We start from the raw sequence: 72089 nt of genomic DNA, 5'->3' as shown, positions 1-72089 counted from the left end.
GCTGGAGTGGTCAATGAATTAGCCAATGTGTTGTCCTTACTTAACAGTGACAGCCCATCACATCACTGAGCTACAGACACGCATTTCCGCCACTATAAATCTGTAAAAGTCTTTATAAGAGTCACCAGCGCGCGTCTGGCACTGAAGGAGGCAGTGTCATGGTGTGTTCGTAACCAAGTGGGGAGTGGGATTTACCACATGACTGGGAAAAATCCACTTGAACGGCCCTCCAATTGGTAATTACTAGTAGGGAACAAGTCTATCATCCTGAGCACCCACTTCTCCCACATGGCGACCTCTGATGTCACCTACGAAGGAATGGCCTCTATAACAGCATTTTCACGGTCAAATTAAACATTTCACGGGTCAAATGGTTTTTTGAACACTATAATGTGTTTACAAACTTCATGGCTCACACAGCTTGTTGGCATTTCTCAACCAGTTAAAAAATGAATGCATCCAACTGCTTTTTACAACTTCACAACTGGTAAATTCCAACCTGCGACATGACAGTAGATAGGATATCCTGAACATGTGAAAGTTTGTTTGGTGTGGAAGATGGTGCCGACAGACATGGAAGCTCTGCTTCTAGCTCCTAAGCAACTAAGCAACTCTTTTTTTGTGTGTGTGTTATTTCTTACATTATTAGCCCAGAATATTTTTTGTGTTATTACATACAGCCGGAAATAACTTTTGGATATCAGAGCGACGTTAACTCACCAGCTTTACGACCAAAAATACGACTTTCCCGAATTGGATCCTTTGTTCGCCCCCATGGCAATTGAACGTATCCCCGTCCATACAACCAGCTGGTTTCTCAGTCCATCGCGCAGACAGGAATAAAGAACTCTCCGGCAAGAAGAAAGGTGGTGGTGTATGTTTCATGATTAACTACTCATGGTGTGATCGTGATAACATACAGGAACTCTAGTCCTTTTGTTCATCTGACCTAGAATATTTCACAATCAAATGTCGACCGTGCCAAGAGTATTCTCTTCTGTTATAGTCACAGCCATGCATATTCCCCCTCAAGCCGATGCCACAAGGAACTAACCTGGACTTTGTGCAAACTAGAAGCCACATCTCCTGAGGCCGCATTTATTGTAGCTGGTGAATGCTACCGAAGTTCTACCAACACATTGCCTGTAGTACTCGCAGTGGTAAAACACTCGATCGTTGTTAGTCTCCCTTCCGGGATGGCTACAAGGCCCTCCCCCGGCCTCCCTTCAGCAAATCAGATCATTACTCCATTTTGCTTCTCCCTTCCTATAGGCAGAAACTCAAACAGGAAGTACCTGTGCTAAGGTCTATTCAACGCTGGTCTGACCAATTTGGAATCCATGCTTCAAGATTGTTTTGATCACTCGGACTGGGACATGTTCCAGGTAGCATCAGAGAATAATATTGACACGGTGACTGAGTCCATCAGGAAGTGTAAAGGGGATGGTGTTCTCACTGTGACCAAAAAACCCAAATCAGAAACCGTGGATAGATGGAAGCATTTGCACAGAAAAATGAATGCTCGAACCATCGCATTTAACAACGGCAAGGTGACTGGGAATATGGTTTAATACAAACAGTGTAATTATTCCCTCCTTAAGGCAATCAAACAGGCAAAACAAAATGGAATTTCAATTCAACGGCTCAGACATGAGATGAGATGTGTGTTGCAGGGTCTACAGACAATCACGGACTGTTCAACAGTCTTATGGCTTGGGGGTAGAAGATGTTTAGAAGCCTCTTGGACCTAGACTTGGCGCTCTGGTACAGCTTGCCGTGCGGTAGCAGAGAGAACAGCCTAGGACTAGGGTGGCTGGAGTCTTTGACAATTTTTAGGGCCTTTCTCTGACACTGCCTGGTTTTGAGGTCCTGGATGGCAAGAAGCTTGGCCCTGGCGATGTACTGGGCCATACGCACTACCCTCTGTTGTGCCTTACAGTCGGAGGCTGAGCAGTTGCCATACCAGGAAGTGATGCAATCCGTCAGGATACTCCGATAGTACAGCTGTAGAACCTTTTGAGGATCTGAGGACCCATGACAAATCTTTTCAGTCTCCTGAGGGGGATAGGTTTTGTCGTGCCCTCTTCATGACTGTCTTGGTATGCTTGGACCATGTTAGTTTGTTGATGATGTGGACACCAAGGAACTTGAAGCTCTCAACCTGCTCCACTGCAGCCCCGTTGATGAGAATGGGAGCGTGCTCGGTCCTCCTTTTCCTGTAGTCCATAATCATCTCCTTTGTCTTGATCACGTTCAGGGAGAAGTTGTGTCCTTGCACCACACGGTCAAGTCTCTAACTTCCTCTCTATAGGCTGTCTCATCATTGCCAGTGATCAGGCCTACCCCTGTTGTGTCGTCAGCAAACTTAATGATGGTGTTGGAGTTGTGACTGTCCGTGAAGTCATTAATGAACAGGGAGTAGTGGAGGGGACTGAGCACGCACACCTGAGGGGCCCCCATTTTTAGGATCAGCGCGGCAGATGTGTTATTACGTACTCTTACCACCTGGGGTGGCCCGTCAGGAAGTGTAGAATCCAGTTGCAGAGGGAGGTGTTTCGTCCCAGGGTCCTTAGGTTAGTGATAAGCTTTGAGGGCACTATGGTGTTGAACGTTGAGCTGTGGTCAATGAATAGCATTCTCACATAGGTGTTCCTTTTGTCCAGGTGGGAAAGGGCAGTGTGGAGTGCAATAGAGATTGCATCATCTGTGGATCTGTTGGTGCGGTATACAAATTGGAGTGGGTCTAGGTTTTCTGGGATAATGGTGTTAATGTGAGCCATGACCGCCTTTCAAATCATTTCATGGCTACAGATGTGAGGGCTATGGGTCGGTAGGCATTTAGGCAGGTTACCTTCTTGGTCACAGGGATTATGGTGGTCTGCTTACAACATGTTGGTATTACAGACTCGTTCAGGGAGAGGTTGAAAATGTCAGTGAAGACACTTGCCAGTTGGTCAGCGCATGCTCCGAGTATCGGTCCTGGTAATCCGTCTGGCCCTGCGACCTTGTGAATGTTGACCTGTTTAAAGGTCTTACTCACATCAGCTGCGGAGAGCGTGATCACACAGTCATCCGGAACAGCTGATACTCTCATGCATGTTTCAGTATTACTTGCCGCGAAGCGAGCATAGAAGTTATTTCGCTCGACTGGTAGGCTTGTGTCACTGGGCAGCTCTCGGCTGTGATTCCCTTTGTAGTCTGTAACAGTTTGTTAGCCCTGCCACATCCGACCAGCGTCACAGCCATTTTATTACAATTCGATCTTAGTCCTGTATTGATGCTTTGCCTGTTTGATGGTTCATCGGAGGGCATATCGGGATTTCTTATAAGCTTCCAGATTAGTGTCTCTCTCCTTGAAATCAGCAGCTCTACCCTTAAACTCAGTGCGAATGTTGCCTGTAATCCATGGCTTCTGATTGGGGTATGTACGTACGGTCACTGTGGGGACGACGTCCTCAATGCACTTATTGATGAAGCCAGTGACTGATGTGGTGTATTCCTCAATGCCATCGCAAGAATCCCGGAACATTTTCCAGTCTGTGCTAGCAAAGCAGTCCTGTAGTTTAGCATCTGCTTCACCTGACCACTTTTTTATAAACCGAGTCACTGGCGATGCCTGCTTAAATTTTTGCTTGAAAGCAGGAATCAGGAAGATAGAATTATTGTTAGATTTGCCAAATGGAGGGCGAGGGAGAGCTTTGTACACATCTCTGTGTGTGGAGTAAAGGTGGTCCAGAGTTGTTGTTTTTTTTACTTCTGGGTTCACATTTAACATGCTGATAGAAATGAGGTAAAACTGATTTATGTGTCCTTGCATTAAAGCCCACGGCCACTAGGAGCGCCGCTTCAAGCGTTTTCGTGTTTGCTTATGGCGGTATACAGCTAATTTAGTGTGGTTTTAGTGCCAATCTCACTCTGTGGTGGTATGTAGACAGCTATGAAAAATACAGATAAACTCTCTAGGTTGATAGTGTGGTCTACAGCTTATGATGAGCTACTCTACCTCAGGCAAGCAAAACCTCAAGACTTCCATAGATATTGTGCACCAGTTGTTTACATAAATGCATTGGCCCCTGGAGACTGCTGTTCTGTCTTGCTGATGTATTATGTAGTGTTGTGGTGTCTCTTTCTCTCTTTATGTAGTGTTGTAGTGTCTCTCTCTCTTTATGTAGTGTTGTAGTGTCTCTCTCTTTATGTGGTGTTGTCTCTCTTTATGTAGTGTTGTGGTGTCTCTTTATGTAGTGGTGTCTCTCTCTTTATGTAGAGTTGTCTCTTTCTTTATGTAGTGTTGTCTCTCTCTATGTAGTGTTGTGTTGCCTCACTGTGTAGTGTTGTGGTGTCTCTTTCTTTATGTAGTGGTGTCTCTCTCTTTATGTAGTGTTGTCTCTCTCTTTATGTAGTGGTGTCTCTCTCTTTATGTAGTGGTGTCTCTCTTTATGTGGTGTTGCAGTGTCTCTCTCTTCATGTAGTGTTGTGGTGTCTCTATGTAGTGTCTCTCTCTTTATGTAGTGTGGTGGTGTCTCTCTTTATGTAGTGTTGTGGTGTCTCTCTTTATGTAGTGTTGTGGTGTCTCTCTCTTTATGTAGTGTTGTGGTGTCTCTCTCTTTATGTAGTGTTGTGGTGTCTCTCTCTTTATGTAGTGTTGTCTCTCTTTATGTAGTGTTGTGGTGTCTCTCTGTTCATGTAGTGTTGTGGTGTCTCTATGTAGTGTCTCTCTCTTTATGTAGTGTTGTGGTGTCTCTCTTTATGTAGTGTTGTGGTGTCTCTCTCTTTATGTAGTGGTGTCTCTCTCTTTATGTAGTGGTGTCTCTCTTTATGTAGTGTTGTGGTGTCTCTCTCTTCATGTAGTGTTGTGGTGTCTCTATGTAGTGTCTCTCTCTTTATGTAGTGTTGTGGTGTCTCTCTTTATGTAGTGTTGTGGTGTCTCTCTTTATGTAGTGTTGTGGTGTCTCTCTCTTTATGTAGTGTTGTGGTGTCTCTCTCTTTATGTAGTGTTGTGGTGTCTCTCTCTTTATGTAGTGTTGTCTCTCTTTATGTAGTGTTGTGGTGTCTCTCTCCTTATGTAGTGTTGTGGTGTCTCTCTCTTTATGTAGTGTTGTAGTGTCTCTCTCTTTATGTAGTGTTGTGGTGTCTCTCTTTATGTAGTGTTGTGGTGTCTCTCTCTTTATGTAGTGTTGTGGTGTCTCTCTCTTTATGTAGTGTTGTCTCTCTTTATGTAGTGTTGTGGTGTCTCTCTATTTATGTAGTGTTGCAGTGTCTCTCTCTTCATGTAGTGTTGTGGTGTCTCTATGTAGTGTCTCTCTCTTTATGTAGTGTTGTGGTGTCTCTCTTTATGTAGTGTTGTGGTGTCTCTCTTTATGTAGTGTTGTGGTGTCTCTCTGTTTATGTAGTGTTGTCTCTCTTTATGTAGTGTTGTGGTGTCTCTCTATTTATGTAGTGTTGCAGTGTCTCTCTCTTCATGTAGTGTTGTGGTGTCTCTATGTAGTGTCTCTCTCTTTATGTAGTGTTGTGGTGTCTCTCTTTATGTAGTGTTGTGGTGTCTCTCTCTTTATGTAGTGTTGTGGTGTCTCTCTCTGTATGTTGTGGTGTCTCTCTCAGTACGTAGTCTTGTCTCTATTTTATGTAGTGTTGTAGTGTCTCTCTCTTTATGTAGTGTTGTAGTGTCTCTCTCTGTACGTAGTCTTGTCTCTATTTTATGTAGTGTTGTAGTGTCTCTCTCTTTATGTAGTGTTGTGGTGTCTCTCTTTATGTAGTGTTGTGGTGTCTCTCTTTATGTAGTGTTGTGGTGTCTCTCTGTTTATGTAGTGTTGTCTCTCTTTATGTAGTGTTGTGGTGTCTCTCTATTTATGTAGTGTTGCAGTGTCTCTCTCTTCATGTAGTGTTGTGGTGTCTCTATGTAGTGTCTCTCTCTTTATGTAGTGTTGTGGTGTCTCTCTTTATGTAGTGTTGTGGTGTCTCTCTCTTTATGTAGTGTTGTGGTGTCTCTCTCTGTATGTTGTGGTGACTCTCTCTGTACGTAGTCTTGTCTCTATTTTATGTAGTGTTGTAGTGTCTCTCTCTTTATGTAGTGTTGTAGTGTCTCTCTCTTTATGTAGTGTTGTAGTGTCTCTCTCTTTATGTAGTGTTGTGGTGTCTCTCTTTATGTAGTGTTGTGGTGTCTCTCTTTATGTAGTGTTGTGGTGTCTCTCTGTTTATGTAGTGTTGTCTCTCTTTATGTAGTGTTGTGGTGTCTCTCTATTTATGTAGTGTTGCAGTGTCTCTCTCTTCATGTAGTGTTGTGGTGTCTCTATGTAGTGTCTCTCTCTTTATGTAGTGTTGTGGTGTCTCTCTTTATGTAGTGTTGTGGTGTCTCTCTCTTTATGTAGTGTTGTGGTGTCTCTCTCTTTATGTAGTGTTGTGGTGTCTCTCTCTTTATGTAGTGTTGTGGTGTCTCTCTCTTTATGTAGTGTTGTGGTGTCTCTCTCTTTATGTAGTGTTGTGGTGTCTCTCTCTTTATGTAGTGTTGTGGTGTCTCTCTCTGTATGTTGTAGTGTCTCTCTCTTTATGTAGTGTTGTGGTGTCTCTCTCTGTATGTTGTAGTGTCTCTCTCTGTACGTAGTCTTGTCTCTATTTTATGTAGTGTTGTAGTGTGTATAACCCGCCAGCTGCATGTTATCAATGTCGTCGTTCAGCCATGACTCTGTAAAACATAAGATATTACAGTTTTTAATGTCACGTCTGTAGGATATACGTGCTTTCAGTTCGTCCCATTTATTCTCCAGCGATTGAATGTTAGCTAGCAGACCGGAAGGGAAGGGCAGACTAGCCACTCGTCGCCTGATCCTCACAAGGCACCCTGATCTAATGCCTCTAAATCTCTGTTTCCTTCTCCAGCGAATCACAGGGATCGGGGCCTGGTCCGGTGTCTGCGGTATATCTGTTGCATCCGACTCATTGAAGAACTCCTTGTCCAATTTGAGGTGAATATTCCCAGTTCTGATTTCCAGAAGCTCTTCTCGGTCATCAGAGACGGTAGCAGCAACATTATATACAAAAGAACGCAAAAAAATAGCATGATTGGTTGAGAGCCGATTAGACGCCAGCCCTACCCCCTGGAGCACATCATATGTGTTGAGGTGTGTTGATTATATATTGAGGTGTGTTGAGATGCGTTGATATATAGAGTTGTGTTGATATGTATTGAGGTGTGTTGATATATATTGAGGTGTGTTGAGATGCGTTGATATATAGAGTTGTGTTGATATGTATTGAGGTGTGTTGATATATATTGAGGTGTGTTGAGATGTGTTGAAGTGTGTTGATATATATTGAGGTGTGTTGAGATGTGTTGAAGTGTGTTGATATATATTGAAGTGTGTTGAGATGTGTTGAAGTGTGTTGATATATATTGAGGTGTGTTGAAGTGTGTTGATATATATTGAGGTGTGTTGAGATGTGTTGAAGTGTGTTGATATATATTGAGGTGTGTTGAGATGTGTTGAAGTGTGTTGATATATATTGAAGTGTGTTGAGATGTGTTGAAGTGTGTTGATATATATTGAAGTGTGTTGATATATATTGAGGTGTGTTGACATGTGTTGAAGTGTGTTGATATATATTGAGGTGTGTTGACATGTGTTGAAGTGTGTTGATATATATTGAGGTGTGTTGAAGTGTGTTGATATATATTGAGGTGTGTTGAGATGTGTTGAAGTGTGTTGATATATATTGAGGTGTGTTGACATGTGTTGAAGTGTGTTGATATATATTGGGGTGTGTTGACATGTGTTGAAGTGTGTTGATATATATTGGGGTGTGTTGAAGTGTGTTGATATATATTGAGGTGTGTTGAGATGTGTTGAAGTGTGTTGATAAATATTGAGGTGTGTTGAAGTGTGTTGAAGTGTGTTGATATATATTGAGGTGTGTTGAAGTGTGTTGATATATATTGAGGTGTGTTGAGATGTGTTGAAGTGTGTTGATATATATTGGGGTGTGTTGACATGTGTTGAAGTGTGTTGATATATATTGGGGTGTGTTGACATGTGTTGAAGTGTGTTGATATATATTGAGGTGTGTTGACATGTGTTGAAGTGTGTTGATATATATTGAGGTGTGTTGACATGTGTTGAAGTGTGTTGGTATATATTGGGGTGTGTTGACATGTGTTGGAAGTGTGTTGATATATATTGAGGTGTGTTGAGATGTGTTGAAGTGTGTTGATATATATTGAGGTGTGTTGAGATGTGTTGAAGTGTGTTGATATATATTGAGATGTGTTGAAGTGTGTTTTGTTTGTATCTGTAGATGGTGTAGATAAACAAACCGTAACAGGGAAGTTTCATCTGAAGCATCTCAATCAGCACCCTTTCTTGTCTTTTGGGGCTTCTTGAGATGCCAGTGACATTCTAGAACCATCCACTTTATTTAAAGGATAAGGAGTTCAAACACAATACATTCATAAACATGTCACCCCTGTCTTCCCTTCCTGTCTTCCCTTCCTTTCTTCCCTGTCTTGTCCTGTGGGTGTGGGGGGTTGGTGGGTGTTAAGGTTGTGGGGAGCTTCTAATCCAGCCAGGGGCAGGAGTGTTCTTTTGCCAATGCAGTCTGAAGATGTTCACCAGGCACAGCTGGAGGATGCAGTTAATCAGTAAGTAACACACACACTCAGTTTCAGCCATGCATCTGTGTACAGAGAGACACGTCTCCGTTTGGCATGGAGCAGGAAATTACAATACAGAATATAAAATTTAAGAGAAAAACAGAAATGATCTAACAACTGGAAACAGTGTAGCAACAAAGGGATCCAAGCAGAAAGCGTTGTGATTTATAGATGGCTTACATCTGTGGAAAAAAGGTCCTGCAAACAGCCCACATATTCATAGTTGGCAGCCAGCTGCAGTTATTTTCAGGCCACATACATATTTTGTTGACATCTAATTTGAAGACGATGTTGAGGTATTTTCGCGCTCTTGTTTTCTCGCTCACATTCTCTCTCTCTCAAATAAATTCAAAGGGATTTATTGGCATGGGAAACATTTGTTTACATCGCTCAAAGCAAGTGAAATAACCAGAAGAATCTGAAATTAACATTAAACATTACACGCACAACAGTTCCAAAAGAATAGAGACATTTCAAGAGTTATATTATGTATGTATACAGTGTTGTAACAATGTGCAAATAGTTAAAGTACAAAAGGGAAAATCAATCAAGATAAATGTGGGTTGTATTTACAATGGTGTTTGTTCTTCACTGGTTGGCCTTTTCTTGATGTTTTGTTATTTAACTAAACTAAACACACATCACGACAAGAGACACTACATAGAGAGACAACACTACATAAAGAGAGAGAGACACTACATAGAGAGACAACACTACATAAAGAGAGAGACACTACAATACATAAAGAGAGAGACACCACAACACTACATAGAGAGACAACACTACATAAAGAGAGAGACACTACATAGAGAGACAACACTACATAAAGAGAGAGACATTACAATACATAAAGAGAGAGACACCACAACACTACATAGAGAGACACCACAACACTACATAACGAGAGAGACACTACAACACTACATAAAGAGAGAGTCACTACAACACTACATAAAGAGAGAGAGACACTACATAGAGAGACAACACTACATAAAGAGAGAGAGACACTACATAGAGACACCACAACACTACATAAAGAGAGAGACACTACATAAAGAGAGACACCACAACACTACATAAAGAGAGAGACCCCACAACACTACATAAAGAGAGAGTCACTACAACACTACATAAAGAGAGAGACCCCACAACACTACATAAAGAGAGAGACACTACAACACTACATAAAGAGAGAGACACTACATAAAGAGAGAGACACCACGCCACTACATAAAGAGAGAGTCACTACAACACTACATAAAGAGAGACAACACTACATAAAGAGAGAGACCCCACAACACTACATAAAGAGAGAGAGCCCACAACACTACATAAAGAGAGAGTCACTACAACACTACATAAAGAGAGAGACCCCACAACACTACATAAAGAGAGACACCACAACACTACATAAAGAGAGAGACACCACAACACTACATAAAGAGAGACACTACATAAAGAGAGAGACTCTACATAAAGAGAGAGACACTACATAAAGAGAGAGACACCACAACACTACATAGAGAGAGACTCTACATAAAGAGAGAGACACTACATAAAGAGAGAGACACCACAACACTACACAAAGAGAGACACCACAACACTACATAAAGAGAGAGACACCACAACACTACATAAAGAGAGACACTACATAAAGAGAGAGACTCTACATAAAGAGAGAGACACTACATAAAGAGAGAGACACCACAACACTACATAGAGAGAGACTCTACATAAAGAGAGAGACACTACATAAAGAGAGAGACACCACAACACTACACAAAGAGACAACACTACATAAAGAGAGAGACCCCACAACACTATATAAAGAGAGAGACACCACAACACTACATAAAGAGAGAGACACTACAACACTACATAAAGAGAGAGACACTACAACACTACATAAAGAGAGACACCACAACACTACATAAAGAGAGAGACACTACAACACTACATAAAGAGAGAGACACTACAACACTACATAAAGAGAGAGACACCACAACACTACATAAAGAGAGAGACACTACAACACTACATAAAGAGAGAGACACTACAACACTACATAAAGAGAGAGACACTACAACACTACATAAAGAGAGACAACACTACATAAAGAGACAACACTACATAAAGAGAGAGACACCACAACACTACATAAAGAGAGAGACACTACAACACTACATAAAGAGAGAGACACTACAACACTACATAAAGAGAGACAACACTACATAAAGAGACAACACTACATAAAGAGAGAGACACCACAACACTACATAAAGAGAGAGTCACTACAACACTACATAAAGAGAGAGACACCACAACACTACACAAAGAGACAACACTACATAAAGAGAGAGACGCTACAACACTACATAAAGAGACAACACTACATAAAGAGAGAGACACTACAACACTACATAAAGAGAGACACCACAACACTACATAAAGAGAGACAACACTACATAAAGAGAGAGACACTACAACACTACATGAAGAGAGACACCACAACACTACATAAAGAGAGACACCACAACACTACATAAAGAGAGACAACACTACATAAAGAGAGACACCACAACACTACATAAAGAGAGACACTACAACACTACATAAAGAGAGACACTACAACACTACATAAAGAGAGACACTACAACACTACATAAAGAGAGACACTACAACACTACATAAAGAGAGACACCACAACACTACATAAAGAGAGAGACACTACAACACTACATAAAGAGACACCACAACACTACATAAAGAGAGACACCACAACACTACATAAAGAGAGAGACACTACAACACTACATAAAGAGAGACACCACAACACTACATAAAGAGAGAGACACTACAACACTACATAAAGAGAGAGACACCACAACACTACATAAAGAGAGACACCACAACACTACATAAAGAGAGACACCACAACACTACATAAAGAGAGACACCACAACACTACATAAAGAGAGACAACACTACATAAAGAGAGACACTACAACACTACATAAAGAGAGAGACACTACAACACTACATAAAGAGAGACACTACAACACTACATAAAGAGAGAGACACTACAACACTACATAAAGAGAGACACCACAACACTACATAAAGAGAGACACCACAACACTACATAAAGAGAGAGACACTACCTAAAGAGAGAGACACTACAACACTACATAAAGAGAGACACCACAACACTACATAAAGAGAGACAACACTACATAAAGAGAGACACTACAACACTACATAAAGAGAGAGACACTACAACACTACATAAAGAGAGACACCACAACACTACATAAAGAGAGAGACACCACAACACTACATAAAGAGAGAGACACCACAACACTACATAAAGAGAGAGACACTACAACACTACATAAAGAGAGAGACCCCACAACACTACATAAAGAGAGAGATCCCACAGCACTACATAAAGAGAGAGATCCCACAACACTACATAAAGAGAGAGATCCCACAACACTACATAAAGAGAGAGACACTACATAAAGAGAGAGACTACACTACATAAAGAGAGAGCCACTACATAAAGAGAGAGACTACACTACATAAAGAGAGAGCCACTACATAAAGAGAGAGACTACACTACATAAAGAGAGAGCCACTACATAAAGAGAGAGACTACACTACATAAAGAGATAACACTACATAAAGAGAGAGCTGTAATGAAGACAGTGTGTGTTGTGTTATGCAGAAGGAAGACGTCCCTGAGGGGTGTGACGCAGGGCTGGAACGTGCTGCGACCTGCTGCTGTCGAAAGGCAGTGACAAGAGAGACAGGACCCTGATACAGCAACCCAGCTGAGGCTCAGACACACAACACTAAAGGCAGGCAGGCTCTAATGAATGAGGCCAGCATTGAATGGCTTTCTGTAAGACAATGACTACAGCACTGAGGGTATGTTCTCTTTCATCACAGGGAATGGTCAGAGGGCCCCACCTGCTCCAAGTGTGTGTGTGGTGTACATTCTCAGAGAAATGACTCAAGACAATCCAAAGATAAAGAGTATGAGCCATATTATGTTTCGTGGGCCACCTTCCTCCCCCTTACAGAATATATACAATCCTATCAAAAAGGACCGGCTGCGTCTCGGTGGCATACTGAATGGAACTAAATGGGAGTCTTGTACGCTGGGCGTAACCTTAATGGGATGGTTTTGTTATTGATGATTATCCCCAGATTAGAAGGAAGGTGAAGAGCAGCAGGTGATTCAAAACATCCTGACGTAAAATAAAACTTTATAATCCCAGGAGTTACACCCTTGTTATTGTGCTTCACTGATATGCTGTAAACATCACATTATCATGGATATATACACTATCTAATTGAACCTCTAGAGTCGGTGTCTGCGCCCCTTAGTACTGTAACGACTCTGGGTTTATAAGCGCAGATATCGATTTTGCGGCCCAGTCGACTTCAGGCTAGAAGGTTGGGGGTTCGAGACCCACTCCTGTTTCATTATGTTCGTCAGTTTAAGAGATACGTTTCTTTGTACTAGATCCATCGCTGACGTCACATGTATGGACTCCAGAGTGGCGCAGCGGTCTAAGGCACTGCATCTCAGTGCTAGTCGTCGTCACTACAGACCCTGGTTCGATTCCAGGCTGTATCGCAAACCAGCTGTGATTTGGAGTCCCATGGGGCGGCGCACAATTGGCCCGTAGAGTCCGAACCGTTTTTGCTCGTCTTGGGACCCGTCTGAAGTCGTTACAGCCTATCAGCCAACTTCTCTCTGCAGCGTCCCAACAGTTTGGGCTATTATAACCCTCTCCATGAAAAGATGAGACTTTCACAAACACCATGGTCGACTCCGTTTTGCTCTATGACCCCCCCCCCCCACAAGCATCTTGAGACCTGTCTGAAGTGAGTACAACTGATCTGCCAACTTCTCTCTGCAGCATCCCAACAGTTTGGGCTAGACACTAACATGACCCCTCTGTGGAGGGGAACATGTCAGTGTTGCTCTAGAACGCCCACAGGCCCCACAGGCTCCACAGGCCCCACAGGCTCCACAGGCCCCACAGAACATGACCCCTCTGTGGATAGGTGAGAGAGACACCTGTTTTGTTCACAGGCTCCCCAGGCCCCACAGGCTCCACAGAACATGATCCCTCTGTGGAAGGGTGAGAGACTCACCTGTTTTGTTCACAGGCCCCACAGAACATGACCCCTCTGTGGAGGGGTGAGAGACTCACCTGTTTTGTTCACAGGCCCCCCAGGCCCCACAGCCCCCCCAGGCCACACAGGCCCCCCAGAACATGAGCCCCCTGTGGATAGGTGAGAGACTCACCTGTTTTGTTCACAGGCCTCACAAGACCCACATGAATGTCCCTCAGTACCATTTCAAAATGAGTGAAAGTATATATGGAGACTGTTTAGTATGAAAAATATGGGGTTAAATACATGTAAAAAATATATATATATTCAATTAAACAAACTATTGTGTCTCCTGATATAGGTCAGACACTTCAGAACAAACTGCTATTTATTTTATTAGGGGGGGACTATCTCTTGTTAAATGTAGTAAATCTGTAATTCAATACGCTCCTATGGACTAATAGCAGTCAGGCCAAAAATATGATTTTAATCAAATAATTTTGTATAGATTTTTTGATACTTTCATGGGTTCTTCAAATTCAAAACCACATAGCTAAATTATCCTTGGTATGACCTTAAAACAATTCCATATAGCTTAGTAGAACTCCCTCCCCCGGCTTAGACTCTTATGGGTTAACCAATCAGGCCCAGAGCGGTGTGGTATAAGGCCGATATACTGCGGCTAAGGGCTGTTCTTATGCTCGATGCAACACAGAGTGTATCCTTAGCCGTGGTATATTGGCCATATACCACAAACCCCCGAGATACCTCATAAACTGGTTACCAACGTAATTAGAGATTTAAAAATAAAGGATTCTGTCATACCCATGGTATACGGTCTGATATAACACGCCTGTCAGCCAATCAGCATTCAGGGCTCGAACCACCCAGTTTATAATAATATATACATTGAATGGACAAAACAATAAGGATGAGTTACACCCCCCCATTTTGCACTCAGAACATCCTCAATTTGTCAGGGCATGGACTCTTAATTAACATTTTAAAATGTAACCTTAATTTAACTAGGCAAGCCAGTTAAGAATAAATGATTTTTTACAACGTCAGTCTACCGGGGAACAGAGGGTTAACTGTCTTGTTCAGGGGCAGAACAACAGATTTTTACCTTGTTAGCTCAGGGATTCGATCTAGCAACCTTTCGTTTAGTGGCCCGAGGCTCTAACCACTAAGCTACCTGCCGCCTGACTCTACGAGGTGTTGAAAGCTTTCCACAGGGATGCTGGCCCATGTTGACTCCAATGCTTTCCAACAGTTGTGTCAAGTTGGCTCGATGTCTTTTCGATGCTGGACCTTTCTCGATACACATGGGAAGTGTGAAAAGCCCAGCAGCGTTGCAGTTCTTGACACAAACCGGTGCGCCTGGCACCTACCACCATACCCCGTTCAAAGGCACTTGCCCATTCATCCTCTGAAATGACACAAACACAATCCATGTCTCAAGGCTTAAAAATCATTCTTTATCCTCTTCTCCCTCCTCTTCATCTATACTGATTTGAAGTGGATTTAACAAGTGACATCAATAAGGGATCATAGCTTTCACCTGGATTCACCTGGTCAGTCTGTCACGGAAAGAGCAGGTGTCCTTAATGTTTGGTACACTCGGTGTATATCATGTCACATGTCGACAACACCAACAAACATTAAAGCATAAAGATAGGAGGCACGTTTTCTCTGAAATGCTACTTCATGTTTTTTTATTTACATTTTTTTTTATATCACAACAACTGCATTGACATATTGCATCCTCTATTACTGGGCTGAATCCTAACTTGAGATGATGAGGGGCTTTGGCACAAAGATCGACATTAAACAATGATTCAAGCTAAAGTTTGAGTGTTGCTAGGTGTTTCTGACTTCTGAGTGTTTCTAGATGCATCTCAAGTTAGCATTCAGCCATTAACCAATCAGAGACCATAATAAGCACACCCAACACTGGTAAATGAAGCTCAATAAATACTTTAGAAAATAAATGCAGTTTTTTTTACACCGGAGATAATGGTCTGGAGAGAGGAAATCCATAGGGCAGAGTGGAGGGCAGAGTGGAGGGCAGATCCATAGGGCAGAGTGGAGGGCAGAGTGGAGGGTAGAGTGGAGGGCAGAGTGGAGGGCAGATCCATAGGGCAGAGTGGAGGGCAGAGTGGAGGGCAGATCCATAGGGCAGAGTGGAGGGCAGATCCATAGGGCAGAGTGGAGGGCAGATCCATAGGGCAGAGTGGAGGGCAGATCCATAGGGCAGAGTGGAGGGCAGATCCATAGGGCAGAGTGGAGGGCAGATCCAGAGGGCAGATCCATAGGGCAGAGTGGAGAGCAGATCCATAGGGCAGAGTGGAGGGCAGATCCATAGGGCAGAGTGGAGAGCAGAGTGGAGGGCAGAGTGGAGGGCAGAGTGGAGGGCAGAGTGGAGGGCAGAGTGGAGGGCAGAGTGGAGAGCAGAGTGGAGAGCAGAGTGGAGGGCAGAATGGAGGGCAGATCCATAGGGCAGAGTGGAGGGCAGAGTGGAGGGCAGATCCATAGGGCAGAGTGAAGGGCAGAGTGGAGGGCAGATCCATAGGGCAGAGTGGAGAGCAGAGTGGAGGGCAGATCCATAGGGCAGAGTGGAGAGCAGAGTGGAGGGCAGATCCATAGGGCAGAGTGGAGAGCAGAGTGGAGGGCAGATCCATAGGGCAGAGTGGAGAGCAGAGTGGAGGGCAGATCCATAGGGCAGAGTGGAGGGCAGAGTGGAGGGCAGAGTGGAGAGCAGATCCATAGGTCAGAGTGGAGGGCAGATCCATAGGGCAGAGTGGGGGGCAGAGTGGAGAGCAGATCCATAGGGCAGAGTGGAGAGCAGATCCATAGGGCAGAGTGGAGGGCAGATCCATAGGGCAGAGTGGAGGGCAGATCCATAGGGCAGAGTGGAGGGCAGATCCATAGGGCAGAGTGGAGGGCAGATCCATAGGGCAGAGTGGAGGGCAGAGTGGAGGGCAGAGCGGAGGGCAGATCCATAGGGCAGAGTGGCGGGAAGATCCATAGGGCAGAGTGGAGAGCAGAGTGGAGGGCAGAGTGGAGAGCAGAGTGGAGAGCAGAGTGGAGAGCAGATCCATAGGGCAGAGTGGAGGGCACAGTGGAGGGCAGATCAATAGGGCAGAGTGGAGGGCAGAGTGGAGGGCAGAGTGGATGGCAGATCCATAGGGCAGTGGAGGGCAGATCCATAGGGCAGAGTGGAGAGCAGAGTGGAGGGCAGATCCATAGGGCAGAGTGGAGGGCAGAGTGGAGAGCAGATCCATAGGGCAGAGTGGAGGGCAGAGTGGAGGGCAGATCCATAGGGCAGAGTGGAGAGCAGATCCATAGGGCAGAGTGGAGAGCAGATCCATAGGGCAGAGTGGAGGGCAGATCCATAGGGCAGAGTGGAGGGCAGATCCATAGGGCAGAGTGGAGGGCAGATCCATAGGGAAGAGTGGAGAGCAGAGTGGAGGGCAGAGTGGATGGCAGATCCATAGGGCAGTGGAGGGCAGATCCATAGGGCAGAGTGGAGAGCAGAGTGGAGGGCAGATCCATAGGGCAGAGTGGAGGGCAGAGTGGAGAGCAGATCCATAGGGCAGAGTGGAGGGCAGAGTGGAGGGCAGATCCATAGGGCAGAGTGGAGAGCAGATCCATAGGGCAGAGTGGAGAGCAGATCCATAGGGCAGAGTGGAGGGCAGATCCATAGGGCAGAGTGGAGGGCAGATCCATAGGGCAGAGTGGAGAGCAGAGTGGAGGGCAGATCCATAGGGCAGAGTGGAGGGCAGAGTGGAGGGCAGATCCATAGGGCAGAGTGGAGGGCAGATCCATAGGGCAGAGTGGAGAGCAGATCCATAGGGCAGTGTGGAGGGCAGATCCATAGGGCAGAGTGGAGGGCAGAGTGGAGGGCAGAGTGGAGAGCGGATCCATAGGGCAGAGTGGAGATCAGATCCATAGGGCAGAGTGGAGAGCGGATCCAAGGGCAGAGTGGAGAGCAGATCCATAGGGCAGAGTGGAGAGCAGATCCATAGGGCAGAGTGGAGAGCAGATCCATAGGGCAGAGTGGAGAGCAGATCCATAGGGCAGAGTGGAGAGCAGATCCATAGGGCAGAGTGGAGAGCGGATCCATAGGGCAGAGTGGAGAGCGGATCCATAGGGCAGAGTGGAGAGTGGATTCATAGGGCAGAGTGGAGGGCAGATCCATAGAGCAGAGTGGAGAGCAGAGTGGAGGGCAGAGTGGAGGGCAGATCCATAGGGCAGAGTGGAGAGCGGATTCATAGGGCAGAGTGGAGGGCAGAGTAGAGGGCAGATCCATAGGGCAGAGTGGAGAGCAGATCTATAGGGCAGAGTGGAGAGCAGATCCATAGGGCAGAGTGGAGAGCGGATTCATAGGGTAGAGTGGAGAGCGGATTCATAGGGTAGAGTTGAGGGCAGATCCATTGGGCAGAGTGGAGGGCAGATCTATAGGGCAGAGTGGAGGGCAGATTCATAGGGTAGAGTGGAGAGCGGATCCATAGGGCAGAGTGGAGGGCAGAGCCATAGGGCAGAGTGGAGAGCAGATCCATAGGGCAGAGTGGAGAGCAGATCCATAGGGCAGAGTGGAGAGCAGATCCATAGGGCAGAGTGGAGGGCAGATCCATAGGGTAGAGTGGAGAGCGGATCCATAGGGCAGATCCATAGGGCAGAGTGGAGGGCAGAGTGGAGAGCGGATCCATAGGGCAGAGTGGAGGGCAGAGTGGAGAGCAGATCCATAGGGCAGAGTGGAGAGCAGATCCATAGGGCAGAGTGGAGGGCAGAGTGGAGGGCAGATTCATAGGGTAGAGTTGAGCGCAGATCGGGTTCGTCAACAACAACAAAAATAAACAAGTGCATTCTAAATAATCAAGTGTATAATCACATATGGGAACCGGAATATCATATATCTGCCCAAGGGCAGAGTGGAGAGCAGATCCATAGGGCAGAGTGGAGGGCAGATCCATAGGGCAGAGTGGAGGGCAGAGTGGAGGGCAGATCCATAGGGCAGAGTGGAGAGCAGAGTGGAGAGCAGATCCATAGGGCAGAGTGGAGGGCAGATCCATAGGGCAGAGTGGAGAGCAGATCCATAGGGCAGAGTGGAGGGCAGATCTATAGGGCAGAGTGGAGGGCAGATTCATAGGGTAGAGTGGAGGGCAGATCTATAGGGCAGAGTGGAGGGCAGATCTATAGGGCAGAGTGGAGGGCAGATTCATAGGGTAGAGTGGAGAGCGGATCCATAGGGCAGAGTGGAGGGCAGAGCCATAGGGCAGAGTGGAGAGCAGATCCATAGGGCAGAGTGGAGAGCAGATCCATAGGGCAGAGTGGAGAGCAGATCCATAGGGCAGAGTGGAGGGCAGCTCCATAGGGTAGAGTGGTGAGCGGATCCATAGGGCAGATCCATAGGGCAGAGTGGAGGGCAGAGTGGAGAGCGGATCCATAGGGCAGAGTGGAGGGCAGAGTGGAGAGCAGATCCATAGGGCAGAGTGGAGAGCAGATCCATAGGGCAGAGTGGAGAGCAGATCCATAGGGCAGAGTGGAGAGCAGATCCATAGGGCAGAGTGGAGAGCAGATCCATAGGGCAGAGTGGAGAGCGGATCCATAGGGCAGAGTGGAGAGCGGATCCATAGGGCAGAGTGGAGAGTGGATTCATAGGGCAGAGTGGAGGGCAGATCCATAGAGCAGAGTGGAGAGCAGAGTGGAGGGCAGAGTGGAGGGCAGATCCATAGGGCAGAGTGGAGAGCGGATTCATAGGGCAGAGTGGAGGGCAGAGTGGAGGGCAGAGTAGAGGGCAGATCCATAGGGCAGAGTGGAGAGCAGATCTATAGGGCAGAGTGGAGAGCAGACCCATAGGGCAGAGTGGAGAGCGGATTCATAGGGTAGAGTGGAGAGCGGATTCATAGGGTAGAGTTGAGGGCAGATCCATTGGGCAGAGTGGAGGGCAGATCTATAGGGCAGAGTGGAGGGCAGATTCATAGGGTAGAGTGGAGAGCGGATCCATAGGGCAGAGTGGAGGGCAGAGCCATAGGGCAGAGTGGAGAGCAGATCCATAGGGCAGAGTGGAGAGCAGATCCATAGGGCAGAGTGGAGAGCAGATCCATAGGGCAGAGTGGAGGGCAGATCCATAGGGTAGAGTGGAGAGCGGATCCATAGGGCAGATCCATAGGGCAGAGTGGAGGGCAGAGTGGAGAGCGGATCCATAGGGCAGAGTGGAGGGCAGAGTGGAGAGCAGATCCATAGGGCAGAGTGGAGAGCAGATCCATAGGGCAGAGTGGAGGGCAGAGTGGAGGGCAGATTCATAGGGTAGAGTTGAGCGCAGATCGGGTTCGTCAACAATAACAAAAATAAACAAGTGCATTCTAAATAATCAAGTGTATAATCACATATGGGAACCGGAATATCATATATCTGCCCAAGGGCAGAGTGGAGAGCAGATCCATAGGGCAGAGTGGAGGGCAGATCCATAGGGCAGAGTGGAGGGCAGAGTGGAGGGCAGATCCATAGGGCAGAGTGGAGAGCAGAGTGGAGAGCAGATCCATAGGGCAGAGTGGAGGGCAGATCCATAGGGCAGAGTGGAGAGCAGATCCATAGGGCAGAGTGGAGGGCAGATCTATAGGGCAGAGTGGAGGGCAGATTCATAGGGTAGAGTGGAGGGCAGATCTATAGGGCAGAGTGGAGGGCAGATTCATAGGGTAGAGTGGAGAGCGGATCCATAGGGCAGAGTGGAGGGCAGAGCCATAGGGCAGAGTGGAGAGCAGATCCATAGGGCAGAGTGGAGAGCAGATCCATAGGGCAGAGTGGAGAGCAGATCCATAGGGCAGAGTGGAGGGCAGCTCCATAGGGTAGAGTGGTGAGCGGATCCATAGGGCAGATCCAGAGGGCAGAGTGGAGAGCGGATCCATAGGGCAGAGAGGAGGGCAGAGTGGAGAGCAGATCCATAGGGCAGAGTGGAGAGCAGATCCATAGGGCAGAGTGGAGAGCAGATCCATAGGGCAGAGTGGAGAGCAGATCCATAGGGCAGAGTGGAGAGCAGATCCATAGGGCAGAGTGGAGAGTGGATTCATAGGGCAGAGTGGAGGGCAGATCCATAGAGCAGAGTGGAGAGCAGAGTGGAGGGCAGAGTGGAGGGCAGATCCATAGGGCAGAGTGGAGAGCGGATTCATAGGGCAGAGTGGAGGGCAGAGTGGAGGGCAGAGTAGAGGGCAGATCCATAGGGCAGAGTGGAGAGCAGATCTATAGGGCAGAGTGGAGAGCAGATCCATAGGGCAGAGTGGAGAGCGGATTCATAGGGTAGAGTGGAGAGCGGATTCATAGGGTAGAGTTGAGGGCAGATCCATTGGGCAGAGTGGAGGGCAGATCTATAGGGCAGAGTGGAGGGCAGATTCATAGGGTAGAGTGGAGAGCGGATCCATAGGGCAGAGTGGAGGGCAGAGCCATAGGGCAGAGTGGAGAGCAGATCCATAGGGCAGAGTGGAGAGCAGATCCATAGGGCAGAGTGGAGAGCAGATCCATAGGGCAGAGTGGAGGGCAGATCCATAGGGCAGAGTGGAGAGCAGATCCATAGGGCAGAGTGGAGAGCAGATCCATAGGGCAGAGTGGAGAGCAGATCCATAGGGCAGAGTGGAGGGCAGATCCATAGGGTAGAGTGGAGAGCGGATCCATAGGGCAGATCCATAGGGCAGAGTGGAGGGCAGAGTGGAGAGCAGATCCATAGGGCAGAGTGGAGGGCAGAGTGGAGAGCAGATCCATAGGGCAGAGTGGAGAGCAGATCCATAGGGCAGAGTGGAGGGCAGATCCATAGGGCAGAGTGGAGAGCAGATCCATAGGGCAGAGTGGAGAGCAGATCCATAGGGCAGAGTGGAGGGCAGATCCATAGGGCAGAGTGGAGGGCAGATCCATAGGGTAGAGTGGAGAGCGGAGCCATAGGGCAGATCCATAGGGCAGAGTGGAGGGCAGAGTGGAGAGCGGATCCATAGGGCAGAGTGGAGGGCAGAGTGGAGAGCAGATTCATAGGGCAGAGTGGAGAGCAGATCCATAGGGCAGAGTGGAGAGCAGATCCATAGGGCAGAGTGGAGAGCAGATCCATAGGGCAGAGTGGAGAGCAGATCCATAGGGCAGAGTGGAGGGCAGATCCATAGGGCAGAGTGGAGAGCAGATCCATAGGGCAGAGTGGAGAGCAGATCCATAGGGCAGAGTGGAGAGCAGATCCATAGGGCAGAGTGGAGAGCAGATCCATAGGGCAGAGTGGAGGGCAGAGTGGAGGGCAGATCGGGTTCGTCAACAACAACAAAAATAAACAAGTGCATTCTAAATAAACAAGTGTATAATCACATATGGGAACCGGAATATCATATATCTGCCCAAGTCACCTTTAGGAGAGGATGGTAGAAAGCTAGCCCTGACCACAGCCAGTCTGTGTGTTATGTCTGGCAGTGGGAAACTAGCAGAATGGTGACCCATTCCGCCACAGGTTCTGGATGGGAGCCGTGGTCATGATAATTCACTCTTGACAGACTTAACATGCATGTCATAGCTAACACACAAGATTTGGTTCTGGGTTCTGATGTTGCTCCTCCCCTATGCACTCAGCTCCAATGGGATAACTGTGTTATCCACAGCACAGAGACCCTTTCCGATTCTGATAGGTCAGGGGTGTCTCTCTATAGCTTCTGATGGGTCAGGGTGGGTGTCACTCAAAACATAGTGTCCAATTGGGCAATGGAGATACACAAGTTCTCAATCAGAAACAAATTAAAATAACATAAAACCATTTTTTTCTGAATCTACATCAAGCTGTCCTTTTTAACCCCGAAACTTAAAGAATTATCAGACAGAATATTGGCAAAAATGCATTATACAGTTTTACTTTTAATCATTACATTGATCATTACAGAGGCATATATCATACAAATGAAGGCTCTGTGCTTGGCTGATGGTAAGGAGACTTATGATACTGTGTTTGGCTGATGGTAAGGAGACTGTTATGATACTGTGTTTGGCTGATGGTAAGGAGACTGTTATGATACTGTGTTTGGCTGATGGTAATGAGGCTGTGTTGTGATGAAACTGTGTTTGGCTGATGGTAAGGAGACTGTGTTATGATACTGTGTTTGGCTGATGGTAAGGAGGCTGTGTTGTGATGATACTGTGTTTGGCTGATGGTAAAGAGACTGTTATTATACTGTGTTTGGCTGATGGTAAGGAGACTGTGTTTGGCTGATGTAAGGAGACTGTGTTTGGCTGATGGTAAGGAGACTGTGTTTGGCTGATGGTAAGGAGGCTGTGTTATGATACTGTGTTTGGCTGATGGTAAGGAGGCTGTGTTATGATACTGTGTTTGGCTGATGGTAAGGAGGCCGTGTTGTGATGATACTGTGTTTGGCTGATGGTAAGGAGGCTGTGTTATGATACTGTGTTTGGCTGATGGTAAGGAGGCTGTGTTGTGATGATACTGTGTTTGGCTGATGGTAAGGAGGCTGTGTTATGATACTGTGTTTGGCTGATGGTAAGGAGGCTGCGTTGGGATGATACTGTGTTTGGCTGATGGTAAGGAGACTGTGTTATGATACTGTGTTTGGCTGATGGTAATGAGGTTGTTAAGAGTAAAGAGGAATGGTCCAAAATTCCTCCTGACCGTTTTGGTCTGATCCGCAACTACAGAAAATGTTTGGTTGAGGTTATTGCTGCCGAAGGAGGGTCAACCAGTTATGAAATACAAAGGGTCTCATACGTTTTTCCCACCCTCCACTGTGGATGTTTACACGGTGTGATTAATAAAATGAAAACGTAGAATTGTTTGTGTGTTATTAGTTTAAGCAGACTGTGTTTGTCTTGTTGTGACCTAGATGAAGATCCAATTTATGACCAATTTATGCAGAAATCCAGGTCATTCAAAGGGTTCACATACATTCTCTGTATATCAGTGTGAATGCTATGTTAACAATATATTTGCATATTGTAGCAATTACTGTTCAAAAACATGTACTACAAATGTACTATGTTTAGTAAATATAGGATAGGTCTACATGTTGTTATTTTGTTTCTGTAGGCTCTTTAACAAACTATTACGGACTAACATAGGAGTTGATGACAACACAATACATAAAATACCATAAATACACAGCTTGAAGAAACCACATCATTTAGCCATGGAGCCCATTCTGATTGGCCAGTGAGGGGTCAACAAGCCTTCGACATTCTGTAGCATCAACTTGTTTATTCATCAAAACCCAGCCCTTATGCACCACCGCCTGCTATCAAAACCCAGCCCTTATGCACCACCGCCTGCCGTCAAAACCCAGGCCTTATGCACCACCGCCTGCTATCAAAACCCAGCCCTTATGCACCACCGCCTGCCATCAAAACCCAGGCCTTATGCACCACCGCCTGCCATCAAAACCCAGGCCTTATGCACCACCGCCTGCCATCAAAACCCAGGCCTTATGCACCACCGCCTGCCATCAAAACCCAGGCCTTATGCACCACCGCCTGCCATCAAAACCCAGGCCTTATGCACCACCGCCTGCTATCAAAACCCAGCCCTTATGCACCACCGCCTGCTATCAAAACCCAGCCCTTATGCACCACCGCCTGCTATCAAAACCCAGCCCTTATGCACCACCGCCTGCTATCAAAACCCAGCCCTTATGCACCACCGCCTGCTATCAATACCCAGCCCTTATGCACCACCTCCTGCTATCAATACCCATCCCTTATGCACCACCTCCTGCTATCAATACCCAGCCCTTATGCACCACCGCCTGCTATCAAAACCCAGCCCTTATGCACCACCGCCTGCCATCAAAACCCAGCCCTTATGCACCACCGCCTGCTATCAAAACCCAGCCCTTATGCACCACCGCCTGCTATCAAAACCCAGCCCTTATGCACCACCGCCTGTTACTGAGACAATAATTCTGGTTATGAAAATAGCCAAAAATATTTCTGACACGCCCCCGAACCTGTAGCCCTAGTGCCAGTGGTTAGATTTACCATTGAGTTAGGTTTTATTAAAATAGAGTCCATAGTCTCTGTTGAGGACAATGATGTGTCCATGTGAGCAATACGTTGTCTCTTTTATCACGTTGGCTGATATCAACAAACAGTCCTGTTCATTTGGACTCTAGCCTTGGATGGTTTGAAGCAGCAATTGAGGTACAAGTTTCATACAAATATTTCATATGTTTTTTCCCTTAATATGTTCATCTCTCCAGTTCTAAAACTCCCATGCCTCCTCAACTTGTTTGAGGTAATTCTCATCCAGGGGGTTGTCTGGGCACTTCTGCCCGTTGTTAGGAGGCCTGACCTGGTTATAGCGACTCCAGTCCCCCTTACAGATGATCCAGGGCAGGACGTCTACCTTGTAGTGGAGGTCAGCAGAGAACTCGTTGCTGATGAGGTTGGGTGTTCCTGCTCCTTTACCCCGGGTGATGAGCTTCATGTTGTCATTGTAGCAGCAGTGCTGTGCAGCCAGAGTAGTGGACTCTAGAGTTAACATGGAGCGGATGCAGCACCGGGCCGTGGGTTTGTAGATCTCTAGTTTCTCCTTGGGGCCGCTGGCGTCTTTCCAGCGGAAGTCCCGGAGTGTGGCGGGGTCGGGGACGTCGGCCGTGCTGTAGGCCACCTCGGTGGGGTAGGAGCAGGGGCAGCTGGGGAGGTCGTTGGAGACCTTGGTCATGTATTTCTTCAGGAACTCAGACTTACAGTTCATCCAGCGTTCACAGCTGTCTGTGTCTAGAAGACATTAGAGACAGAGTTAGTATGGATCTCTCCCTACAGCTGTCTGTGTCTAGAAGACATTAGAGACAGAGACAGAGTTAGTCTGGATCTCTCCCTACAGCTGTCTGTGTCTAGAAGACATTAGAGACAGAGACAAAGTTAGCCTGGATCTCTCCCTACAGCTGTCTGTGTCTAGAAGACATTAGAGACAGAGACAAAGTTAGTCTGGATCTCTCCCTACAGCTGTCTGTGTCTAGAAGACATTAGAGACAGAGTTAGCCTGGATCTCTCCCTACAGCTGTCTGTGTCTAGAAGAGACATAGTTAGCCTGGACCTCTCCCTACAGCTGTCTGGGTCTAGAAGAGACAGCGTTAGTTAGCCTGGATCTCTCCCTACAGCTGTCTGGGTCTAGAAGAGACATAGTTAGCCTGGACCTCTCCCTACAGCTGTCTGGGTCTAGAAGAGACAGAGTTAGTTAGTCTGGATCTCTCGCACTCTTCCTCTCTCGCTCGGTCCCTTTATTTAATTTAAAAACTGGCTTTATTGGTTTGACGTAACAATGTGCATATTGCCAAATATCGTATTGGTCCCGTAGACATATTTTGCAGGCGTTATTGCTGGGTTGCTATGTGCAGCATGTTAAGGTTGTAGCAAAACAAAGATGTGCCTGTTTCTCCTGGCTGAGGTTATTGGGACCAGATGGCAGAGCAGGTTATTGGGACCAGATCACAGAGCAGGTTATTGTGACCAGATCACAAAGCAGGTTATTGGGACCAGATCACAGGGCGTGTTATTGGGACCAGATCACAGGGCGTGTTATTGGGACCAGATCACAGAGCAGGTTATTGGGACCAGATCACAGAGCAGGTTATTGGGACCAGATCACAGAGCGTGTCATTGGGACCAGATCACAGAGCAGGGCGTGTTATTGGGACCAGATCACAGAGCATGTTATTGGGACCAGATCACAGGGCGTGTTATTGGGACCAGATCACAGAGCAGGTTATTGGGACCAGATCACAGAGCAGGTTATTGGGACCAGATCACAGAGCGTGTCATTGGGACCAGATCACAGAGCAGGGCGTGTTATTGGGACCAGATCACAGAGCATGTTATTGGGACCAGATCACAGGGCGTGTTATTGGGACCAGATCACAGAGCAGGTTATTGGGACCAGATCACAGAGCAGGTTATTGGGACCAGATCACAGAGCATGTTATTGGGACCAGATCACAGAGCAGGTTATTGGGACCAGATCACAGAGCAGGTTATTGGGACCAGATCACAGAGCAGGTTATTGGGACCAGATCACAGAGCAGGTTATTGGGACCAGATCACAGGGCGTGTTATTGGGACCAGATCACAGAGCAGGTTATTGGGACCAGATCACAGAGCGTGTTATTGGGACCAGATCACAGAGCTTGTTATTGGGACCAGATCACAGAGCAGGTTATTGGGACCAGATCACAGAGCATGTTATTGGGACCAGATCACAGGGCGTGTTATTAGGACCAGATCACAGGGCGTGTTATTGGGACCAGATCACAGAGCAGGTTATTGGGACCAGATCACAGAGCAGGTTATTGGGACCAGATCACAAAGCAGGTTATTGGGACCAGATCACAGAGCAGGTTATTGGGACCAGATCACAGGGCGTGTTATTGGGACCAGATCACAGAGCAGGTTATTGGGACCAGATCACAAAGCAGGTTATTGGGACCAGATCACAGAGCGTGTTATTGGGACCAGATCACAGAGCAGAGTGTGCTATTGGGACCAGATCACAGAGAAGAGTGTGCTATTGGGACCAGATCACAGAGCAGAGTGTGCTATTGGGACCAGATCACAGAGCGTGTCATTGGGACCAGATCACAGAGCAGAGTGTGCTATTGGGACCAGATCACAGAGCGTGTCATTGGGACCAGATCACAGAGCAGAGTGTGCTATTGGGACCAGATCACAGAGCAGGTTATTGGGACCAGATCACAGAGCAGAGTGTGCTATTGGGACCAGATCACAGAGCGTGTCATTGGGACCAGATCACAGAGCAGAGTGTGCTATTGGGACCAGATCACAGAGCAGGTTATTGGGACCAGATCACAGAGCGTGTCATTGGGACCAGATCACAGAGCAGAGTGTGCTATTGGGACCAGATCACAGAGCAGAGTGTGCTATTGGGACCAGATCACAGAGCAGGTTATTAGGACCAGATCACAGGGCGTGTTATTGGGACCAGATCACAGAGCAGGTTATTGGGACCAGATCACACAGCAGAGTGTGCTATTGGGACCAGATCACAGAGCAGAGTGTGCTATTGGGACCAGATCACAGAGCAGGGCGTGTTATTGGGACCAGATCACAGAGCAGGTTATTGGGACCAGATCACAGGGCGTGTTATTGGGACCAGATCACAGGGCGTGTTATTGGGACCAGATCACAGAGCTTGTTATTGGGACCAGATCACAGAGCGTGTCATTGGGACCAGATCACACAGCAGAGTGTGCTATTGGGACCAGATCACAGAGCAGAGTGTGCTATTGGGACCAGATCACAGAGAAGAGTGTGCTATTGGGACCAGATCACAGAGCAGAGTGTGCTATTGGGACCAGATCACAGAGCGTGTCATTGGGACCAGATCACAGAGCAGAGTGTGCTATTGGGACCAGATCACAGAGCGTGTCATTGGGACCAGATCACAGAGCAGAGTGTGCTATTGGGACCAGATCACAGAGCAGGTTATTGGGACCAGATCACAGAGCAGAGTGTGCTATTGGGACCAGATCACAGAGCGTGTCATTGGGACCAGATCACAGAGCAGAGTGTGCTATTGGGACCAGATCACAGAGCAGGTTATTGGGACCAGATCACAGAGCGTGTCATTGGGACCAGATCACAGAGCAGAGTGTGCTATTGGGACCAGATCACAGAGCAGAGTGTGCTATTGGGACCAGATCACAGAGCAGGTTATTAGGACCAGATCACAGGGCGTGTTATTGGGACCAGATCACAGAGCAGGTTATTGGGACCAGATCACACAGCAGAGTGTGCTATTGGGACCAGATCACAGAGCAGAGTGTGCTATTGGGACCAGATCACAGAGCAGGGCGTGTTATTGGGACCAGATCACAGAGCAGGTTATTGGGACCAGATCACAGGGCGTGTTATTGGGACCAGATCACAGGGCGTGTTATTGGGACCAGATCACAGAGCTTGTTATTGGGACCAGATCACAGAGCGTGTCATTGGGACCAGATCACACAGCAGAGTGTGCTATTGGGACCAGATCACAGAGAAGAGTGTGCTATTGGGACCAGATCACAGAGAAGAGTGTGCTATTGGGACCAGATCACAGAGAAGAGTGTGCTATTGGGACCAGATCACAGAGAAGAGTGTGCTATTGGGACCAGATCACAGAGAAGAGTGTGCTATTGGGACCAGATCACAGAGCAGAGTGTGCAATTGGGACCAGATCACAGAGCAGAGTGTGCTATTGGGACCAGATCACAGAGCAGGTTATTAGGACCAGATCACAGGGCGTGTTATTGGGACCAGATCACAGAGCAGGTTATTGGGACCAGATCACACAGCAGAGTGTGCTATTGGGACCAGATCACAGAGCAGAGTGTGCTATTGGGACCAGATCACAGAGCAGGGCGTGTTATTGGGACCAGATCACAGAGCAGGTTATTGGGACCAGATCACAGGGCGTGTTATTGGGACCAGATCACAGGGCGTGTTATTGGGACCAGATCACAGAGCTTGTTATTGGGACCAGATCACAGAGCGTGTCATTGGGACCAGATCACACAGCAGAGTGTGCTATTGGGACCAGATCACAGAGCAGAGTGTGCTATTGGGACCAGATCACAGAGAAGAGTGTGCTATTGGGACCAGATCACAGAGCAGAGTGTGCTATTGGGACCAGATCACAGAGCGTGTCATTGGGACCAGATCACAGAGCAGAGTGTGCTATTGGGACCAGATCACAGAGCGTGTCATTGGGACCAGATCACAGAGCAGAGTGTGCTATTGGGACCAGATCACAGAGCAGGTTATTGGGACCAGATCACAGAGCAGAGTGTGCTATTGGGACCAGATCACAGAGCGTGTCATTGGGACCAGATCACAGAGCAGAGTGTGCTATTGGGACCAGATCACAGAGCAGGTTATTGGGACCAGATCACAGAGCGTGTCATTGGGACCAGATCACAGAGCAGAGTGTGCTATTGGGACCAGATCACAGAGCAGAGTGTGCTATTGGGACCAGATCACAGAGCAGGTTATTAGGACCAGATCACAGGGCGTGTTATTGGGACCAGATCACAGAGCAGGTTATTGGGACCAGATCACACAGCAGAGTGTGCTATTGGGACCAGATCACAGAGCAGAGTGTGCTATTGGGACCAGATCACAGAGCAGGGCGTGTTATTGGGACCAGATCACAGAGCAGGTTATTGGGACCAGATCACAGGGCGTGTTATTGGGACCAGATCACAGGGCGTGTTATTGGGACCAGATCACAGAGCTTGTTATTGGGACCAGATCACAGAGCGTGTCATTGGGACCAGATCACACAGCAGAGTGTGCTATTGGGACCAGATCACAGAGAAGAGTGTGCTATTGGGACCAGATCACAGAGAAGAGTGTGCTATTGGGACCAGATCACAGAGAAGAGTGTGCTATTGGGACCAGATCACAGAGAAGAGTGTGCTATTGGGACCAGATCACAGAGAAGAGTGTGCTATTGGGACCAGATCACAGAGCAGAGTGTGCAATTGGGACCAGATCACAGAGCGTGTCATTGGGACCAGATCACAGAGCGTGTCATTGGGACCAGATCACAGAGCAGAGTGTGCTATTGGGACCAGATCACAGAGCAGAGTGTGCTATTGGGACCAGATCACAGAGCAGAGTGTGCTATTGGGACCAGATCACAGAGCAGAGTGTGCTATTGGGACCAGATCACAGAGCAGGGCGTGTTATTGGGACCAGATCACAGGGCGTGTTATTGGGACCAGATCACAGAGCAGGTTATTGGGACCAGATCACAGAGCAGGTTATTGGGACCAGATCACAGAGCAGGTTATTGGGACCAGATCACAGAGCTTGTTATTGGGACCAGATCACAGGGCGTGTTATTGGGACCAGATCACAGAGCAGGTTATTGGGACCAGATCACAGAGCAGGTTATTGGGACCAGATCACAGAGCGTGTTATTGGGACCAGATCACAGAGCAGGTTATTGGGACCAGATCACAGAGCAGGTTATTGGGACCAGATCACAGAGCAGGTTATTGGGACCAGATCACAGAGCAGGTTATTGGGACCAGATCACAGAGCATATTATTGGGACCAGATCACAGGGCGTGTTATTGGGACCAGATCACAGAGCAGGTTATTGGGACCAGATCACAGAGCAGGTTATTGGGACCAGATCACAGAGCAGGTTATTGGGACCAGATCACAGAGCAGGTTATTGGGACCAGATCACAGAGCAGGTTATTGGGACCAGATCACAGAGCAGGTTATTGGGACCAGATCACAGAGCAGAGTGTGCTGTTTTCTTCCTCTTTCTCCTCCTCCATCCCAGTGAAGAAATGTGGCCCAGTGAAGGTCTGAGGAATGATAAGCAGGCCCAGTGAAGGTCTGAGGAATGATAAGCAGGCCCAGTGAAGGTCTGAGGAATTATAAGCAGGCCCAGTGAAGGTCTGAGGAATTATAAGCAGGCCCAGTGAAAGTCTGAGGAATTATAAGCAGGCCCAGTGAAGGTCTGAGGAATGATAAGCAGGCCCAGTGAAGGTCTGAGGAATGATAAGCAGGCCCAGTGAAGGTCTGAGGAATGATAAGCAGGCCCAGGAAGGCTGAACTGTGCAGGGTGGACCATAGAAATACAATGAGTAGAGCAGGAATTCCCACAAAAAATCAATGGACTGTGCAGAGAAGACTGGACCCGGGTTTGGAGTTAAGTCCATTACAATTTAGTAGAGTCAGGATGTAAATGGAAATTGAGACTGAATAGACATGGAATTGACTGAATAGACATGGAATTGACTGAATAGACATGGGATCCCAACCCTGATGCTAATGCTAAATAGAATCACGTTTGAAGAAACTGACACATAGCTAGAGGGATGAATCTGATGAAAATAAAAAGAGAGTAAAGAGGGAAGAATCTTACCGACACCAAAGAGCTCTGTAGCGTTGAACTCATCTGTTCCAGCCAGTAGACTGACCTCAGTGGCGGCTGTCTTGAACGCATCTTCAATACCTGCACACAGAGACATGGTCAGTGAATGATGTAACAGACGAGCTTTTCACTTCTACATCTATAATGAAGCGCCGGTCTGCCTTCTTAACAACACTATCAACAAAGGTAGGTCGCACCTAGACTACTGTTCAGTCGTGTGGTCAGGTGCCACAAACAGGGCAGCACGGCGAGCTCTTAAATGTACCAGGAGAGCTGCCATGAATAATATGCATGTCAATCTCTCCTGGCCCAAAGTAGAGAGATTGATTTCATCACTACTTGTATTTGTGTGTTGTATTGACATGTTGAATGCACTGAGCTGTCTGTTTTAAACGACTAGCTCACAGCTCAGACACCCAAGCATACCCCACAAGACATGCCACCAGAGGTCTCTTCACAGTCCCCAAGTCCAGAACAGACTATGGGAGGTGCACAGTACTACATAGAGCCATGACTACATGGAACTCTGTTCCACAGTACTACATAGAGCCATGACTACATGGAACTCTATTCCACAGTACTACATAGAGCCATGACTACATGGAACTCTATTCCACAGTACTACATAGAGCCATGACTACATGGAACTCTATTCCACAGTACTACATAGAGCCATGACTACATGGAACTCTATTCCACAGTACTACATAGAGACATGACTACATGGAACTCTATTCCACAGTACTACATAGAGCCATGACTACATGGAACTCTATTCCACAGTACTACATAGAGCCATGACTACATGGAACTCTATTCCACAGTACTACATAGAGCCATGACTACATGGAACTCTATTCCACAGTACTACATAGAGCCATGACTACATGGAACTCTATTCCACAGTACTACATAGAGCCATGACTACATGGAACTCTATTCCACAGTACTACATAGAGCCATGACTACATGGAACTCTATTCCACAGTACTACATAGAGCCATGACTACATGGAACTCTATTCCACAGTACTACATAGAGCCATGACTACATGGAACTCTATTCCACAGTACTACATAGAGCCATGACTACATGGAACTCTATTCCACAGTACTACATAGAGCCATGACTACATGGAACTCTATTCCACAGTACTACATAGAGCCATGACTACATGGAACTCTATTCCACAGTACTACATAGAGCCATGACTACATGGAACTCTATTCCACAGTACTACATAGAGCCATGACTACATGGAACTCTATTCCACAGTACTACATAGAGCCATGACTACATGGAACTCTATTCCACAGTACTACATAGAGCCATGACTACATGGAACTCTATTCCACAGTACTACATAGAGCCATGACTACATGGAACTCTATTCCACAGTACTACATAGAGTCATGACTACATGGAACTCTATTCCACAGTACTACATAGAGCCATGACTACATGGAACTCTATTCCACAGTACTACATATAACCATGACTACATGGACCTCTATTCCACAGTACTACATAGAGTCATGACTACATGGAACTCTATTCCACAGTACTACATAGAGCCATGACTACATGGAACTCTATTCCACATCAGGTAACTGATGCAGCAGGAGAATCAGATTTTAAAACCAGATAAAAATACACCTTATGGAACAACGAGGACTGTGAAGAGACACACACACACACGTACACATGGATTTTGTAGATTTTGAAGGTATGTGGTAATACAATAGTGGCCTCAGGAAACACAATGAGTTGTGAAAAGTATTGTAATGTTTTAAATTGTATATAACTGCCTTAATGTTGTTGGATAACCGGGAAGAGTAGCTGCTGCCTTGGCAGGAACTAATGGGGATCCATAATAAACCCCAGGGGATCCATAATAAACCCCAGGAAGAGTAGCTGCTGCCTGGGCAGGAACTAATGGGGATCCATAATAAACCCCAGGAAGAGTAGCTGCTGCCTTGGCAGGAACTAATGGGGATTCATAATAAACCCCAGGAAGAGTAGCTGCTGCCTTGGCAGGAACTAATGGGGATCCATAATGAGCCCCAGGAAGAGTAGCTGCTGCCTTGGCAGGAACTAATGGGGATCCATAATAAACCCCAGGAAGAGTAGATAGACTTTTAAAGGCAATTTCCCCCGACGTTCACAAAGATCACGTTGGCTGTAAATGCTGCAGATGTCGATTCAAGTAGAAAACAGCTTTAAAAAGAACATTTAACTGATGACCAGGGATTCACTAGGAACCAAACACAACCAAATGTGGAGGGACCTACCTGAATTTGTCCAATATAAACTCTTGCTTTCATCACAACTGTTTTCTACAGTTTGGACTAATGATTACAACCCTGGATCCACACACACCCTCCCTCCTCACCTGGGCAGGGTGACATGTCACAGGTGCGTGACTCTGTGGCGCTACAGGCGTAACCACATGACCTGATCCTCTTCTGGTTCCCGTTCCCACAGGTTACACTGCATGGAGACCAGTTACTCCAGCCACCGTCTCCATCTATATAGTCTGGAGTGGGGGGGGGGGCAGAAAAAGAAAAAAAGAGAGAGAGAGAGAGAGAGAGAGAGAGAGAGAGAGAGAGAGAGAGAGAGAGTATGTATGAGTATGTATGAATTCAGTGTATTGTTAGTTGTTTTGGATATGGTCCAGGTCTTTATGTTCAGGACTATTTTCTAAGTAAGAAAACATTAATCCCCCTCCTTTTTCGAACATTCTGTTAAAAATAGCGCAACATTTCAGCGTCCTGCTACTCATGCCAGGAATATAGTATATGCATACGATTAGTATGTGTGGATAGAAAACACTCTGAAGTTTCTAAAACTGGTTCAATCACGGCTGTGACTATAACAGAGCGTGTGTTTCATCGAAAAGCGCAAGAAAAACTGGTCACTGAAAGCTGAAAAAAGTATCCATGCGCCACTTTCATGTATTGTTTAAAGGACACCAAATTAAATATGGACACTGATGCAATTCCTACAGCTTCCACACGATGTCGCCAAAAACGTCATTTTCATTGACAAAAATCCTTTGAGTCATGACCAATAGACCCTTCATTCCATCCAGCCTACAACAATCGATTTTGGAAGAGAGAAAAATGGACATTGTTTTCTTGAGTAGCTGCTATTGAATACAGATCGCCCAGTGATCAATTTGATCGCTTATTAACGTTTACAAATACCTAAAGTTGGGTTACAAAAGTAGGTTGAAGTGTTTTGTCAAAGAATATAGGCAACTTATATAATTTATTTTTTTTCCTGAACCAGACAGGCTATACAAATGGATATTTTGGGCATACATGGACGGATTTAATCGGGAAAAAGACCAAATTGTGATGTTTATGGAACATATAGGAGTGCCAACAAAGAATATCATCAAAGGTAATGAATGTTTTATATTTTATTTCTGCGTTTTGTGTAGCGCCGGCTACGCTAATTATTTTGTTTACGTCGCCTTCAGGTATTTCGGGGTGTTGCATGCTATCAGATAATAGCTTCTCATGCTTTCGCCGAAAAGCATTTTAAAAATCTGACTTGTTGGCTAGATTCACAACGAGAGTAGCTTTAATTCAATACCCTGCATGTGTATTTTAATGAACGTTTCAGTTTTAACGAGTACATTTAGCATTTAGCGTAGCGCATTTGCCTTTCCAGGTGTCTAGTTGAGACGTCTGCGTCTCAAGTAGGATCAAGATTAACATTAAATCCATCTTCTCTTGAGATTTAAGTCACATGTACAGTTTTACTGAAAGCATTGACACAATTTGTTCTTTATATTATGAATTTTTTATATATACATTTTTTTAAATATCAGTTAAATCACTGAAGGAATTTCAGTATTTTCGAATCTCTTCGTGAACGGCAGTATGTCATTTATTCATAAAATGTTTAGCAACTGAGCTACAGATTTCTTCTTGAAGAGTCTGCTAACTTCCAGAAGAATGAAGCAGGTGTTAAACGATCAGCAGTCGACTACTCCATTGTCGACACTTTAATCAGTTGGCCTATATCAATATCTTTAACAATACCACATAAGTATTATTTTAGAACTTTCAATATATTTCATTTGATAATTTATTAATTATGAATAGTAATTTTAAATAATTATATAATATATATATATATTTTTATATTACAAAGTACGCCATTGCCCCTTTAAGATGTCATTCTGCCTAAACCTCGAAACTCTGGTTGTAGCTGATGTGTTTAAAATGATGCCACGCCTGCAACTGCAGGAGTTGAGAAATAAACGTGGTAGCACTGGAAACCTGAAATCTCCCTCTTTTTAACGATGGCAATTAAAAGTCTGCCTGATTTCCTGTTTGTCACACATTTTGATGGCAGAGGAAAAGTACACGTGGGCAGGTCTGGCGTATTCAAAGTGCGCCTCGGCAGAAATATTTATTTTAAATGAAAAGAAGCCTAGTCAATTTATGAAGTGGGAAAAAATGTTGCCGGAAAATACGTTTGTGACCGTCTGTTTAGTCTACGTACGGCTCTAAGGGAAAAAAATAAAAGAAAAGGCTGCGGCCACGTTGAGATTTTCTGTCCAAAATTCCGGGTTCAGATTAGAGGTTAGAGGTTAATAGTCAGTAGCTGGTGGCTATTCAGGGCAGGAGGCGGACGAGGGAGATCCTCTGAGATGAGTCCAATGAGGAACTTGATACTTTTGACCGTCTCCGTGGCAACCCAATTGATGAGGATGGGGGTGTGTCCAGCCTGGTTCATCCACAATCAGATCCTTTGTTTTGCTGATGTTGAGGAAGAGGTTGTTTACTTGGCACCACGTCCGTCAGAGTGCCTACCTCCTCCCTGTAGGCTGTCTAGTCGTTGTTGGTGATCAGGACTACTACTGTCATGTCGTCAGCTAACTTGATAATGGAGTTGGAACTGTGAGGCCAGTCAGTTGTGGGTATACAGGGAGTAAAAGAGGGGACTGAGGATACACCCTTGGGGGGCCCCTGAGTTGATAATCAGTGTTGGAGGTAATTTTGCCTACCTTCCCCACCTTGGGATATTCTGTCAGGAAGTCCAGGACCCAGTTGCATAGGGAGGAGTTCAGACCCAGGGCCGTGTGCTTTGTGCTAAGAAGACACTATGGTATTGAAAGCCGAGCTGTAGTCGAAGAAAAGCATCCTCACATATGCATTCCTTTTGTCCAGGTGGGTGAGGGCAGTGTGCGGTAATATGGCGATTGCTTCGTTCGTGGATCTGTCAGGGCAGTAGATGAATTGGAGAGGGTTGAGTGTGTCAGGGAGGGAGGAGGTGATATGGTCTTTGATTAGCCTCTCTAAGCACTTCATGATGAAGGAAGTGAGGGCTACGGGTCAGTAATCATTTCGGTTACTTTACCTTTCATGGGCACTGGGATGATAGTGGACATCTTGAAGCAGGTGGGGATAACGGCCTTCACTAGAGAGAGATTGAAAATGTCAGAGAACACAACAGCCAGTTGGTCTGTACATGCTCTGGAGGACACGGCTAGAGATGCCATCTGGCCCGGCAGACCTTTAGAGAGGGTTAACACGTTTGAAAGACTTCCATACGTCCTCTGTGGAGACCGTCAGTCCGTAGCCCTCATTATCCTCAAGGCGCTTCGGCTGCTCAGTCGTTGTTGTGCTTGAAGTGTGAGAAAAAGGTGTTTAGCTCATCTGGTAGGGTGGTGTTGGTGACCGCGATGTAGCTAAGTTTCTTTTTGTAATCAGTGATCGTTAGGAGCCCATGCCACATGACCGACCCGCTGAATTCTTCTTCCACTTTGTCCCTATATTTGTGTTTCTTGATCGATCTGGTTGTCTTAGTACTTTTAACTATTGTCCCTGTTTATTTTCATATATACACCTTTTTTTTACACCAAATACAAACATACGAACAACTTACAGACTAAAACAAAGATTACATCTCCTCTGTCCAGACCCACTCCATTCCTAGTACCTGGTCACTCCTCCATCCCCCAGTGTGGTCGTAGTCTAACTATAGTCCAGGGCAGAGTGAGTGAGTTTCAGTTTTATCAATTACAAACATACCTGGAAGTATTTGGCAAGAAAATAGATTTTCCAGGAAAGCTTCTGACGCAACACAACTTAATGTGCTGCGTTGCCAAGTTCTACCTTGGGAGGTTGGTGGGTCCTGGGCACTTAACTCTCTGTAATACTCTCAAATGAAGTGTAAAAAAAATACTCGTCTTGGCACAAGTCACATTCAAATGAGTCCCGGGGCTGCTTTCTTCTGACTGTTAATGTGTTGTTTGGAAATGGGGCTGAAATGGCAAGGAATTCCCTTTCATTCCAATGATCATTGAAGTTTAATGAAAATACATGGAAACATTTCCTCTGGCTGAACTGAGTACTAAACTATTACATTAAACTTATGGCACACACACACACACACACATCACCCCCTAACCACCTCACCAACATCTGCCACACATTGTCTTAATTTCACAGATTAAAGTCTAGATAGCAGCGTAGCCCCTTCCTCTACCCCCCTGCCACTACACCCCCATACACAAATTACACTTAAAGCGCACTAGCCACAGCTCTCACAGAAACACAGAACAGCCCACTCAGCAGGACCAGCAGCACAGAACCATATTTTATAAGAGCTTAGTGAGAGCGGGGTCATTTTTCATTCAACCTTCCCACAATGTTCTGGGAAAGTTGCAGGATACCCAGCTAAGACATAACGTTCTGAGAACCATATGTTTCTGACGAGGGAATTTCAGTAGAACAGCATAACGTTTCCTACAGGTTTCCACATGGTTCTGTTTAAAGTCATGTTCTCAGAACATAAAGAAAACTTTCTATAAAAACACAAGAAAACATTAGTAACGTTCAAAGACCTAAGATTCTAAGAATGTTATTTAAAAACATATACATTCTGTCCTCAGCGTCAACACATCTCCATCCTCTATCTTGTTAAGTGTGTTCAGGTGTGTTGGCCACGCCCACTATTTGGCCACACCTGATCTTAATGAGTGCTGGGTGGCAGGTAGCCTAGCGGGTTAAGATCGTTAGACCGGTAACTGAAAGGTCGGCGGTTCGAATCTCTGAGCCGACTTGGTGAAAACTCTGACGATGTGCCCTTGAGCATGGCACTTAACCCTAATTGCTCCTGTAAGTCGCTCTGGATAAGAGTGTCTGCTAAATGATTAAAATGTAAATGTAGTGTCTCCTTTGAAATGTTTGAATAGACAAAAATGAACATGTCATGCTAGCTCCATCTTGGTTGTTGCAGTGGACTGATTCCATGAATAGAGAATAGAAGATTATAGGCTTGAATCTCACTGATGCTGTGCCGCAATAAAATAAATGATTAATCCCTAAGAAAATGAATTTCTATGTGTCAAATCAAATCAAATTGTATTAATCACAAGTGCCAAATACAACAGGTAGACCTTAGTGAAACGCTTACCCCAAACCAACAATGCAGTTTAACCTTTTTGTGATAGGGGGCAGCATTTTCACTTTTGGATGAATAGCGTGCTCAGGGTGAACTGCCTCCTACTCTGTCCCAGATGCTAATATATGCATATTATTACTATTGGATAGAAAACCCTCTGAAGTTTCTAAAACTGTTTGAATGATGTATGTGAGTATAACAGAACTCATATGGCAGGCGAAAACCTGAGAGAAATCCAACCAGGAAGTAGGACATCTGAGGTTTGTAGTTTTTCAAAGCTTGGCCTACCGAATACATATTGAGATATGGATAAAGTTGCACTTCCTACGGCTTCCACTAGATGTCAACAGTCTTCTGAAACTTGAATGAGGATTCTACAATAAAGGAGGGGCTCATGAGACCTCTGAGTCAGTAGTCTGGCAGAGAGCCTTGGTCTCATGACGCAAGCTCCCTACAGAGTTACCTCTCGTAAGGAATACTACGGTTGGAACATTATTGATGTTTTATGTTAAAAACATCCTAAAGATTGATTCCATACATTGTTTGACATGTTTCTAAAGGACTGTAATGGAACTTTTCGAGTTTCTGTCTGGATGATGTGCCTGTGCCTCATGAAGATGGATTACTGGGCTGAACACGCTAACAACAAGTGGCTATTTGGACATAAATGATGGAACTTTATGGAACAAATCATTCATTTATTGTCGAACTGGGATTCCTGGGAGTGCATTCTGATGAAGATCATCAACGGTAAGTGAATATTTAAGGTGTTGTTTCTAACTTTTTTTATTTAAAAATTTAAAAATGTAATTTAAAAATGTCCTATAACATGAGATCCTGTGACCTGATAAGTCCTAAATAGTCAGTAACATGAGTTCCTGTGACCTGATAAGTCAGTAAACATGGGCTTAGGGTTTGAATAAGAATGTAACAATTTATGAACCTGCTCATTCATTCCTGACAGCCGTACCCAGATGGATAAAATTACATTTCTCCTCTCTCTCCATAGCACCCACATTCCTGTTTAACAGTGTTATGTTTGAGCTGGTGGACAAGCTGATACAGTGTGGATGGATACTGTACGAACCATGGGGAGGGTGAATTATTCTACATCAAATGTATCTATCTAGCAGGCCAGCTGGGGGGGGGGGGGGGGGGGGGGGGAGAGAGACAGAGAGAGAGAGAGAGAGAGGTGTATATACAGTTATTGAGAATGATATGAACTGGTCTGCTATTCCCCCATGTAGTGCACTACTTTTGACCAGAAAAGTACCCAGCTAGTACATTGGTTCCTTGGAAGTTGTGGGAATGTATGATTTTGGTTTCACATTGGTTGTGGGAATGAAGCCATATGTTTCCTGACCGGTGAAACAGTTCATTCAATGTTCTGAGAACAGAAGCCTGTTCTGGGAATCTTTATTTTTAGGTTGCAGGGAGATTCTGAGAACATTTTACTATGGTTCCTTGAAAGCTTACCTTGTAGATTTTATTAACGTTCTGATAACAGACATTTTAGGTTACTTAAAAACTTTGACTGAATGTTTCAATGCTAGTGTACTATAGTGTTCTTGTGTTTTTTAACATCCTCGTAATAATTTGAGAAAATGTCTTTAAATAGAACCTGAGGAAACGCTGAAGTACTGAAATTCCCACAGAAGAAAGTAGTTTCTTAACGTTCTCTGGACTATTTAAGAACATTCCCAATGTCAAACCAGTTGGAGAACGTTCCTAGACCATTACCAAAATTGAAATGAAATTAAGTTAACTATGTTCAAACGTTCAGGAAACATTCTGTTAAAGTAATGAAATGCTAAGAAAATAAAATGTGCCGAGAATGCTTGGCTTTGGAACAACTATCCTGCACCATTCTCCAGAACGTTGTGTTAAGGTTGTATGCAAAATAACCATAGGACAAACCACGCTCTAAGAAACATATGGTTCTCAGAACATTATGTGCTAGCTGGGTAGTGCACTATATAGGGAATAGGGTGCCATTTGGGAAGCATCCTGATTTGGTCCTGTTCCTGTCGGAGGACTTTGATGTTCGAGAGGCGTCTAATCTGTCACGCACAATGGACAAATCCATCTGATGAAACTAAAGAGTCTTTCATTTGACCCTGCTGGTCATCTATGAACGTTTGAACATCTTGGCCATGTTCTGTTATAATCTCCACCCGGCACAGCCAGAAGAGGACTGGCCATCCCTCAGAGCCTGGTTCCTCTCTAGGTTTCTTCCTAGGTTCTGGCCTTTCAAGGGAGTTTTTCCAAGCCACCGTGCCTCTACATCTGCATTGCTTGCTGTTTGGGGTTTTAGGCTGGGTTTCTGTACAGCACTTTGAGATATCAGCTGATGTAAGAAGGGCTTTGTAAATACATTTGATTTAAGGTTTCAATCATACACCTGCTTTCTGTGTCAAACACGCTTGCACACTTAGAATACACATGCACATTTATACACATACACACAGCCCTTAACAAACACACACACGTACTCTTGCCGTCAGTCCCCCTCACACTACACTCACCATATTCAGCCTGAACCTTGCTGGCACGTCCTCCTCCTGCGCCTCCTCTCCTCTCCCAGCCCCCTAGTGGTTTTAGGAAGTTACTATCCTCTGTGTTACTGCCACTTGCTACTCCTCCTCTGTAGGTGGGCTGCTGCTCCCTAGCCTGCTCCTTGGGTTGACGTGGGGTCAAGACTGAAGAAGAAGAGGAGGAGGATGAAGAGGAGGTGGTTTGCCACCAGTTTCTCCAGTTGGGAGCGGCCAAACCTGGTTTGTTCTCCTTCTTCAGGCCTTTCTCATGCTCCGCCCCGTCTAGATCGTCCACCACCTCTATGGTCACCTGGAGGGGAGGGAGAGGAGGGGAAGGAGAGGGAGGAGCAGGGTCCAAGGTAAGTGTGTCTGTCTGGAATGTATCTGTATGTCTGTTGGGAGGGCAACAACATTCTCTCAGATCTAACATTAAAAATTACTTTTATTGCATGCTGCGACTTGATTTAGACGTGAAATCAGTCTTGATACAATTGTACATTGTCAAGAATTTGATGCATTGTTTACTTCTCATGTTTTACCATCCAGCCTGTTATCCTCACTAGGGTACGTGGGATGGTAGCGTCACACCTGACCAACATCCAGTGAAATTGCAGAGCGCCAAATTCAAAAACAAATATACTCACATTACAAATTCATAAAACATACAAGAGTTATACATCGGTTTAAAGATGAACTTCTTGTTAATCCAGGCGCTGTGTCAGATTTCAAAAAGGCTTTACAGCGAAAGTTCATAGAAACATGTCAAACGATGTTTATAATCAAACCTTAGGTTGTTTTTAGTCATAATAATCAATAACATTTCAACCGGACAAAAGCTTCGTCAATATAAAAGGAAAACAAGGCAGGCATGCTCTCGGTCGCGCACATGAAAAACCTCTGGGACACTGCAGTGTCCACTCATTCAGAGTGGTTTCACTCCCTCAATTTTCAGAATACAAGCCTGAAACAATTTCTAAAGACTGTTGACATCTAGTGGAAGCCATAGGAAGTGCAATTTGAGTCCTAAGTCATTGGAATCTGTATAGGCAGTCTATGGAAAACTACAAACATTAAAAAAAAATCCCACTTCCTGGATGGATTTTTCTCAGGTTTTTGCCTACCATATCAGTTTTGTTATACTCACAGACATTTTTGCACTTTTTGCCAGTCCTGTCTGATCCAGCGACGATGGGTTTGTGCAACATTGTTGCCGGTGATGTCTGGTGAGGACCTGCCTTACAGCCTATTGTCGACAGTCTGAGCACTGATTGGGCGGCAGGGTAGCCTAGTGGTTAGAGCATTGGACTAGTAACCGAAAGGTTGCAAGTTCAAATCCCCGAGCTGACAAGGTACAAATCTGTCGTTCTATCCCTGAACAGGCAGGCCATCATTGAAAATAAGAATTTGTTCTTTGCCTAGTTAAATAGAAAATGGAGGGATTGTGTAACTCAGGCAGTTGTTGTTGCCTGTCCCGCAGGTGTGATGTTCGGATGTATCGATGCTGTACAGGTGGTCTGCCAGCGGCCACTGCGAGGACGTTGCAATTTATTGCCCTGGCCACATCTGCATCCTTGCAGCATGCCTCACGCAGATGAGAAGGGTGCCCTGGGCATCTTTCTTTTGGTGTTTTTCAGAGTCTCTAAGTTTTCGTAACTGTGACCTTAATTGCCTACCTGTTAGTGTCTTAACGACCGTTCCACAGGTGTGTATGTTCATTAATTGTTTATGGTTCATTGAACAAGCATGGGAAACAGTGTTTAAAGATCTGTGAAGTTATTTGGATTGTTACGATTTAGACTTAAAAAAATTTATCTTTGAAAGACAGGGTCCTGAAAAAGGGACGTTTCTTTTTTTGCTGAGTTTATATGTTTATTTATTTTCCCTTTTTGTACATTAACTATCAATGTAAACATATGTTTCCCATGCCAATAAAGCTCTTTGAATTTAATTGAATTGTTGAGAGAAAGGGTAGTGATGTCCACCAGGGTATCCTGCCTCTTCCTGTTTGCTCTTCCTGCCTCTGTTTACAAGGAGGGACAGTGTTACCTGTCTGTTTACAAGGAGGGACAGTGTTACCTGTCTGTTTACAATGAGGGACAGTGTTACCTGTCTGTTTACAAGGAGGGACAGTGTTACCTGTATGTTGGGGTTCTGTCTGTTTATATCAGCCTTGGAGAGGTCAGGGAAGTTGCTGAAGTCCAGGAGGAAGGCCCCAGGCCTGTCTCTCTGCAGGCTGCCTCCGGTAGCCTGACTCGGAGCCCAGGGGAGGACAGCAGGCCTCTGGGCTGACTGGGGCTCTGATCCTCTCCGCTTCCCTGGACCCTGCTGGGCTAACAAACTGCTCTCTGTTCTGACATTCTAGATGGGGGGACAGAAAGAGAGAGAGAAAGAGATATTTGAGTATTATGATATTTGTGCGTCAGTAACTTTCACACTCATCATTATTCATGATTCATTCAGGATTATCTGTAGTCATGGTAGCATCCACATTAATGTAGAAGTGTTTAGAAATATATTATATTCTTATTTACAATAAGAGTGACTCCAAAATTACACATTACATTATTTACCATTCATTTCTGTTTGGCTAAAAATAATCTGAAACACAGCAAATGCAACCAACAAGTTGTGTAGTCACAAGCTTGATGTAGTCTTTATTTTAGGTAAACTCATATTTGAAACACACAGTGAAAATAAAATATTTCAAGAATCCTATTAAAATGAATGTAATCAAATCAAACTGCGCCAAATAGAACAAGTGTCAACTTTACCGTGAAATGCTGACTGACAAGCCCTTAACCAACAGTGCAGTTCAAGAAGAAGAAAATATTTACCAAGTAGGATACAATAAAAAGTAATAATAAAAGTAACAGAATAAGAATAACGAGGCTATATACAGGGTATTACGGTACTGAGTCAGTGTGGAGGCTATATACAGGGTATTACAGTACAGAGTCAGTGTGGAGGCTATATACAGGGTATTACGGTACTGAGTCAGTGTGGAGGCTATATACAGGGTATTACAGTACAGAGTCAGTGTGGAGGCTATATACAGGGTATTACAGTACAGAGTCAATGTGGAGGCTATATACAGGGTATTACGGTACTGAGTCAGTGTGGAGGCTATATACAGGGTATTACAGTACAGAGTCAGTGTGGAGGCTATATACAGGGTATTACGGTACAGAGTCAATGTGGAGGCTATATACAGGGGGGTACCAGTACAGAGTCAATGTGGAGGCTATATACAGGGTATTACATTACAGAGTCAGTGTGGAGGCTATATACAGGGGTATTATGGTACAGAGTCAGGGTGGAGGCTATATACAGGGTATTACAGTACAGAGTCAGTGTGGAGGCTATATACAGGGTATTACAGTACAGAGTCAATGTGGAGGCTATATACAGGGGGCACCAGTACAGAGTCAGTGTGGAGGCTATATACAGGGTATTACAGTACAGAGTCAATGTGGAGGCTATATACAGGGTATTACGGTACAGAGTCAGTGTGGAGGCTATATACAGGGTATTACAGTACAGAGTCAGTGTGGAGGCTATATACAGGGTATTACAGTACAGAGTCAGTGTGGAGGCTATATACAGGGTATTACAGTACAGAGTCAGTGTGGAGGCTATATACAGGGTATTACAGTACAGAGTCAGTGTGGAGGCTATATACAGGGTATTACAGTACAGAGTCAATGTGGAGGCTATATACAGGGTATTACAGTACAGAGTCAGTGTGGAGGCTATATACAGGGTATTACAGTACAGAGTCAGTGTGGAGGCTATATACAGGGTATTACAGTACAGAGTCAGTGTGGAGGCTATATACAGGGTATTACAGTACAGAGTCAATGTGGAGGCTATATACAGGGTATTACAGTACAGAGTCAGTGTGGAGGCTATATACAGGGTATTACAGTACAGAGTCAATGTGGAGGCTATATACAGGGTATTACAGTACAGAGTCAGTGTGGAGGCTATATACAGGGGGCACCAGTACAGAGTCAGTGTGGAGGCTATATACAGGGTATTACGGTACAGAGTCAGTGTGGAGGCTATATACAGGGGGCACCAGTACAGAGTCAGTGTGGAGACTATATACAGGGTATTACAGTACAGAGTCAATGTGGAGGCTATATACAGGGGGCACCAGTACAGAGTCAGTGTGGAGACTATATACAGGGTATTACAGTACAGAGTCAGTGTGGAGGCTATATACAGGGTATTACAGTACAGAGTCAATGTGGAGGCTATATACAGGGGGCACCAGTACAGAGTCAGTGTGGAGGCTATATACAGGGTATTACAGTACAGAGTCAATGTGGAGGCTATATACAGGGTATTACAGTACAGAGTCAGTGTGGAGGCTATATACAGGGGGCACCAGTACAGAGTCAGTGTGGAGGCTATATACAGGGTATTACAGTACAGAGTCAATGTGGAGGCTATATACAGGGGGCACCAGTACAGAGTCAGTGTGGAGGCTATATACAGGGTATTACAGTACAGAGTCAATGTGGAGGCTATATACAGGGTATTACAGTACAGAGTCAGTGTGGAGGCTATATACAGGGTATTATGGTACAGAGTCAATGTGGAGGCTATATACAGGGGGGTACCAGTACAGAGTCAATGTGGAGGCTATATACAGGGTATTACAGTACAGAGTCAGTGTGGAGGCTATATACAGGGTATTACAGTACAGAGTCAGTGTGGAGGCTATATACAGGGGGCACCAGTACAGAGTCAATGTGGAGGCTATATACAGGGTATTATGGTACAGAGTCAATGTGGAGGCTATATACAGGGGGGTACCAGTACAGAGTCAATGTGGAGGCTATATACAGGGTATTACAGTACAGAGTCAGTGTGGAGGCTATATACAGGGTATTACAGTACAGAGTCAGTGTGGAGGCTATATACAGGGGGCACCAGTACAGAGTCAATGTGGAGGCTATATACAGGGTATTACAGTACAGAGTCAATGTGGAGACTATATACAGGGTATTACAGTACAGAGTCAATGTGGAGGCTATATACAGGGTATTACAGTACAGAGTCAGTGTGGAGGCTATATACAGGGGGTACCGGTACAGAGTCAATGTGGAGGCTATATACAGGGGGTACTGGTACAGAGTCAATGTGGAGGCTATATACAGGGGGCACCAGTACAGAGTCAGTGTGGAGGCTATATACAGGGGGTACTGGTACAGAGTCAATGTGGAGGCTATATACAGGGGGCACCAGTACAGAGTCAGTGTGGAGGCTATATACAGGGGGCACCAGTACAGAGTCAGTGTGGAGGCTATATACAGGGGGTACCGGTACAGAGTCAATGTGGAGGCTATATACAGAGTATTACGGTACAGAGTCAGTGTGGAGGCTATATACAGGGTATTACAGTACAGAGTCAGTGTGGAGGCTATATACAGGGGGCACCAGTACAGAGTCAGTGTGGAGGCTATATACAGGGTATTACAGTACAGAGTCAGTGTGGAGGCTATATACAGGGGGCACCAGTACAGAGTCAGTGTGGAGACTATATACAGGGGGCACCAGTACAGAGTCAATGTGGAGGCTATATACAGGGGGCACCAGTACAGAGTCAATGTGGAGGCTATATACAGAGTATTACAGTACAGAGTCAATGTGGAGGCTATATACAGAGTATTACAGTACAGAGTCAATGTGGAGGCTATATACAGGGGGTACCGGTACAGAGTCAATGTGGAGGCTATATACAGGGGGCACCGGTACTGAGTCAGTGTGGAGGCTATATACAGGGGGCACCAGTACAGAGTCAATGTGGAGGCTATATACAGGGGGCACCAGTACAGAGTCAATGTGGAGGCTATATACAGGGGGCACCAGTACAGAGTCAATGTGGAGGCTATATACAGGGGGCACCAGTACAGAGTCAGTGTGGAGGCTATATACAGGGGGCACCAGTACAGAGTCAGTGTGGAGGCTATATACAGGGGGCACCAGTACAGAGTCAGTGTGGAGGCTATATACAGGGTATTATGGTACAGAGTCAATGTGGAGGTTATATACAGGGGGCACCAGTACAGAGTCAGTGTGGAGGCTATATACAGGGGGCACCAGTACAGAGTCAGTGTGGAGGCTATATACAGGGTATTACGGTACAGAGTCAATGTGGAGGCTATATACAGGGGGTACCGGTACAGAGTCAGTGTGGAGACTATATACAGGGGGCACCAGTACAGAGTCAATGTGGAGGCTATATACAGGGGGCACCAGTACAGAGTCAATGTGGAGGCTATATACAGGGGGCACCAGTACAGAGTCAATGTGGAGGCTATATACAGGGGGCACCAGTACAGAGTCAGTGTGGAGGCTATATACAGGGGGCACCAGTACAGAGTCAGTGTGGAGGCTATATACAGGGGGCACCAGTACAGAGTCAGTGTGGAGGCTATATACAGGGTATTATGGTACAGAGTCAATGTGGAGGTTATATACAGGGGGCACCAGTACAGAGTCAGTGTGGAGGCTATATACAGGGGGCACCAGTACAGAGTCAGTGTGGAGGCTATATACAGGGTATTACGGTACAGAGTCAATGTGGAGGCTATATACAGGGGGTACCGGTACAGAGTCAGTGTGGAGACTATATACAGGGGGTACCGGTACAGAGTCAGTGTGGAGGCTATATACAGGGGGCACCGGTACTGAGTCAGTGTGGAGGCTATATACAGGGGGCACCAGTACAGAGTCAGTGTGGAGGCTATATACAGGGGGCACCGGTACTGAGTCAGTGTGGAGGCTATATACAGGGGGCACCAGTACAGAGTCAGTGTGGAGGCTATATACAGGGGGCACCAGTACAGAGTCAGTGTGGAGGCTATATACAGGGTATTACGGTACAGAGTCAATGTGGAGGCTATATACAGGGTATTACGGTACAGAGTCAGTGTGGAGGCTATATACAGGGTATTACGGTACAGAGTCAGTGTGGAGGCTATATACAGGGTATTACAGTACAGAGTCAGTGTGGAGGCTATATACAGGGGGCACCAGTACAGAGTCAGTGTGGAGGCTATATACAGGGTATTACAGTACAGAGTCAGTGTGGAGGCTATATACAGGGGGCACCAGTACAGAGTCAGTGTGGAGGCTATATACAGGGTATTACAGTACAGAGTCAGTGTGGAGGCTATATACAGGGGGCACCAGTACAGAGTCAGTGTGGAAGCTATATACAGGGTATTACAGTACAGAGTCAGTGTGGAGGCTATATACAGGGGGTACCAGTACAGAGTCAATGTGGAGGCTATATACAGGGGGTACCGGTATAGAGTCAATGTGGAGGCTATATACAGGGGGTACTGGTACAGAGTCAATGTGGAGGCTATATACAGGGAGGTACTGGTACAGAGTCAATGTGGAGGCTATATACAGGGGGTACCGGTACAGAGTCAATGTGGAAGCTATATACAGGGTATTACGGTACAGAGTCAATGTGGAGGCTATATACAGGGGGTACCAGTACAGAGTCAATGTGGAGGCTATATACAGGGGGTACCGGTACAGAGTCAATGTGGAGGCTATATACAGGGGGTACTGGTACAGAGTCAATGTGGAGGCTATATACAGGGGGTACTGGTACAGAGTCAATGTGGAGGCTATATACAGGGGGTACCGGTACAGAGTCAATGTGGAGGCTATATACAGGGTATTACGGTACAGAGTCAATGTGGAGGCTATATACAGGGGGTACCAGTACAGAGTCAATGTGGAGGCTATATACAGGGTATTACAGTACAGAGTCAGTGTGGAGGCTATATACAGGGTATTACAGTACAGAGTCAGTGTGGAGGCTATATACAGGGTATTACAGTACAGAGTCAATGTGGAGGCTATATACAGGGTATTACAGTACAGAGTCAGTGTGGAGGCTATATACAGGGGGCACCGGTACTGAGTCAGTGTGGAGGCTATATACAGGGGGCACCGGTACCGAGTCAATGTGGAGACTATATACAGGGGGCACCAGTACAGAGTCAGTGTGGAGACTATATACAGGGGGCACCAGTACAGAGTCAGTGTGGAGACTATATACAGGGGGCACCAGTACAGAGTCGGTGTGGAGGCTATATACAGGGGGCACCGGTACCGAGTCAATGTGGAGACTATATACAGGGGGCACCGGTACTGAGTCAGTGTGGAGGCTATATACAGGGTATTATGGTACTGAGTCAGTGTGGAGACTATATACAGGGGGCACCAGTACAGAGTCAATGTGGAGACTATATACAGGGGGCACCGGTACTGAGTCAGTGTGGAGACTATATACAGGGGGGCACCAGTACAGAGTCAGTGTGGAGGCTATATACAGGGGGCACCGGTACTGAGTCAGTGTGGAGGCTATATACAGGGGGCACCGGTACTGAGTCAGTGTGGAGGCTATATACAGGGGGCACCGGTACTGAGTCAGTGTGGAGGCTATATACAGGGGGCACCGGTACTGAGTCAGTGTGGAGGCTATATACAGGGGGCACCAGTACAGAGTCAGTGTGGAGGCTATATACAGGGGGCACCAGTACAGAGTCGGTGTGGAGGCTATATACAGGGGGCACCGGTACCGAGTCAATGTGGAGACTATATACAGGGGGCACCGGTACTGAGTCAGTGTGGAGACTATATACAGGGGGCACCGGTACTGAGTCAGTGTGGAGACTATGTACAGGGGGCACCGGTACTGAGTCAATGTGGAGACTATATACAGGGGGCACCGGTACTGAGTCAGTGTGGAGACTATGTACAGGGGGCACCGGTACTGAGTCAATGAGGAGACTATATACAGGGGGCACCGGTACTGAGTCAGTGTGGAGACTATATACAGGGGGCACCAGTACTGAGTCAGTGTGGAGGCTATATACAGGGGGCACCGGTACTGAGTCAGTGTGGAGGCTATATACAGGGGGCACCGGTACTGAGTCAGTGTGGAGGCTATATACAGGGGGCACCGGTACTGAGTCGGTGTGGAGGCTATATACAGGGGGCACCGGTACTGAGTCAGTGTGGAGGCTATATACAGGGGGCACCGGTACTGAGTCAATGTGGAGACTATATACAGGGGGCACCAGTACTGAGTCAGTGTGGAGGCTATATACAGGGGGCACCGGTACTGAGTCAGTGTGGAGGCTATATACAGGGGGCACCGGTACTGAGTCAGTGTGGAGGCTATATACAGGGGGCACCGGTACTGAGTCGGTGTGGAGGCTATATACAGGGGGCACCGGTACTGAGTCAGTGTGGAGGCTATATACAGGGGGCACCGGTACCGAGTCAGTGTGGAGGCTATATACAGGGGGCACCGGTACTGAGTCAGTGTGGAGGCTATATACAGGGGGCACCGGTACCGAGTCAATGTGGAGACTATATACAGGGGGCACCGGTACTGAGTCAGTGTGGAGACTATATACAGGGGGCACCAGTACTGAGTCGGTGTGGAGACTATATACAGGGGGCACCAGTACAGAGTCGGTGTGGAGGCTATATACAGGGGGCACCGGTACCGAGTCAATGTGGAGACTATATACAGGGGGCACCGGTACTGAGTCAGTGTGGAGACTATATACAGGGGGCACCGGTACTGAGTCAGTGTGGAGACTATGTACAGGGGGCACCGGTACTGAGTCAATGTGGAGACTATATACAGGGGGCACCGGTACTGAGTCAGTGTGGAGACTATGTACAGGGGGCACCGGTACTGAGTCAATGAGGAGACTATATACAGGGGGCACCGGTACTGAGTCAGTGTGGAGACTATATACAGGGGGCACCAGTACTGAGTCAGTGTGGAGGCTATATACAGGGGGCACCGGTACTGAGTCAGTGTGGAGGCTATATACAGGGGGCACCGGTACTGAGTCAGTGTGGAGGCTATATACAGGGGGCACCGGTACTGAGTCGGTGTGGAGGCTATATACAGGGGGCACCGGTACTGAGTCAGTGTGGAGGCTATATACAGGGGGCACCGGTACTGAGTCAATGTGGAGACTATATACAGGGGGCACCAGTACTGAGTCAGTGTGGAGGCTATATACAGGGGGCACCGGTACTGAGTCAGTGTGGAGGCTATATACAGGGGGCACCGGTACTGAGTCAGTGTGGAGGCTATATACAGGGGGCACCGGTACTGAGTCGGTGTGGAGGCTATATACAGGGGGCACCGGTACTGAGTCAGTGTGGAGGCTATATACAGGGGGCACCGGTACCGAGTCAATGTGGAGACTATATACAGGGGGCACCGGTACTGAGTCAGTGTGGAGACTATATACAGGGGGCACCAGTACTGAGTCGGTGTGGAGGCTATATACAGGGGGCACCGGTACTGAGTCAGTGTGGAGGCTATATACAGGGGGCACCGGTACCGAGTCAATGTGGAGACTATATACAGGGGGCACCGGTACTGAGTCAGTGTGGAGACTATATACAGGGGGCACCGGTACTGAGTCAGTGTGGAGACTATATACAGGGGGCACCGGTACTGAGTCAGTGTGGAGACTATGTACAGGGGGCACCGGTACTGAGTCAGTGTGGAGGCTATATACAGGGGGCACCGGTACCGAGTCGGTGTGGAGGCTATATACAGGGGGCACCGGTACCGAGTCGGTGTGCGGGGGTACAGATTAGTAGAGGTAATCTGTACATGTAGGTGGGGGGGAAGTGACTGTGCATACTGTGCTAGGACATAATCATTGTGTCCTAGGATTATGAGAGCAAATATTACACTTTTTACTACTTTAATACACAAGTGAATTTGGCCCAATACTCTTGGTCCCCTAAAATGGGGGAGCTGTGTACAAAAAGTGCTGTAATTTCTAAATGGTTCACCCAATATGGATAGAAATACCCTCAAATGAAAGCTGACAGTCTGCAATTTAACCTTACAGTACATTACATTATATAATTTCCAATCCAAAGTGCTGAAATACAGAGCCAAAACAACAAGAAATATGTCACTGTCGCCAATACTTTTAGAGCTGACTGTATTTATTTAGGACAATCAGTTTAACCTTCCTTAAACCAACAGAGAGAAGCATATCTCTTATTCTCAGTTGTCCTGTAATTTCTGTGCCTGTTTGATGGATGGGGGTCAGTCTGTACCTCTACACCTGGCCCCCCACAGAGACCAGGGCCTGTATGAAGTGTCTCAGAGTAGAAGTTATGATCTAAGATCATTTCTGACATTTAGATCAGAATGAATAAGGTTATATTTTACAGATCCTCTGAAGCGCTTTGTGGATACGGGCCCTGGCCTCCCCCTTTAGATCTATCTTTACCTCTGTACCCACTATAGAGGACCACTTAGCTACATCAGATTGATCCCCCTCCCCAAGCTAGGCCACCTCTTTACTCACAAGACATCAGCTAAAGCCCACAGAGCCAGTACCTGTGACAGGGCTATTCCCAATCGGTTCTCTATCCTAGTCCTGTCCTGAGTTATTTAATGGTTGTACAGTCGTCTCAAATAAAACTGTGAAGGACCTCGGCGTTACTCTGGACCCTGATCTCTCTTTTGAAGAACATATCAAGACCATTTCAAGGACAGCTTTTTTCCATCTACGTAACATTGCAAAAATCAGAAACTTTCTGTCCAAAAATGATGCAGAAAAATTAATCCATGCTTTTGTCACTTCTAGGTTAGACTATTGCAATGCTCTACTTTCCGGCTACCCGGATAAAGCACTAAATAAACTTCAGTTAGTGCTACATACGGCTGCTAGAATCCTGACTAGAACCAAAAAAATTTGATCATATTACTCCAGTGCTAGCCTCTCTACACTGGCTTCCTGTAAAGCAAGGGCTGATTTCAAGGTTTTACTGCTAACCTACAAAGCATTACATGGGCTTGCTCCTACCTATCTCTCTGATTTGGTCCTGCCGTACATACCTACACGTATGCTACGGTCACAAGACGCAGGCCTCATAATTGTCCCTAGAATTTCTAAGCAAACAGCTGGAGGCAGGGCTTTCTCCTATAGAGCTCCATTTTTATGGAACGGTCTGCCTACCCATGTCAGAGACGCAAACTCGGTCTCAACCTTTAAGTCTCTACTGAAGACTCATCTCTTCAGTGGGTCATATGATTGAGTGTAGTCTGGCCCAGGAGTGGGAGGGTGAACGGAAAGGCTCTGGAGCAACGAACCGCCCTTGCTGTCTCTGCCTGGCCGGTTCCCCTCTTTCCACTGGGATTCTCTGCCTCTAACCCTATTACAGGGGCTGAGTCACTGGCTTACTGGGGCTCTCTCATGCCGTCCCTGGAGGGGGTGCGTCACCTGAGTGGGTTGAGTCACTGATGTGGTCATCCTGTCTGGGTTGCCCCCCCCCCCCCTTGGGTTGTGCCGTGGCGGAGGTCTTTGTGGGCTATACTCAGCCTTGTCTCAGGATGGTAAGTTGGTGGTTGAAGATATCCCTTTAGTGGTGTGGGGGCTGTGCTTTGGCAAAGTGGGTGGGGTTATATCCTTCCTGTTTGGCCCTGTCCGGGGGTGTTCTCGGATGGGGCCACAGTGTCTCCTGACCCCTCCTGTCTCAGCCTCCAGTATTTATGCTGCAGTAGTTTATGTGTCGGGGGGCTAGGGTCAGTTTGTTATATCTGGAGTACTTCTCCTGTCCTATTCGGTGTCCTGTGTGAATCTAAGTGTGCGTTCTCTAATTCTCTCCTTCTCTCTTTCTCTCTCTCGGAGGACCTGAGCCCTAGGACCATGCCCCAGGACTACCTGACATGATAACTCCTTGCTGTCACCAGTCCACCTGGCCGTGCTGCTGCTCCAGTTTCAACTGTTCTGCCTTATTATTATTCGACCATGCTGGTCATTTATGAACATTTGAACATCTTGGCCATGTTCTGTTATAATCTCCACCCGGCACAGACAGAAGAGGACTGGCCACCCCACATAGCCTGGTTCCTCTCTAGGTTTCTTCCTAGGTTTTGGCCTTTCATGGGAGTTTTTCCTAGCCACCGTGCTTCTACACCTGCATTGCTTGCTGTTTGGGGTTTTAGGCTGGGTTTCTGTACAGCACTTTGAGATATTAGCTGATGTACGAAGGGCTATATAAATAAATTTGATTTGATTTGATTTATTTCATTGATCTTTGATGGTTTCATTTCTGTCTAAAATACTATAGCCCTGCTCTGTCCACACTAATTAGAGTTGGTGGTTTCTACTAGAAGTGGATCTGGTACACTCCACAGAGCAGGGCTTTACAGAAGAGTGGCCAGAAAAAAAGCTATTGCTTAAAGAAAAAATAAGCAAACACATTTGATGTTCGCCACAAAGCATGTGGGAGACTCCCCAAACATATGGACGAAGGTACTCTGGTCAGATGAGTCTAAAATTGAGCTTTTTGGCCATCAAGGAAAATGTCTGGCGTAAACCCAACACCTCTCATCACCCTGAGAACACTATCCCACAGAGAAGCATCATGCTGTGGGGATGTTTTTCATCGTCAGGGACTGGGAAACTGGTCAGAATTGAAGGAATGATGGATGGCGCTAAATACAGGGAAATTCTTGAGGGAAAGATTGCATGTCCTCATGTGCAGAAAAATTGTAATCAATAAAAGAGTGATCAAATTAAGACCCTACATCTGTACTAATATGGTATTTTCAAAGATATTTATATACAGTACCAGTCAAAAGTTTGGACACACCATATGGAATTATGTAGTAACCAAAAAAAAAGTGTTAATCAAATCAAAATATATTTGATATTTGAGATTCATCAAAGTAGCTGCCCTCTGTCCTGTGCACTGTGGCTATTTTAGATGTGCAGCTCGAACCATAGAACTAGAATGACTGATTTTAGAATGTATATAATTCTAATTCTAGAACAGGGTCAGGTCCATTGGTGGATATCAGTTCAAGTGATTCTGATGATGGGGAGTCCTAAATATGTCTACGGTAAGGGTCAGCCTGAACAAACAGACACATTTCCAGTCATCAAAACGGGAATAAATGAGATGGATTTGAGTTCAAATGGGGAGACAAAAAGAGAGGTTATATTTTGCCTGTAAAGCTGCAGTATAACAGTGGTTTTAAAGTAAAGGCAGCAACAGTGCGGTGTAAAAGTGTGGGAGAGAGATAGCTTTCCAACAGAAGGGCTCCAACTATAAATAGTAAAGTATTAACTAGAAATGTCATGTGAAACCAGAAAGCCAATCAGAGCAGGCTACAGGCCACACCATTGGGATGTGGTGGGAAGGGTGGGTACCTCCAGCGCTGACCTGACCTCTCTCCCCATCCCCAAGTAGGAGGCTAGGGTGACTGTGATGACAAGAGTAGTGCCTGCAGCTAGGGCATGGAATCCCCATGGAACCCCCAACTATGATGAAGGTGAGTGGACTATGACCATGTGACCCCTCTCTCCATCTTCCATTTCACCTCTTACTACCAGCCTCTCCTAGGGGAGACTATTGTGTGTGTGTGTGTGTGTGTGTGTGTGTGTGTGTGTGTGTGTGTGTGTGTGTGTGTGTGTGTGTGTGTGTGTGTGTGTGTGTGTGTGCGTGTACACCATTTCACCTCCTACTCCCGGCCTCTCCCAGGGGACTGAGGCTCTATGAATGGACTGATAGACTGGTCTCTTTATACTGTATATCAGGGGTACTCAAGTGCTATTTGAGAAGGTCTGGTCCCACACATTTCCTAGGTGGCAGGAGATCTGGATGGATAATGTAATTTACCACTGTCGTAACAAACTCCCACCTCGCAACCCATGCGACCCCAAACTGTTCAAACGCCTCGTCGGCAGAGAGAAAATCGAACCGTTTTCAAATATAATTTCCCGCAATTCTGCGCATTCTTCCTTGTCTTATGTGTGTTTTTGTGATACCAGAGGTCGAAGCTGTAAACTAGCAAGCTGCGTGAAGGCCAGCATATGAGGAATGACGACAGAAAACTGTATGCAGCCCAACCAAGTTAAAACAATATATATAGATATACGGTACCAATCAAAAGTTTTAGAACACCTACTCATTCAAGTGTTTCTTTATTTTTTACTATTTTCTACATTGTAGAATAAGAGTGAATGTAACGATTCTCGTTGGTGGAAGGAGAGGAGGACCAAAATGCAGCATGGCAAGTGTTCGTCATATTTCAATTGAAAAACACTACACAAAATAACAACGAAGAGAAAACGAAATAGTTCTGCCAGGTGAACAGACACAACATAAATTAAACACCCACAACCAAAATGGGGAAAACAGGCTGCCTAAGTATGATTCTCAGAGACAACGAACGACACCTGCCTCTGATTGAGAACCATACTAGGCCAAACACATAGAAATATAACATAGAACAAATAACCTAGACTACCCACCCCAACTCACGCCCTGACCAACCTAACACAAAGACATAAAAAAGGAACTAAGGTCAGAACGTGACAGTGAAGACATCACTATGAAATAACACATACTATTCTGCAATGTAGAAAATAGTAAAAATAAAGAAAAACCCTTGAATGAGTAGGTTTTCTAAAACTTTTGACTGGTACTGTACAGATATTATTTTGGGACCCGTGGTCCGTTTTGACACCGTTCTGGGTCTGGATCCGATCAGCCAGTTGAGTTTAGGGGCTGTAGATCATAAACCCCAAACCTCAATGACCCTCAGGGAATGTGTTCATCCATAATATATCATGTCTGTTATCCAACTCTGTGGTCATTTAAATAGACCCTTTGCACTTCCCATTTCAGACCCAATGTGTAACAGAAGCCTTTCTGGAAAGGACTGTGGATCCCATAGAATACAAGTTACAGGCTTATTCCCCATTTTGATATTGAGTCCTAACCCCAAACTCAATAGCCTAAAGAGTCCCTGCAATGTATACTGCACTGCAGGTTCCGACAGAATATAATAATTCAATAGCACTCACCTCTGCAATCACTGTATACTGCTGATCCTGGCTCAAAGTTAAATTCCCTTGATTCAGCGGGCTGCTCCTTAACACCGTAATATGTAAGGTAAGAAGTAGAAGTCCTAAAAGCAACAACAGTTCTGCCGCAAATCGAACCATCTTTTTCACCCGACCCGTCTTGGGTCCCTGCGGTGTGACAGGGGGTCCGCCGCCAACTCCTCCCGCTCCAGACACTCCAAGCTCCGGATCCGCTGCGGGCGAGGAGTCACAACACCACTTCGGAGCCACTTCGAGGTTCAGAAGTACACTTTTAATGGGAAAGGGGGGTAGGACGTAATAAAATAAAATCTGTCTAAAGTTTGTGTTTGGGATCAGGTTAGGTTGATTTAGTTTACTTTTAATTACATCAGACCAGCCTCGGTGGAGAGCGTTCTTCAAATGTGCCAAAAAGTGAGTCCGGATTCGCTGTGTAAAAAGGATAACGTTAAACCAAAGTTAAAGGTCCATTCAGCAAGGTTCCCTGGGGTATCCCCTTGAACTATGCTGCTTCTATGTTGGCATGGATCTCCAAAGTTAATTATCCAAATGCTGCCAGGGCGACTGAATAACACTACCCATGAGAAAAGTATTTAAATAACAGCGGGACAATTTTCTTGCGCAAAATTTAGCATGTTATAGAAATGTAGGCTATTGCTTGTTGCACTCCAGGTGCAGTCCTCTCCACGATCAAGAAACGTGCAGCCCAGTTCCAGGCCCGTGTTTCCCCCCACTGCATTCTCCACTGTTTACACGAATACTTTGGCTCAGCTTCAGAATCAAACCTCGTTCCCCTTCTCTCTCATCTGTGGTATGCAGCACTCCTTGGTTTTGATGCTTTGGACACAAATGATCCCTTATGCATTACATAGGCTATCCTCTATCCAAAAAGTGTCATTTTGAATTTGCGTAGAGAGTGAACTTGCTGGTGTGGCTACCTTTCGCACACCATCCAATCGCCAAGAAGTGGATCCCCCCCAAAATAATAATTTCTAGTTTGAATAGTTGTCCTTTTCAACCACGAACATTATCCGTCCATTAGTGGCGAATATAGGCGTGGTGGTGGTAATTCTGGGCTGAGTTCTGCGCAGCATAAAACCAGCAGCTATCCAATCCAAGCTCCAAGTGCGTCCCGTTCCTCACCGTGTCCAAATGGTGTAAACCAAACCGCAGTCAATCCACACTCCTATGGGCATGCTATACAGGCTGTTTTCTGTCGCAGCGCGCTGCCAGTGATTTTTAATACGCCCCTCTGCTGGTTTGCTGTCAGCTCCCCCTCCCCCTTTCTCTCCCTTCAGCGCCCGATACGGGTCATGTCAAATTGACGTCGAACGTATATATATTGTATTTTATCTAACCCGAACTATTTTCCTAACCTTAAGTTAATTCTCCTAACCTGTTACGTTAATTATCTCAACCTGTTACGTAATTCTCTCAATGTACTGGATATATTCTAACCTGCTACGAACAATCACTTCTGACATTTAGTTCACCCCTTCTCGTCAAAACCCTGTGACGCGGGAGGGATAGTGGCAAGTCAAATCACCATGGCTCTACATCACAATCAAGTCACAGGCCACCTACTCTGTAGGGTAGGTATTTGCACATGTGCCCGATGTTATTACAGGAACTGGACTGGACATATCGACTTCAAACATGAATATATTTCAAATTAACATTATACTTTTAAGCACTTTGTTTATTGCCCTCTTCAAAGGACCTGGTCACTGATCACCCAGTGACATCTCCTTCTGTTCCCAATAGTACAGTTCCCTAAAACAAATGGAAACTTTAAAGGGTGACTGCACTTCCTGATTTACCCTTGTTTTTCCATTAATGCTCATTAAGAAATGCTAGCTGCCATGACTGAATGCAAACAACCATTGTCTTGGGGGTGTGGTTTGATGTGGGTGTGTCTTTGCCATTCAATAACGACAAGTAAGGCCATTAGTGAGTACAGCGATATTAGCTAAGCTAGCTTTGCTATAGAGAGTTTTGAAGTTGAGGACTTCTCAAAATGGTCAGCTAATTCAGTTCTATGTGTAGGCTAAAGCTTACCGTATGCTTCCCAGCATATATTATGGCAACATTTTCCGAAGTTCGTTTTGGTCTTTGGCAGGTTTTTTTTCCGGCTGTTTGTGCACACAAAACATTTTCTAGAGGTAAGTCAATTTTTTTGTAGCTGAAGTCTACACCCCTTCGTCGGTGATTGGTTAATAGTACTACTGTTAGTAGGAGTGGGAACATTAAGTGTTTGTTGTCATCGAACAAGAGATGACTAGTTTTCATGCAGAATTTTTCACTTGAGAAATACTGCACCAAACAGCTTATCTAGATTTAAAATTGCGCGACTAAGACCTTGGAAAAAACATCATTACAGATGTCTTCAAAAAGAACGGAGAACCAAGGCATCCAAGACACAGCCATTTTTCCAGCCTAAGAGAGGAGTCACAAAAAGCAGAAATTGAGATAAAATTAATCACTAACCTTTGATGATCTTCATCAGATGACACTCATAGGACTTCATGTTACATAATACATGTATGTTTTGTTTGATAAAGTTCATATTTATATACAAAAATCTGAGTGTACATTGGCGAGTTATGTTCAGTAGTTCCAAAACATCCAGTGATTTTTCAGAGAGCCTCATCAATTTACAGAAATACTCATCATAAATGTTGATGAAAATACAAGTGTTATGCATGTAACTTTAGATAAACTTCTCCTTAATCTTGAAACTACCCATCCCGGATCCGGGAGAATTGTCATCAACTACACTAATTAGCATAGTGCAACAGTCAAAAAATATTACTAGAAAATATATTTTCTATATATTATATATTTTTCCCTCACATCAAACTAACTATGGAGTACAGCAATGATAACATTCATTTTTTGGACCTCGACATTAGTAAAAATGACAGAGGTTGTTTGCACACATCAATCTTTAGGAAGCCTACAGATGGGAATACCATTATGAAGGACCAGCTAGAACTTTTGTCTCTATTATATTATGACAGACCAGCTAGATCTACTGTCTCTATTCTATTATGACAGACCAGCTAGATCTACTGTCTCTATTATATTATGACAGACAAGCTAATTCTACTGTCTCTATTATAATATGATAGACCATCTAGATCTACTGTCTCTATTATAATATGACAGACCAGTTAGATCTACTGTCTCTATTATATTATGACAGACCAGCTAGATATACTGTCTCCATTATACTATGAAGGACCAGCTAGAACTTTTGTCTCTATTAAATTATGACGGATCAACTAGAACTTTTGTCTCTATTATATTATGACAGACCAGCTAGATCTACTGTCTCTATTATATTATGACAGACCAGCTAGATATACTGTCTCCATTACATTATGAAGGACCAGCTAGAACTTTTGTCTCTATTATATTATGACAGACCAGCTAGATCTACTGTCTCTATTCTATTATGACAGACCAGCTAGATCTACTGTCTCTATTATATTATGACAGACAAGCTAATTCTACTGTCTCTATTATAATATGATAGACCATCTAGATCTACTGTCTCTATTATAATATGACAGACCAGTTAGATCTACTGTCTCTATTATATTATGACAGACCAGCTAGAACTACTGTCTCCATTATACTTTGAAGGACCAGCTAGAACTTTTGTCTCTATTAAATTATGACGGATCAAATAGAACTTTTGTCTCTATTATTTTATGACAGACCAGCTATATCTGCTGTCTCTATTATATTATGACAGACCAGCTACATCTACTGTTTCTATTATATTATGTCAGACCAGCTAGATCTACTGTCTCTATTATATTATGACAGACCAGCTAGATCTACTGTCTCTATTATAATATGACATACCAGTTAGATCTACTGTCTCTATTATATTATGACAGACCAGCTAGATCTACTGTCTCTATTATATTATGACAGACCAGCTAGATCTACTGTCTCTATTATATTATGACAGACCAGTTAGATCTACTGTCTCTATTATATTATGACAGACCAGCTAGATGTACTGTCTCTATTATATTATGACAGACCAGCTAGATCTACTGTCTCTATTATAATATGAAAGACCAGCTAGATCTACTGTCCCCATTATATTATGACAGACCAGCTAGATCTACTGTCTCTATTATATTATGACAGACCAGTTAGATCTACTATCTCTATTTTATTATGACAGACCAGCTAGATCTACTGTCTCTATTATATTATGACAGACCAGCTATATCTACTGTCGCTATTATATTATGTCAGACCAGCTAGATCTACTGTCTCTATTATATTATGACAGACCAGCTAGATCTACTGTCTCTATTATATTATGACAGACCAGCTAGATCTACTGTCTCTATTATATTATGACAGACCAGCTACATCTACTGTTTCTATTATATTATGTCAGACCAGCTAGATCTACTGTCTCTATTATATTATGACAGACCAGCTAGATCTACTGCCTCTATTATATTATGTCAGACCAGCTAGATCTACTGTCTCTATTATATTATGACGGACCATCTAGATCTACTGTCTCTATTATATTATGACAGACCAGCTAGATATACTGTCTCCATTATATTATGAAGGGCCAGCTTGAACTTTTGTCTCTATTATATTATGACAGACCAGCTAGATCTACTGTCTCTATTATATTATGACAGACCAGCTATATCTACTGTCTCTATTATATTATGATAGACCAGCTAGATCTACTGTCTCTATTATATTATGACAGACCAGCTAGTTCTACTGTCTCTATTATATTATGACAGACCAGCTAGATATACTGTCTCCATTATATTATGAAGGACCAGCTAGAACTTTTGTCTTTATTATATTATGACAGACCAGCTAGATCTACTGTCTCTATTATATTATGACATACCAGTTAGCTCTACTGACTCTATTATATTATGACAGACCAGCTAGATATACTGTCTCTATTATATTATGACAAACCAGCTATTTCTACTGTCTCTATTATATTATGACAGACCAGCTAGATATACTGTCTACTTACATTATGAAGGACCAGCTGGAACTTTTGTCTCTATTATATTATGACAGACCAGCTAGATCTACTGTCTCTATTATATTATGACAGACCAGTTAGATCTACTGTCTCTATTATAATATGACATACCAGTTAGATCTACTGTCTCTATTATATTATGACAGACCAGCTAGATATACTGTCTCCATTATATTATGAAGGACCAGCTAGAACTTTTGTCTCTATTATATTATGTCAGACCAGCTAGATCTACTGTCTCTATTATAGTATGACAGACCAGCTAATTCTACTGTTTCTATTATAAGATGACAGACCAGCTAGATCTACTGTCTCTATTCTATTATGACAGACCAGCTAGATCTACTGTCTCTATGATATTATGACAGACAAGCTAATTCTACTGTCTCTATTATAATACGATAGACCATCTAGATCTACTGTCTCTATTATATTTTGACAGATCAACTAGAACTTTTGTCTCTATTATATTATGACAGACCAGCTAGGTCTACAGTCTCTATTATATTATGACAGACCAGCTATATCTACTGTCTCTATTATATTATGACATGCCAGTTAGATCTACTGTCTCTACTATATTATGACAGACCAGCTATATCTACTGTCTCTATTATATTATGACATACCAGTTAGATCTACTGTCTCTACTATATTATGACAAACCAGCTAGATCTCCTGTCTCTATTATATTATGACAGACCAGCTAGATCTACTGTCTCTATTATATTATGACAGACCAGTTAGATCTACTGTCTCTATTATAATATGACATACCAGTTAGATCTACTGTCTCTATTATATTATGACAGACCAGCTAGATATACTGTCTCCATTATATTATGAAGGACCAGCTAGAACTTTTGTCTCTATTATATTATGTCAGACCAGCTAGATCTACTGTTTCTATTATATTATGACAGACCAGCTAATTCTACTGTTTCTATTATAAGATGACAGACCAGCTAGATCTACTGTCTCTATTCTATTATGACAGACCAGCTAGATCTACTGTCTCTATGATATTATGACAGACAAGCTAATTCTACTGTCTCTATTATAATACGATAGACCATCTAGATCTACTGTCTCTATTATATTATGACAGATCAACTAGAACTTTTGTCTCTATTATATTATGACAGACCAGCTAGGTCTACAGTCTCTATTATATTATGACAGACCAGCTATATCTACTGTCTCTATTATATTATGACATGCCAGTTAGATCTACTGTCTCTACTATATTATGACAGACCAGCTATATCTACTGTCTCTATTATATTATGACATACCAGTTAGATCTACTGTCTCTACTATATTATGACAAACCAGCTAGATCTCCTGTCTCTATTATATTATGACAGACCAGCTAGATCTACTGTCTCTATTATATTATGACAGACCAGCTAGATCTACTGTCTCTATTATATGATGACAGACCAGCTAGATCTACTGTCTCTATTATATTATGACCAACCAGCTATATCTACTGTCTCTATTATATTATGACAAACCAGCTAAATCTACTGTCTCTATTATATTATGACAGACCAGCTAGATATACTGTCTCCATTATATTATGACGGATCAACTAGAACATTTGTCTCTATTATATTATGACAGACCAGCTAGATCTACTGTCTCTATTATATTATGACAGACAAGCTAATTCTACTGTCTCTATTATGATATGATAGACCATCTAGATCTACTGTCTCTATTATAATATGACAGACCAGTTAGATCTACTGTCTCTATTATATTATGACAGACCAGCTAGATATACTGTCTCCATTATATTATGAAGGACCAGCTAGAACGTTTGTCTCTATTATATTATGACGGATCAACTAGAACTTTTGTCTCTATTATATTATGACAGACCAGCTAGATCTACAGTCTCTATTATATTATGACAGACCAGCTAGATCTACTGTCTCTATTATATTATGACCAACCAGCTATATCTACTGTCTCTATTATATTATGACAAACCAGCTAAATCTACTGTCTCTATTATATTATGACAGACCAGCTAGATATACTGTCTCCATTATATTATGACGGATCAACTAGAACTTTTGTCTCTATTATATTATGACAGACCAGCTAGATCTACAGTCTCTATTATATTATGACAGACAAGCTAATTCTACTGTCTCTATTATGATATGATAGACCATCTAGATCTACTGTCTCTATTATAATATGACAGACCAGTTAGATCTACTGTCTCTATTATATTATTACAGACCAGCTAGATATACTGTCTCCATTATATTATGAAGGACCAGCTAGAACGTTTGTCTCTATTATATTATGACGGATCAACTAGAACTTTTGTCTCTATTATATTATGACAGACCAGCTAGATCTACAGTCTCTATTATATTATGACAGACCAGCTAGATCTACTGTCTCTATTATATTATGACCAACCAGCTATATCTACTGTCTCTATTATATTATGACAAACCAGCTAAATCTACTGTCTCTATTATATTATGACAGACCAGCTAGATATACTGTCTCCATTATATTATGACGGATCAACTAGAACTTTTGTCTCTATTATATTATGACAGACCAGCTAGATCTACTGTCTCTATTATATTATGACAGACAAGCTAATTCTACTGTCTCTATTATGATATGACAGACCAGCTAGATCTACTGTCTCTATTATATTATGACCAACCAGCTATATCTACTGTCTCTATTATATTATGACAAACCAGCTAAATCTACTGTCTCTATTATAATATGACAGACCGGTTATATCTACTGTCTCTATTACATTATGTCAGACCAGCTAGATCTACTGTCTCTATTAGAATATGACAGACCAGTTAGATCTACTGTCTCTATTATATTATGACAGACTAGCTAGATCTAATGTCTCTATTATAATATGACAGACCGGTTATATCTACTGTCTCTATTACATTATGTCAGACCAGCTAGATCTACTGTCTCTATTAGAATATGACAGACCAGCTAGATCTACTGTCTCTATTATAATGTGACAGACCAGCTAGATCTACTGTCTCTATTATATTATGACATGCCTGGTAGATCTACTATCTCAATTACATTATGACAGACCAGCTAGATCTCCTTTCTCAAATATATTATGACAGACAAGCTAGATCAACTGTCTCTATGTCTCTATTATATTATGACAGACCAGGTAGATCTACTGTCTCTATTATATTACGACAGACCAGCTAGATCTGCTGTCTCTATTATATTATGACAGACCAGCTAGATCTACTGTCTCTATTATAATATGACAGACCAGCTAGATCTTCTGTCTCTATTATATTATGACATACAAGCTATATCTACTGTCTCTATAATATTATGACAGACCAGCTAGATCTACTGTCTCTATTATAATAGGACTGACCAGCTAGATCATCTGTCTCTATTATATTATGACAGACCAGCTATATCTACTGTCTCTATTAAATTATGTCAGACCAGCTAGATCTACTGTCTCAATTAGAATATGACAGACCAGCTAGATCTACTGTCTCTGTTATATTACGACAGACCAGCTAGATCTACTGTCTCTATTATATTATGACAGACATGCTAGATCTACTGTCTCTATTATATTACGACAGACCAGCTAGATCTACTGTCTCTATTATAATATGAGAGACTAGCTAGAACTACTGTCTCTATGTCTCTATTATATTATGACAGACCAGGTAGATCTTCTTTCTCTATTATATTATGACAGACCAGCTAGATCTACTGTCTTTATTATATTGTGACAGACCAGCTAGATCTACTGTATCTATGTCTCTATTATATTATGACAGACCAGGTAGATCTTCTTTCTCTATTATATTATGACAGACCAGGTAGATCTTCTGTCTCTATTATATTATGACAGACCAGATAGATCTACTGTCTCTATTACAATATGAAAGACCAGCTAGATCTACTGTCTCTTGTATAATGTGACAGACCAGCTAGACCTACTGTCTCTATTATAATGACAGACCAGCTAGATGTATTATCTCTATTATATTATAACAGACCAGCTAGAACTACTGTCTCTATTGTATTATGACAGACCAGCTAGATCTACTGTCTCTATTATATTATGACATGCCTGGTAGATCTACTATCTCTAATACATGATGACAGACCAGCTAGATATGCTGTCTCTATTATAATATGACACACCAGCTAGATCTTCTGTCTCTATTATATTATGACAGACCAGCTATATCTACTGTCTCAATTACATTATGTCAGACCAGCTAGATCTACTGTCTTTATTATATAATGACAGACCAGCTATATCTACTGTCTCTATTACAATATGACAGACCAGCTAGATCTGCTGTCTCTGTTATATTATGACAGACCAGATAGATCTACTGTCTCTATTATAATATGACAGACCTGCTAGATCTACTGTCTCTATTAGAATATGACAGACCAGCTAGATCTACTGTCTCTATTATAATGACAGACCAGCTAGATGTATTATCTCTATTATATTATGACAGACCAGCTAGAACTACTGTCTCTATTGTTTTATGACAGACCAGCTAGATGTATTATCTCTATTATATTATGACAGACCAGCTAGATCAACTGTCTCTATTATATTATGACAGACCAGGTAGATCTACTGTCTCTATTATAATGTGACAGACCAGCTAGAACTACTGTCTTTATTATAGTATGACAGACCAGCTAGATCTACTGTCTCTATTAGAATATGACCGACCAGCTAGATCTACTGTCTCTATTATATTATGACAGACCAGCTAGATCTACTGTCTCTATTATAATGACAAACCAGCTAGATGTATTATCTCTATTATATTTTGGCAGACCAGCTAGAACTACTGTCTCTATTGTTTTATGACAGACCAGCTAGATCTACTGTCTCTATGTCTCTATGATATTATGACATGCCTTGTAGATCTACTATCTCTATTACATTATGACCGACCAGCTAGATCTGCTGTCTCTATTATATTATGTCAGAACAGCTAGATCTACTGTCTCTATTAGAATATGACAGACCAGCTAGATCTACTGTCTCTATTATAATGTGACAGACCAGCTAGATCTACTGTCTCTATTATATTATGACATGCCTGGTAGATCTACTATCTCTATTACATTATGACAGACCAGCTAGATCTGCTGTCTCTATAATATTATGTCAGACCAGCTAGATCTACTGTCTCTATTAGAATATGACAGACCAGCTAGATCTACTGTCTCTATTATAATGTGACAGACCAGCTAGATCTACTTTCTCTATGTCTCTATTATATTATGACAGACCAGGTAGATCTACTGTCACTATTTTAATGTGACAGACCAGCTAGAACTACTGTCTTTATTATAGTATGACAGACCAGCTAGATCTACTGTCTCTATTAGAATATGACAGACCAGCGAGATCTACTGTCTCTATTATAATGACAAACCAGCTAGATGTATTATCTCTATTATATGATGACAGACTAGCTAGATGTATAATCTCTATTATATTATGACAGGCCAGCTAGAACTACTGTCTCTATTGTTTTATGACAGACCAGCTAGATCTACTGTCTCTATGTCTCTATTCTATTATGACATGCCTGGTAGATCTACTATCTCTATTACATTATGACAGACCAGCTAGATCTGCTGTCTCTATTATATTATGAAACACCAGCTAGATCTACTGTCTCTATTATAATATGACAGACCAGCTACATCTACTGTCTCTATTATATTATGACAGACCAGTTAGAACTTTTGTCTCTATTATATTATGACGGATCAACTAGAACTTTTGTCGCTATTATATTATGACAGACCAGCTAGATCTACAGTCTCTATTATATTATGACAGACCAGCTATATCTACTGTCTCTATTATATTATGACATACCAGTTAGATCTACTGTCTCTACTATATTATGACAGACCAGCTAGATCTCCTGTCTCTATTATATTATGACAGACCAGCTAGATCTACTGTCTCTATTATATTATGACAGACCAGCTACATCTACTGTTTCTATTATATTATGTCAGACCAGCTAGATCTACTGTCTCTATTATATTATGACAGACCAGCTAGATCTACTGTCTCTATTATAATATGACATACCAGTTAGATCTACTGTCTCTATTATATTATGACAGACCAGCTAGATCTACTGTCTCTATTATAATATGACATACCAGTTAGATCTACTGTCTCTATTATAATATGACAGACCAGCTAGATCTACTGTCTCTATTATATTATGATAGACCATCTAGATCTACTGTCTCTATTATAATATGACAGACCAGTTAGATCTACTGTCTCTAGTATATTATGACAGACCAGTAAAATGTACTGTCTCTATTATATTATAACAGACCAGCTAGATCTACTTTCTCCATTATAGTATGACAGACCAGCTAGATCTACTGTCTCTATTATATTATGACAGACAAGCTAATTCTACTGTCTCTATTATAATATGACAGTCCAGCTAGATCTACTGTCTCTATTATAATATGACAGACCAGCTAGATCTACTGTCTCTATTATAATATGACAAACCAGCTAGATCTACTGTCTCTATTATATTATGACAGACCAGCTAGATCTACTGTCTCTATTATATTATGACGGACCAGCTAGATCTACTGTCTCCATTATATTATGAAGGACCAGCTAGAACTATTTTCTCTATTATATTATGACAGGCCAGCTAGAACTTTTGTCTCTATTATATTATGACAGACCAGCTAGATCTACTGTCTCTATTATAATATGACAGACCAGCTAGATCTACTGTCTCTATTATATTATGACAGACCAGCTAGATCTACTGTCTCTATTATAATATGACATACCATTTAGATCTACTGTCTCTATTATATTATGACAGACCAGCTAGATCTACTGTCTCCATTATATTATGACAGACCAGGTAGATCTACTGTCTCTATTATATTATGACAGACCAGTTAGATATACTATCTCTATTATATTGTGACAGACCAGATAGCTCTACTGTATCTACTCTATTACATTATGTCAGACCAGCTAGATCTACTCTCTCTATTATAATTTGACATGCCTGGTAGATCTACTATCTCAATTACATTATGACAGACCAGCTAGATCTGCTTTCTCTATTATATTATGACAGACCAGCTAGATCAACTGTCTCTATGTCTCTATTATATTATGACAGACCAGATAGATCTACTGTCTCTATTATATTACGACAGACCAGCTAGATCTACTGTCTCTATTATAATATGACAGACTAGCTAGATCTACTGTCTCTATTACATTATGACAGACCAGCTAGATCTACTGACTCTATAATATTATGTCAGACCAGCTAGATCTACTGTCTCTATTAGAATATGACAGACCAGCTAGATCTACTGTCTCTATTATAATGTGACAGACCAGCTAGATCTACTGTCTCTATGTCTCTATTATATTATGACAGACCAGGTAGATCTACTGTCTCTATTATAATGTGACAGACCAGCTAGTACTACTGTCTTTATAATAGTATGACAGACCAGCTAGATCTACTGTCTCTATTAGAATATGACAGACCAGCTAGATCTACTGTCTCTATTATAATATGACAGACTAGCTAGATCTACTGTCTCTATTACATTATGACAGACCAGCTAGATCTACTGACTCTATTATAATATGACAGACCAGCTAGATCTACTGTCTCTATGTCTCTATTATATTATGACATGCCTAGGAGATCTACTATCTCTATTACATTATGACAGACCAGCTAGATCTGCTGTCTCTATTATATTATGACAGACCAGCTAGATCTACTGTCTCTATTAGAATATGACAGACCAGCTAGATCTGCTGTCTCTGTTATATTATGAAAGACCAGCTGGATCTACTGTCTCTATTATAATATGACAGACCAGCTAGATCTACTGTCTCTATTAGAATATGACAGACCAGCTAGATCTACTGTCTCTATTATATTACGACAGACCAGCTAGATCTACTGTCTCTATTATAATGACAGACCAGCTAGATGTATTATCTCTATTATATTATGACAGACCAGCTAGATCAACTGTCTCTATGTCTCTAGTATATTATGACAGACCAGGTAGATCTACTGTCTCTATTATAATGTGACAGACCAGCTAGAACTACTGTCTTTATTATAGTATGACAGACCAGCTAGATCTACTGTCTCTATTAGAATATGACAGACCAGCTAGATCTACTGTCTCTATTGTTTTATGACAGACCAGCTAGATCTACTGTCTCTATTATATTATGACATGCCTGGTAGATCTACTATCTCTATTACATTATGACCGACCAGCTAGATCTGCTGTCTCTATAATATTATGTCAGACCAGCTAGATCTACTGTCTCTATTAGAATATGACAGACCAGCTAGATCTACTGTCTCTATTATAATGTGACAGACCAGCTAGATCTACTGTCTCTATGTCTCTATTATATTATGACAGACCAGGTAGATCTACTGTCTCTATTATAATGTGACAGACCAGCTAGAACTACTGTCTTTATAATAGTGTGACAGACCAGCTAGATCTACTGTCTCTATTAGAATATGACAGACCAGCTAGATCTACTGTCTCTCTTATATTACGACAGACCAGCTAGATCTACTGTCTCTATTATAATGACAGACCAGCTAGATGTATTATCTCTATTATATTATGACAGACCAGCTAGAACTACTGTCTCTATTGTTTTATGACAGACCAGCTAGATCTACTGTCTCTATGTCTCTATTATATTATGACATGCCTGCTAGATCTACTATCTCTATTACATTATGACAGACCAGCTAGATCTACTGTCTCTATTATAATATGACAGACTAGCTAGATCTACTGTCTCTATTACATTATGACAGACCAGCTAGATCTACTGACTCTATTATAATATGACAGACCAGCTAGATCTACTGTCTCTATGTCTCTCTTATATTATGACATGCCTGGTAGATCTACTATCTCTATTACATTATGACAGACCAGCTAGATCTGCTGTCTCTATTATATTATGACAGACCAGCTAGATCTACTGTCTCTATTATAATATGACAGACCAGCTAGATTTCTGTCTCTATTATATTATGACAGACCAGCTAGATCTACTGTCTCTATTACATTATGTCAGATCAGCTAGATCTACTGTCTCTATTAGAATATGACAGACCAGCTAGATCTACTGTCTCTATTATAATGTGACAGACCAGCTAGATCTACTGTCTCTATGTCTCTATTATATTATGACAGACCAGGTAGATCTACTGTCTCTATTATAATGTGACAGACCAGCTAGAACTACTGTCTTTATAATAGTGTGACAGACTAGCTAGATCTACTGTCTCTATTACATTATGACAGACCAGCTAGATCTACTGACTCTATAATATTATGTCAG

The 72089-nt window shown here is 44.0% G+C and overlaps 1 protein-coding gene across 1 annotated transcript; it reads right to left on the bottom strand.

Annotated features, from left to right (window-relative positions):
* Nucleotides 1-22007: 22007 nt before the first annotated feature.
* On the bottom strand, nucleotides 22008-58932 carry LOC110499568 (isthmin-1). The gene is made up of 6 exons (XM_036956437.1): nucleotides 57553-58932; nucleotides 43781-44002; nucleotides 41636-41954; nucleotides 34078-34221; nucleotides 31677-31766; nucleotides 22008-25513 (listed from the first exon to the last, which is right to left on the bottom strand). The coding sequence occupies exons 1-6, from the start codon at nucleotides 57691-57693 to the stop codon at nucleotides 24996-24998; spliced, it is 1434 nt and encodes a 477-aa protein (XP_036812332.1). The 5' UTR covers nucleotides 57694-58932; the 3' UTR covers nucleotides 22008-24995.
* Nucleotides 58933-72089: the final 13157 nt, after the last annotated feature.

The sequence above is a fragment of the Oncorhynchus mykiss genome, chromosome 20 (assembly GCF_013265735.2).
Source record: "Oncorhynchus mykiss isolate Arlee chromosome 20, USDA_OmykA_1.1, whole genome shotgun sequence".
Lineage (NCBI taxonomy): Eukaryota > Metazoa > Chordata > Actinopteri > Salmoniformes > Salmonidae > Oncorhynchus > Oncorhynchus mykiss.
Note: the sequence above shows the minus strand (reverse complement) of the source record. Positions and strands in the feature narration are given on the sequence as shown.

Excerpts from the sequence above, each read along its gene's own strand:
- LOC110499568 (XM_036956437.1), bottom strand. The coding sequence starts at position 57,693 with ATGGTTCGATTTGCGGCAGAACTGTTGTTGCTTTTAGGACTTCTACTT. Across the intron at positions 41,955-43,780 it reads GACAGAACCCCAACATACAG|GTGACCATAGAGGTGGTGGA; the intron begins GTAACACTGTCC and ends CCTCCCCTCCAG. Across the intron at positions 25,514-31,676 it reads TACAGAGCTCTTTGGTGTCG|ACACAGACAGCTGTGAACGC; the intron begins GTAAGATTCTTC and ends AATGTCTTCTAG.